General features: G+C 42.2%; 1 protein-coding gene across 3 annotated transcripts; it reads left to right on the plus strand.

Moving 5' to 3' along the window:
* Positions 1-27,362: 27,362 nt before the first annotated feature.
* On the plus strand, positions 27,363-60,518 carry Ccdc80 (coiled-coil domain containing 80). 3 transcript variants are annotated; one of them, XM_042259348.2, is made up of 9 exons: positions 27,443-27,582; positions 27,703-27,808; positions 28,224-30,109; positions 37,367-37,523; positions 49,141-49,277; positions 50,680-50,828; positions 55,479-55,582; positions 58,044-58,124; positions 59,094-60,518. In XM_042259348.2, the coding sequence occupies exons 3-9, from the start codon at positions 28,235-28,237 to the stop codon at positions 59,438-59,440; spliced, it is 2,850 nt and encodes a 949-aa protein (XP_042115282.1). In that variant the 5' UTR covers positions 27,443-27,582; positions 27,703-27,808; positions 28,224-28,234; the 3' UTR covers positions 59,441-60,518. The 3 variants fall into 3 exon arrangements, with proteins under 3 accessions (XP_006975840.1, XP_042115280.1, XP_042115282.1); XM_006975778.4 differs by lacking the exon at positions 27,703-27,808 and having other exon boundaries at positions 27,363-27,582; XM_042259346.2 differs by having other exon boundaries at positions 27,373-27,808.
* The last annotated feature ends 9,224 nt before the right edge of the window (positions 60,519-69,742 follow it).

Here is a 69,742-nt window from a genome sequence, read left to right on the forward strand (position 1 = left end):
ACCCTCTGAAACTGTAAGCAAGCCCCCAATGAAATGCTTTCTTCTGTAAGTTGCCTCGTGGTTTCTCTTTACAGCAATGGAACAATAACTAAGATAGTGTGGTATCTCTCTGCAGGAGCTCTTTGGTGCTCTGAGACTTTGGTGCGGGAGCTCTCAGTACAAGGCTCTCCCTATTCCCCACAGCTAGCTGTCCTGGAACAACCAAAATGGGAAGCCTAGCTATTGATCAGGGCTCTGTGTGGAAAAATAATAGCACTTGAGTATTTTTTAAATTAAGCACGAGGGAGTGGGTGATTGAATGTGCAGATTTAAGAGATTCAAATTTGATTCTAGGTCCCCAAATCTGAGAGATGTGAAAGGAATCTTATTGGTCTATGTGTCTGGCCCAGTGGCTCAAACAATAACTGGGGCTTCATCTGAGCTGTAGAATAAAATGTCATTAAGTTATAGAGATTTCCTTCTCATGGCTGTAAGCCATTTCTGATCCTCTAATCCATTCTTTAAGTCCTCTAAGACAAGATTTGATTTTGTTGATACTGGAGGTACCACCATGCCTGTTATCAAGTTGTGTTACAGAGCCACAGTGATGAAAGCCACATGATACAGGCACAAAAATAGAAACATCGATGGGTGGAGTAGAAAGAAGACTCTATCATCAGTAGAGTGGAATAGAAGATTCGGGTACAAGTCCACGTAAGTACAGACACCTAGTTTCTTTTGTTTGTTTTTACTTGTTTCATTTGCTTTTAACCAAGATGCCAAGAAACACACAGGAGGGAAAAAAACAGCATTTTCAAAAAATAGGGCTAGGAAAACTGGATATTTATATGAAAAAAAAATTTAAACTAGATCTCTATCTCTTACTCTGCACAAAAATTAACTCTAAATGGATCAAGGAATTTGGCATAAAACTTAAACTCTGAGATGGCTAGGTGAAAAGAGATGAAGCATGCTACCAGATCTAGCACAGTACGAAAGGACTACTCGGGAAATAAGTAAGTCACTCGGGAAATAATGCCAGCGATTGGCAAATGGGACCTCATGAAATCAAACAGCTTTTCTAAAGCAAAGGAAATTCTCCATTGAGTGATTTGGCAGCCTACAAAAAAAAGGGGGGGGATGTCTTTGCCAGCTACACAACTGATAGAAGATTTATGACTGGAATATACAAAAAATAAATAAAAAACAAAACAAAAAGCCAAAAGACCAAAAAACAAAATATAAACATCAAGAAGACAAACAACCCAATTAAAAACGGTCAATGAATCTGAGCAAGGAGTTCTCAAAACAAGAAATACAAATGGCTAATCATTTTAAAGACCAATTATCATGGGAAGGTAAATTAAAACAACCTGGAGATTGCATCTCACCTCAGTCAGAATGGCAATCATCAAGAAAACAAATGACATCAAATGCCACCAAGACATCAGGCAGGAGGAACTCTTATGTACTGTCCTTAGGACCATAAACTGGTGCTGCCACTATGGAACTCAGTGTGGAGGTTTCTCTAAAAGCTAAAACTAGAACCACCATATAACACAGCTACATCATTCCCAAAGGACTCTACCCTACAACAGAGGCAATTTTACATTCATACTGTTGCTCTGGTCCAATAACTAGGAGACAGCTTAGATGTCCATCAAATGATAAATAGATAATTAAAATGTACTAGATATACACAATAAAACTTTACTCATCAATAAAAAAAAGTTATGAAATTTGTGGGAAAATGGGTGGAACTGAAAACTATATAAGTGAAGCAACCCAGGCCCAGGAGATGAATTCCGTTTGTTCTCTCTCATGTGTAGATCTTATTTCCAAATATTTTGATTTCTGATCTTAAATGAAAATGAATGTCTATAGAGAGCATAAAACAGAAAAAGGAGCCATGGGATGGGTGGTGGAGGGTTGTCCTTGGTGGGGATTATAAAGGAAAAATGTGATGAATATAGAGGGGTGGGTAGTAGGGGCTTGAAGTAGTACCTTAGGGGTATTATTATTCTGTTGCTATGACAAAGCAGTCTGAACAAAACCAATATAAGGAAGAAAGGGTTAATTTGGCTTACAGATCCAGGTCACAGTCTCTCTTGAGGGAAATCAAGGCAGGGGCTCAAGCAGGAACTGAAGCAGAAGCCATGGAGGAAAACCCACTGAGTTACAGCCACAGTGAGTGTTAAACATGTACCGTTGACAGTGGGCACTAAAGGTGGACTAAGGTAAAGTTTTAAATATAAATAAAATGGTGTCAGAAATCATGTTGAAGGAGAGACGGCTCAGTGTGCAAGAATATTTGCTGTTCAAGTATGAAGACCTGAGTTCAAATCCTTAGCATCCATGCAAAAAGCTGTGTAGCAGCACTTGTGCCTGTAGCTCCAGAGCTGTAGGGGTGGGGACAAACAGAGACAAGAGTGTCAGCAGGGCTTGCTGGTCACCACCCTAGCCCGTGGTTCAATGAGAGACCCTGTCTCAAAGGAAGAAAGCAGAGAGAGATAGAGCAAGACACCCAGTGTCCTCTTCTGGTCTGTGTAAGTGCACTAACATGTAAATACACACACACACACACACACACACACACACACACACACACACACACACACACACGTAGCATGAATCTTAAAAGTTCTTAAAAATAAAATCAAACCTGAGCCAGGTATTGGGGTGAACTGGAAGATCAGAGAACCAGAACAAGCCACAGCTACCTCACCACGCCGGATCCTCAGCTGGTCCTGTTTCCTCAGACTGGAGGCCTCTGAGTCCTCATCCAGAATGGCTCTCAGCTGAACTGTGCTGCTAGAAGCCTGAAAGCTTAACTAGCCAAATGCGTCTAGTTTCTGATCCTCATGCCTTATATACCTTTCTGCTTTCTACCACCACTCCTTGGGATTAAAGGCTCGATTTCTGAGATTAAAGGCTTGAGTCACCATGCTTGGCTGTATCCTTGAACACATGGATTTCTGCCTCTGGAATGCTAGGATTAAAGGCGTGTGCTACTACTGCCTATCCTAAATATCTAGTGGCTTTTCTGTTCTCTGACCCCAGATAAGTTTTATTAAGGTACACAATATTTTGGGGAACACAATACCAACACACACACACACACACACACACACACACACACACACACACACGAGAAAAGAAAGAAAAAGAAGTCATGTTGAGACCTGCTACCTCTCAAAAGAAGTACTTTCAGACTTGGCTTCCTAAGTACAAGTTTTGAAGTCAGAGAAATATATATGTATGTATTATCCATGTTCTGCTTATTTACACATGTGTGCTATGTGCATAGGAACATGTGTACCATGGTATGAGTGTGGAATTCAGAGAGCAACTTGTAGGAGTTGGTCCTCTCCTTTTATCATGTAGAGCCCAAGGATCCAGCTTGACATTGAGCATCTTTACCCACTGAACCATCTTGCCAACCTTCAAAGAAATACACTGTTAGCCTGACCATAAAAAGCAAACCCAGTTAATTAAGATAACAAGTAGACACTAAGTGTTTCATCCTTACTTTTGAATGGTTCATTAACCAGACACAAAATGTGAAGTCTAGTGATTCAGCAACCAAATACAATGTGAAAGCACTACAAAAGAACAGCCAGAAAAATACAATGTTCAAGCTGCTGGAGGAGAATGGAAGTTCGTCAAGTTTCACCTAAGGAGAAGCAGAAAATTTTGGTAACTCAAAGATAAGTTAAAATTTTTATTTGAACTTAAACAGATAACATGTAAAGTTTGCCTAGGATAAAAGTTAGGTCCTTGTTTCATCTTTTCTATTTTTTATTTATTTATTTATTTATTTATTTATTTATTTATTTATTTATTTATTTATTTTTGAGACTGCATCTCACATTATGACTTTGGCTGGCTTGAAACTCATGACAGTCTTCCTGCCTCAGCCTGTGTGCCTAGTTCCTTTTTAAAAATAAGTTTTCTTTATTTTTATTTTATGTGTATGAGTGTTTTGCCTATAAGCAAATAATTTAAGTGTATTGTGAATATACCTGTGGAGGGACCGGATTGCCTGGAACTGCAGTTATTGATGTGAGCTGCCATCAAACCTGGGTCCTCTGCATGAGCAGACAGTGCTCTTAACCTCCAGGCCATTGCTTCAGGTCCTGCCTAGTTCACTTTAATTCAACAGAGGTGAGTAAGACTATCGACCCATCATGTTCCTTCCCTTAAATAAAGTCTTGGTTTGATGAAGTTGCTTCATGTTTTCTTCCCATCCTTTAAAACTAAGGAACAGGAAAAATGTAATGATGGGTATTCTAGGTGACAGAGCACAAAATAAATTGAGATGGAAACTTAACTGTTATCTACTCTTAGATCAAAATCGTTTTTTATAGAGAAAAACAATGAACATCAGTATAAAGATGATCCCCCTCCTTTAAGAGTATACCCCTTCTCCCACTGCACAATAATGCTCTAGAACATGATTTTGGTAACTACAAACTACCACTTTTCATTTGCTTGGGTGTCTAAAATGAACAGGGAGAAATATTTAGATTGATTTAAGAAAGCTCTTGGGTGGTTTTGTTTTTGTTGTGTTTTTACTTTTTATAGAATTATAGCAATTAGAGTTATACACAACAAAAGCAAAAGAGGACTTAAAGGCAATTCATGAGAATCTGGTGGTGTGATAGGAAAAACACGGTATCTCTGATCCTGAGAGCTGGGCTTCCATTCCACCTACATACACACACACACACACACACACACACACGCAAGCACCATGTGCCTTGGAAACATTTCTTTAGCTGTGAAATAAAGATGGTATCTGTGGTGATATTCAGCTAGTGCACTGAGCCACTGCCTGCTTTATAGTCCTAACTCACTCACTCATAAACACTGGAAATACAACAGTAAAAAAATGAACATGGCTCCTTCCTCCATAGACATTATCAGTACAGCAGACAAGGCATGCAATAATAAGGAGGCAAATGATTTCATCTAAAGAGCTATTTTCCCTTTTTGTTACCTTGTCACAAAAAGAATACCCTTTTTATGGGCCTTAAGTAAAGAATATAGATCTGCTTTGTATATCTACATCTCTCTACAAATATTTATTACCGTGTTGTGTTTATAATGGGCTTACCAAATCCATACTATTTAGATGGGTTTAGGGAAAGTAGAAAGAGTTTTCATAGCGTGAACTCGTAGTATTATACCTTGCCCCACACCCCACACCCTTCCGTCTCCCCCACCTTCCTGCCCCCCACTTCCACCTCCATGCAAGCCAGGGTCAGAAACGGCCACTCTTGTAGTGGTCCTAGGAACATGAAGGAGTTTTGAATTCAGGAGTACTGAGACATGCAGAAGACAAACTCCCCTTTCCAAAGAGTATGGAACTCCTAAACTGGATCTACATTTTATTTTCCACCTGTGATGGCAGAAGATAGGGAAAGGGGCATTGTAAGTTGTTGTTCTGGGTGAAAATACTTGCAAGTGCCTCGAGAGAGCGATGAGAAAGGAACTGGAAATTTGGAGGAGGCCAAGAGTGGCTCAGTATGAAGTGCTGAGGGAGGACTTCATGTAGCAGACACCTTTGAACTGGGTCTGGACAATCAGGGTGCGTTCGGAATTGGAATCAGTGATGAAGAACAGTGATGGTGATATTAAACTAGTGCACTGTTTGCTCATGCCTAAACCATAAACACGATATCAGAGAACAAATCGCAATGAGAATCCACGAGTGGTTGCACTTGAGTTAGTCTACACGACGGAGGCATTGAGAGCAGTAGCTGGCTGTAGCATGAATCTTAAAAAGGTTCTTAATAATAAAATCAAACCTGAGGCCAGGTTTTGGGCTGAATGCTGGAAGATCAGAGAAGCAGAACAAGCCACAGTCACCTCACCTTGCCAATTTCTCAGCTGATCCTGTTTCCTAAGACTGGAAGCCTCTGCGTCCTCATTCAGAATGAAGCTGAACTGCTGCTCAGAAGCCTAAAAGCTTAACCAGCTAAAAGCTTCTAGTTTCTGGTCTTCATGCCTTAAATACTTTTCTGCTTTCTGCCCTCACTTCCTGGGATTAAAGGCTCACTTCTTGGGATTAAAGGCGTGAGTCACCATGCCTGGCTATTTCCAGTGTGGCCTTGAACTCACAGAGATCCATGCCTCCAAATGGCTAGGATTAAAGGTGTGAGTGCCACCATTTTCTAGCCTCTGAATCTAGTGGCTGTTCTGTTCTATGACCCCAGATAAGTTTATTAGGGTGCACAATATTCTGGGGAACACAATACCACCACAGCTGGCTATCAAAGTTTGAGGACACACTATAGAGGCTCTTGAATGCTGGGCTAATGCATGTGAAGCTGTTTTCAACAGCGGTGAGCTTCAGTGGTGATTGAGGATTACAATAACACAACTGAAACTGTAGGTCAGGAGGAGGACTCTACACCTGGTGTTGGAGGGGCTGCCATGACTCCCGCTATAACCCTGATGAGGAGTTTTCATAGCGTGAACTCATAGTGTTAACACCTTGCCCCACACCCTTCCGTCTCCCCCACCTTCCTGCCCCCCCTCCTTCCACCTCCATGCAAGCCAGGGTCAGAAATGGCCACTCTTGTGGTGGTCCTAGGAACATGAAGGAGTTTTGAATTCAGGAGTACTGAGACATGCAGAAGACAAACTCCCTCTTCCAAAGAGTATGGAACTCCTAAACTGGATCCACATTTTATTTTCCTCGGTGAAAATAAAGCACCTCACAGCTGCACACTGTCCAGTTTATCTGTAGTTTCAGATCACTGAAATGGGGAAGAAAGAAAAACAGTTTCTGCAAACACTAATCTGCTATGACTCAAAGCTCCAGTAAGTGCAAGCCAGACCCTCTAACTGCGTCTCACCCACTCAGGGCTGGGCCTTTACCATTTGGTAACAGCCGCTCAGAGCAGATTTGTGTAATATTGGCGCTCCCGGAACTCCCAAGGGTTGGATAGAACAAGATGATCCAGACCCTTTCCCCTTCCAGGAGCTCTGAAGACCAAAAAAAAAACCTGTGGGGAGATGAGTGGCAGCTGGTGAACCAATGGACAAGTAGCTGATGGATTGCAGGCTTCGGGGATGACTCACAGAGATGCTGAAGAAAGCCAAGTGGCCCTGCCCAGCTGTTCTAGAGCTTCAAAACGAAAAGAGAAAAAACAGATGTTCATTTTTTTTTTTTAAAAAGTGAAAAACCAACTACAAATGCAAAACATAATTTTACATTTGTGAAATGCAGGCCAGAGAGTACTTGCAGAATCAGAACACATTTTTGCTAGCCCCCACAGGGTGTTTGAATGACAAATACAGAGAAAGGGGGTGCATGTTTCTCATCTCCCTTATACTTCCATGCTGCACTCCAGGGAGTATGAGACATGGTCTTGGTATGTCCCACAAGACACCTCCTAGTGTTTGTGCTTCGTTTGTTTAGAGCCAGGAGCAGACATGGAAATGGCCTACCTACTCCCAAGGCAAGGAAGACTAATTAAGTCAGAGCAAGAGAGGTAGCTAAAGACTTTGCCCTATTACTTCATGGAAGAGTCATCACATAAAAACAAACAAATAGAATAAACAGAAACTAATCTGGCGTGAATTTAGCAACATGGAGGAAAATGCTAGGAAGCCATCCAGCTAAGCTTTAGAAATATTCCAAGCACAGGGTTTTAAATTGTCTTCATCCCAATAAGCAATCAGCTCCTGGGGCTGGGGCTTCAGGTGTGAATGCAGTAAGCAGAGGCAGCCAGAGGTTGGGCCCTTTCTCCCACTGATGAACAAGTAAGTGAGAAGAATGGACCTCAGGGATTTTCTCCAAAATCTTTGCTCTGCTGCCTCATCCTAAGGGCAAGTGGTCAAGATCTGATGTCATGAATTCTGTAAAGGATAAGGAAGGTGCTAGAAAGTCCCAGAGGGTGCTGTTTGGCATCTAGGGATTACTTTTAGGCTCTGTGCTACATCCTGGCTCTGTCTTACCTGAACTGCCTCCAAAGTTCTCAACTCAATTATGAATGAATATAATCCACTCAGTCCAGGACTTCTTGACGCCCCCCCCCCTCCCTGGGGAAATCACTCCATGATTGGAGAAAGAGTAAATGGAGGTTAGGTGAATCCAGGGCACCTTTTCTAATCCACTCTTAAGATGGTGAGGTGAGAGTTACCTTAAGACAGCCCTAAATGAGAACTCTGAGGATTTCAAGAGTGGACCTGGACTCAGATAAGCCTTCAGGCTCATGTGCTAGATGCCAAAATGTTGGAAGAAGGTCAAGAGGCCAGGGTGAGATTTATGAAGCAGACATCACTCTCAAAGCTGGAGCAGCAGCTCAGGAGCAAACACCAGAGTCATGGTATATCAAATCTCCTAAAACTCTGACCCATATTCATCCAAAAATTACAGCCCATGACCAGCTTCCCATATATATTGTTAGCATTCAGACCCACTTCTTGGAGTCCTGGCCAATAAGCAGATAATAACCTGGCCCGCTCAACGTCTTGATATCATCCTACTTTCCTGTTCCCTTTAAAAAAGGATTCTTCCCCCTTTGCGCTCTCTCTCTCTTCCCCCTATTGCACGAGATAGCATACACCTCCCTCTTCCCTTCTCTCTCTCTCTCTCTCTCTCTCTCTCTCTCTCTCTCTCTCTCTCTCTCTCTCTCTCTCTCTCTCTCTTTCCCTATCTCTCTATTTCCCTCTTCCCTTCTCTTCCCCCTACCAAATAAAACTCTCCACTGAGCACTGTCTGCATAACATCTTTGTCTATTACCTGCCATAAGCACCTTGGCCTCCATCCGCCAAGGCCTCTCTCTCGCCATATCACACATATATATGCAGACAAAACATTCATACACATGAAATAAATCGATTTTTTTTAATTTTTCATATTCTTTCTCTGTGGTTTTAAATAATTTTTATTTTCTATGTTATTCAATATCTGTTGTGATGCATTATTTATAGAGTCTTTCCTTCAGGATTAATTTCTTTTGAGTAATAAAACTTTCTGTATTTTCCAAAGAAGCAGTTTGCTTCCTCAAAACAATCTGAAAATAAATATGTAAAATGGTAGGCATTATAATGTTGGAACACAGTCCAAGAATGGAGTCATGGGAGGAGAGTTCTGAGTACTTGTGAGAAAACTCTAAGAAACCAAGACTTAAGTCTTGTGACCCCAGTTTCTTCAAAAACGCAAAATTTTGCTGGGAGTGTGGTTCCATGTCCCTCCCAGGTGTAACAGATAGGAGTGAGTTTATTCAATCTACAGTGAAACTGGCCATTGTTATTTGTTTCTGTGCCTCTATGGAAAAACATGTTTTTGCCACGTGTGGCTTGCCCTCCATGTTCGGCTTACCCCTGTAATTGAACATTTTACCCACGTGACTACTCTTAACCCTTAGAGTATAAATTGTCTGATGCTCTGAAAAACTTGGCTATTGCATGAGACTTAAGCCCACCTCAGTCTTCCAGCTCCCACAGCCTCTAGAGTGGTAAACATTGTTGTTGGGTCACAAGCCCAGGACAAATGGCTGAAGTGCCTATTTAAAAAAACCAAATCAGATGCTGGCACAAGGTTGGTTCTCCCAGCATCCTTCAGTCCCTGCCTGTTACAGGGCCCACCTGGCTGAATACCCCACCCCGTTCCATAATTTTCAAGAAATGATGAACGTAACACACATACAGACACACATGCATTGCTCTCTGGGCTAGACACAAAAAAGAGAAGAGCACGTAATTTAAAATTAGCAATGCATTAATTTAGGATGTAAATTATAAAGCTGATTATATGGAAATCCAAGGCAAGTAAGGTTAGTTGTTTAATTGTTCTCTTAAGACAGTGGTTCTCAATCTGTGGGTCATGTCCCCTTCCAGGGGGTCAAATGACCCTTTCACAGAGGTTGCCTAAGACCATTAGAAAACACAGATGTCCGTGCTACAATTTATAACAGTAGCAAAATTACAGTTATGAAATGGCAATGAAAATAATTTTATGGTTGGAGTCCCTACAACATGAGGAACTCTATTAAAGGATCACAGCATTGGGAAGGCTGAGAACCACTGTCCTGAAGGAAGTTTAAGCAAATAGTCTGAGTATACAGCAGGATGTCTGGTTAATTACATGGTCTTAAGTGACCTTCAGGTGTAGTATTAACTTATCTGTGAGGTGTGACAAAAGTTCCACTCTCTTAGAATGTAAAAGGCATTTTCATAAAAATAGTATCCCTACACCAGATTACCACGAGTAGATGCCCATGTGGTATGTGTCTCAAAATGTCATCTGTTTTGAGAAACCATCAAGTTAAAAAATAAAATTGAGGCCACAGTCTTTTCTAAATAAGTTATTTCATTTTTAAAAATAGAAATTCAAGCCACAGTCTTCTTCTTGATTGAAAACACAAATTATTCATTCTTAAAAATAAAAATTTCAACCAGAATCTTCTTCCTGCCCTAGACAAACAAAGCAAGAAGCAAACAAGCTTTCTGTATAGCAGATTAACTTAGGACCAACATGGCAATAACAAATTCTTTACACTTTATTTCAAGTTTAGGTTCATGCAAAGTTTTTTACAACCATGTTAAAAATCCTTTATCAAGGGCATCTTTGCTACTCAGTTTCCAGATCATCCTATTTAGCTCTGTGATATGCTTTCCCTTCATATGTGGGGATAGTCACTATTTTATATTTTGTATATTCTATATATTGTTGTGGAATATTCTTTAACACTGTGTGAAGATGTGTCACTGTGATTGGTTTAATGAAGAGCTGAATGGTCAATAGCTAGACAGGAAGAGGTTAGGCGGGACTTCTGCAGACAGAGAGGACTGGGGGTAGCGGAGAAAGGCAGAGAAAGCAGCTTGAGCAGTATGGACAGATGAAGTAACAAGCAATGCAACAGAATATAGATTAAAATAAATGGGTTAGTTTAAGTTACAAGAACTGGTGGGACAAGCCTAAGCTAAGGCCAACCTTTTATAATTAATAAGTCTCTGTGTCATTATTTGGGAGCTGGCAGTACTGAGAAAGACTTGCAACAATATATAAAATACATAATTTTATATGCAGTAGACATTTATATTTTTAATACTTCTTATAATTCTACTTTATAGTTTTCAACATGCTATGCAATTGTTCGCTGTAGACACTCTGCAAGGGGGCTGGAGAGGTGGGTCAGAGGTTAAGACTACTGATTGGTCTTCCAGAAGACCTGGGTCTGATTCTCAGAACCTATTAAGCCACACTTCTGTAACTCCAGTTCCAGAAGATCCACACTCTCCTCTGGCCTCCAAGGGCAACAGGCATACATATGGTACCCATATCCATAAAGAGAAGTTATGCAAGTCCCAGGAAGAGACAACAGAAAACATATAACTGGATTCAACTTTTGAATCTCACTTGCCCAAATTGTTGGACAAAGTATCTTGGCCATTTTAGTTTTCTAAACCCCTTACAGAATGTGTGAAACATACATAATAAAATCTACCTGTAACAAAATAAATAATTCATGCAAAGTACTTAGTTCAGTTGCTTAGGACATAGACTTTTATAAAACCTGTTATACTGTATGATAAATGTGTGCTATTAAAAGTTTGCATTTAGACACATAATATACTTTGGCTGTATTTACTCACCCTCTCTTTTCTTTTTTTCTCCTTTTTAAAAAAATTTTATATAAGAGATTTTCTAGTCGTTTTACATGTCAGCCACGAATTCCCCTGTCCTCCCTCCTCCCACCCACCCTCCACCCAACCCTCATTTCCACCTCCTCCAAGGCAAGGTCTCCCCTGGGGAGTCAGCCCAAGCCGGTACATTCAGTTGAGGCAGGTCCAATCCCTCCTCCCTACACCAAGGCTGATCAAATTGTCTCAGCATAGGCCTTAGGTTCCAAAAAGCTGGCTCATGCACCAAGGACAGGACCCAGGCCCTGGAGGCCTCCTAAACAGTTCAAGCTAATCAACTCTCTCACTTATCCAGGGGGCCTGGTCCAGTTCCATGAGGGCTCCTAAGCTATTGGTTCACAGTTCATGTGTTTCTGCTAGTTGGGCTATTTTATCTTTTTTTTCTTATTCCCTTGTCCCATTCTCTTTACTAATAGTCTTCTTTCCTCATCTTTTTTAATTTTAATTTTCACATATGAGAGAAAGCAAGTAATATTTATTTCATTGGGTATGAATTAGTTTGATTATGATTATTTTCAGTCTCATCCATTTTCTTGCAAATACATGATTTTTCTTCTTTATTATAAATGAACATACATATGCATATATTCTACATTTTTTTTGCAATATTTTCTGTTGATGGGCACAACTCTGATAGTATAGCTCCGTAGTTATGAACAGCACCTCAATAAACACAAAGTTACAGAATAGTCAGGTGGTGCAGCCTGTAACCCTAGTTACTCAGGAAGCTGGGGCAGCAGGACCACGGATTTAAATCTTAAGTGGACTACAAGGTAAGTACGGGGCAATTTAGCAAAATCCTGGGCAACTAAGCAAAATCCTGTGTTTTTTTTAAAATAATAATAATTAAATTAATAAAATGACTGTGTGTATGGTTCACTGTTAGAGTTCTTATCTAGCTGCTAAAATTGTTGATCGGAACTAGAAACAAGTGAAGACGGCGCTGGAGAACATGTTGCTAAGGTGGTCCACTCACATGGAAGATGGGTGACTCCTGGATCTTGAAGGGAAGCCTCATTTCTCTAGCCTAGGGCGCTGGCCTTGGGGCCACCTGTTTTCCCAGGACATTGAGCAGCTGGCTTCTTTTGGAGCAAATTATTTCAGAGAAGGAAAACGGGAAGTTGCAACGTCTTGTATTATATTGCCTCACTCAGGAAATCATACTACTCCATTTTACATCTAATTGGTTACATGATGGGTGTTTGAAAGGCCTGGGAAGATGGCCACAGAGTAAAAAAATATCCTGTTGTAGGTATGCATTAAGGAGGAAAACTTTTCTTGAAAGTTTGACAAAACCATTCAAGTATCACTATGTGTGTGTGTGTACACATGCATATATGTGTGGGTACATATATTAGAGTGTATACACATTTAAAATCTGAGTTACATAGACATAAAATATATTTAAATGAGACTAACTTTGGAAGAAGTTACCAAATTTTAAATACTTAGATATAATCAGAGATTCTTACACATATATTGGGTAATTGTCAACTACTGTTTAATCACTGATTTTCATTTTCTGATTAAAGTAGAAAACAAATCTTGGTTCATTCTGAAATGTTGTTTTGGATGAGAAGCCTGTGAATTTTATGTTTTTGTCACATCGCTCGTTCATTCAGCAGGTTTTAAATGACACTTTACTGACCTAGAGCCTAAACTTTGTGGAATTTCTTAGTGTTTATGGTAAGGGGGACAGACTAAAAATGGTGTGTGCTGAAAAGTGGACGCTGTAGGTTTTCAAACAGGGACAGAGAAAGGTTCCAACTTCAGTTTGTTTGGAGACAGATCAAACAATTCTTCCAAACTTTATGATATCACCTTTGAGCAGAGTCTGGAGTGAGTTATAACTACACAAGCAGGTGCAGAGAGAAGGGAGGGGACTTTTCCAAAGGAAAGAATTTAGTGACCACAGATTCCAAGACATGCAAGAGGACGATGCTATGTGCTACAAACTGGTCAGAGCTCTGGACAGCAGAGTTGGCACGCAAAGGCTGAGGAAGCCAGGGCCATGTGTGTCAGAGCATGGAAGACGAGCCTCATTTACAGGCTGAAATTTAACTTGTGGGCAGTGAGGAAACTGCTAAGGAATTTATGGCAAGGATGTAATACTGACATTTCAGGGAAGGTATAGTAATGGCCATTTGGAGGAAGGATTAGCAAGGATGGGTCTGGTGACCCAGAGAGCAACTGCAAGACAGCTAAAGTCATGGAGCTGAGAGCTAACACAAGACAACGGGTGTCATCTGCTCTGCTTACGACCTACGTGATAAATAGTCACTGCAGAACTTCATAGGAGAGTATCTTGTTTTCTAACTATTTATCTTTGTCTTTGGTACTCAGCACCTCTGCCTGTCTCCTTCCCATACTTTTGCTTTAGGCTGCTCGTGAGTGAAGTCTTGTGTGGCTGTGTTCCAAGTGGCTGAGTTTTTAGCATGCTCGCAGGCCCATTTTTCATACAATAAATATAACCGCTCCCAGTCAATTTCAAAGATACAAAAGGCAGTGTAGTGCTTATCGGACACTAAGTGAAGGGGAGAGGCAGGGAGTTAGTGTCTAATGGGCACAGACTTTCAGGTTGTGATCATGAAAAACTCTGGAGATAAGCAGCCATGATGGGTGCACCACAAGGCCAGTGCACAGCGTGACACTGACTGTATGAGTAAACAATTAAATGGTAGATTTTACAACATATATATATATGTTACCATATTAAGAGCAAAACCAAAATAGAGCTTCTAGGACGAATCTACCCAAGAGTGAAACATATGAGTCTGGTAAACTGACAAATTCCAGATTGCTTACTCCAGTTAAATGTGTTTTTTTTTTCTTTCTGTTTTTCAAACCATTCTGTACTCTAAGAAAACATCTTTAGTGGGGAAAAAAATAGCTCTACTGCTTCTGTAAAGCTTTCTTTTTCTTTTTCCTTTCTTTGAGACAGAGGCTCACTATGTGGCCCCCTGGTTAGCCACAAACTTGTGATGATCTTACTTCCTGGGCTTCCCAAGCCCTTGGATTACAGATGTGGACTACCACATCTGGTGAAAACATCATATTTTTAGAGATGAATAAATTGGGAGTCAGGGATGTTGACAAAACATATACTGCTTCCTCACAGACAACACAAATCCCAGCCAATAAATGAATGCATTATCTAAGTAAGAAGGGGATTTTTAAATATGGGGGCAGAAGCTCTCTAGTTAGGACTTGTGTTTTTCAATATAATTTGTTTCTCTTCTCTTTGGTGAAGTTATTTATGTTTATTGGCACCAGCTTTGAATTTTTCCAATAGTTTATGAATTCTGATGATCATATTATATTTGATCTTTACTCTGAAATTTTTGCAATAGATTTTGCCAAAAAGCATTTTAAGTTAGAATATAATGTGGGGTTTCCAGCAGAACCCTATTAGCTGTGATTATTAACCAGTGTGACCTTAAGAAAACAGCAGAGCCTGACTTCAAAGCAGCCATTTCAAGAGACTAGATGGAAATAGTGATGTTCAAAGAATTCATTTGCTGGGCCACTTATCCTGTGGCAGAAACTCAAAGCATATTTAAAATTCCTTCCAAGCATTTTCTCCAATGCTAGTTAATGAACTATGTAGGAAACTTATTATTGAATAATCATATATTGACCCCAAACAGAACTAAACAATTCAATCATTTACCTCATTTGTAAGATTTGGCTTCCAGAGGTTTCAGACAATGATTGAAAGGCAACTCAAACGTTAAAGATTGACAGCTAACCTCGTGGAAGCTGTCCAAAGATCCTCCTGTAAACTAGATGCTAGTTAGCTTCCCATTACTGGGCGAACTATCCAAGATGATCACCCTATAAAAAGGAAAGATTTAGTTCAGTTAACAGTCTTAGATGTTTCAACATGAGGCCACTTGGCCCGGTTGCTTTGGGCCTGTGGGCTGCAGAATATCATGGCTGGGAGTGTGGTAGAACAAAGCTGTCTCCATCATCGCCAGCAAACAAAAAAACAGAGCAAAGATCTGAGGTCCCAATATATTCTTCAAGGCAAACTCCATTGACCTACCTCCTCAAACTAGGCCCACCACAGCCTAAAGTTTCTACCATTTCCCAATAGTGATATCAGCTGGGGATTAAGCCTTCAACACAGGAACGTTTGGGAAGCATAAGGATCTGAGCTGCAACATGGTGTATGTGTGTGGACAGAGATAGCCCTGGATAGTATCCACTCCTGCCCCTTTCTCCTTTTACATTTCCCTGAGTTGTACTTGCTTTGCTTCAGAGTGCTTATCAGTACCTGCCACTCACGGGTCTCTCTCATTAAGGAATGAACTTTCACCAGAGCACAGCCTCCATCAACTTGTCTGTGTCTATATTCAAACCACTAGAATAAAGTCCAGTGTGTAATTAGTCTTTGAATGCATAATGCATGGGTAAAGTTAAAACTTACACTACTTTCCTGAAGTGTTTTGTCTCAGTTTCATAATTCCAGCATCGAAAATATTCACCTTGGGGGCTGAGGAGTTAGTTCAGTTGTAGATTACTGTCCAGTCATTCAGAGGGTCACGGTTCCATGACTAGCACCCAACATAGTTGCTCACAATTGTATGTGACTCCAGTTCAAGGATCTAACATCCTCTTCTGTCCTCTGTGGACAACAGGCATAAGCATGATATACATACATACATATTCAGCAAAAATTAATAAAACTTTCTTTAGAGGCTAGGTAACAAGGAGGGCCCAAAGAAGGATGCATGGATTTCCCTGGGAAGGGGAAATAGAAGTGATCTCCTGGGTAAACTGGGAGTAGGTGGGGATGGGAACTTGAGGGATAGGGTGAGGGGTGGGATAGAGGGGGTAAAGTAATGACAGGGACATCTTGATGGGGGGCATGTCAGGGTCAGGTAGAAACCTGGTGCAAGGAAAACTCCTAAGAATCTACAAAGATGACCCGAGCTAGGACTCTTAATAGTAGCGGATAGGTGGCCTGAACTAGCCATCTCCTGTAATCACATTAGAGACTACTCTAAATGTCATTAGAGAGCCTTCATTCACTAACTGATGGAAGCATGTGCAGAGATCCAGAGCCAAGCACTGAGCCTCTCTGTTGAAGAGAGGGAGGAGTGATTATATGAGCAAAGGTGTTCAAGATCATGATGGGGAAACCCACAGAGACAGCTGACCTGGGCTAGTGGGAACTCATGGACTCTAGACTGACAGCTAGGGAGCCTGCATGGACCTGCCCTAGGCCCTTTACATATGTGTGACAGTTATATAGCTTGTTCTGTTTGTGAGACTCCTAGCAGTGGAAGCGGGATCTGTCCCTGAAGCTTTGGCAGGCTTTTGGGAACCTATTCCTCATTCTGGGTTGCCTCACCAAGCCTTAAAACAAAGGAAAGAGCTTAGTCCTACCTCAACTTGATATGCCATGCTTTGTTAACATTCATAGGAGGCCTGCCCCTTTCTGAACAGAAACAGAGGAGGAGTGGATGGAGGTGGGGGCAGTGGATGGAGGTGAGGGGAGGTAATGGGAGGAGAAGAGGGGGGAGAAACTACAGTAGGAGAGTAAAATAAATGAATAAATCTAATTAATAAAAAAGAAATAAATTGTACAAAGCAATAAATAAATAAATCAAACTTTCTTTAGAAGAAAATAGTCACTTTAATTTTGATAATTGGCAGTGCTACATCTTCTGTATTTGTCACTGATAGACCCCAGACCCAGGGTACTACCTTCTCAAGGGGGTGCCCCAAGAACCCAGACTCCAGTCCAGTTGATGCAACAGCACGAGGTTTTTATTGAAGCGGCTGTACAGTCGGGCAAACTCTTGTCCTGGGAGCAAGAGTCGCATCTTACTGTAGCCACATAGGTGCTTTTAAAGGAAAAACCCACAGAAGCCATAAGATTACAATTCCCATACAATTTCATTTCACAAGATCATGGTCTGATCACAGAGTGGGTACAGTCACGTCCACATGTACATTCTTCCTGAAACCTCAAGGGGGGTATCAGGGCGGGAGTGGAGTTTACACAAAGGTCACAGTGGTCCTTCCTGGAACACTTGCAACTATCCCAGTCACAGTTGAGCACATCTCTTAACAGAAAATCTTTTTTACATTGTTACATTGTTGCAGGGGTGGTTGAATAATAATTGAGTCAGCTTGCCCTTGGAACTAGATTTTTAGTTTCTCATTTCCTGGGGCTTGGGGGGTGTAAGCCTGAAGGGTTAGGGTCTTTCAGTCACTGTTGTTTAACATATATGGAGATAAAGAGACCCTATGTTTCAACAGTAGTACAGATTTTTTTCTTCTCTTCGGTTTTTCTTTAAACTGACCAGTCATAGTTTGTTTTGGGGGGTTTGCCATCTTTCTCCAACTGTATTTGATTGGCAGAGACTTACAATGTTAGTACCAGGGCTCTATGTCAGAGTGAAAAGAATGATACAAATCAATGGAAGGGTACTTCATGTCCTCAGAAATTAAATATCAGCTATGGAAGGACAGGGGAATGCAGTAGCTTCAACTCAGTGGCAGAGTGCAATCTTAGCATGCTTAAAGTTCTGTGTTCAATCTCTAGTGGAGAGGGAGAAAGGGAAAGGGAGAGAGAGACAAAGGAAGAGAGAGAGAACTAGGTGAGTGGGGAGCCTTAGAAGGCCTCTCAGAGAAGGAAGAGTCCAGGGAGAAGCTTCTGGGAAATCCTGAGGGAAATTGATCCAAGGCCTAGACACAGATGCTCAGCTGGAGGTGTAATAGAAATCTGAGAGAAAGAGCCCAAGAAGTGATGTGTCTAAACTGTGGGCCTCTAAGAACATCAAATGGCCCTGCCTTTCCCCTGCCACAGTTGACGATCTATGCGTCTCCTCATCGTGTAAGTTGTGCATGATAGAGGTCTGTCTTCATGTCCACCTGTACTCATTCCTCAAGTGATGCTCTTCTAGCTTTGTGATTGAAATAGCCTCCTAGATTTGTGATATCAGCCCCAATCCTTCTTGAAATACAGACTCCTGCCTCTAGCTGTTTACTAAACATCTGGACCAAGGTTTTGACTGGAAATTCAAATATGATATTTGCTTTTCTCTGTTCCCTCAAGTGCTCTTGTCAGCCCTGTCTTCAAAATGCATGCCATGGTAAGATGATTTTCTGTAATGACCTGCTGTGAGCACCCTAGTTTGAGCTACCACGTCTTTCACTTGTGCCAGTACAGCACCCTCCTAATGGTCTCCCTGTTAGAATTCTGACCTCACTCCAGCTACATGACTGCACATGCACAGTTCGGGGTCTTGCATCTTATGTCATCAATGGGTGCTGGTGACTACGTATGCGGCATGGTCACACAATCTGCACCTCAAAAAGCCAGACGGACACAGACTCCATTCTCTCTCTGTTCTCTCTGCTCTGCTCTCCTCTCCCTCTGCCATCCTTTTCTTTTTCCAGGCTTGTCTCTTCTCTCTCCCCTCCTCCTTTCCCTCCTAATAAAGCTCTGAAAACTAACACTGGGTTCTGTCGTGACCGTGACCATGACCTTTCACAAGGTAACCACCACCATTTATCAGACCTTTCACTCCCAAGATGCCAGGTTTCTTTGACCTCCATACTCATCACTCATTCATAAACATTTCTATAAGTCCCATAGTGGCACTGTCATGCCTTTGCTTAAAAATCCTTCACCACCGTTCTTCTAGGACACACCTGTGAAATACCCCCTGTCTTAGTGTCTGTGCAATTCTACTTCTCCACCTAGAATGTTCTTTTCCTCCCCACTACAGGAGTGACTTGTTCCTACTGTCTCTAGGTGCATTATCCTTGTCCTCATCTCAAATGGCCTCCCCCCCCACCCTCCCCCCCCCCCCCCCCCCCCCCCCCGCCTTTACTACCTTTCACTCCCTTCCCTCTTCAGGTCTCTCTTTCAAGCACATATATAGGCATATTGTAGCCACCTCTCATCCTCAGGGGAATATGTTTGAGACCCTCAGTGTATGCCTTTAGCCAAAGACAATATTGGACCCTGAATGTTCCTTTTTCTCATATACACACACACAGGTTTAATGCCTTTTCCATACCAATTGAGCATTTGTGCATAATGCCCAGACCTTTTATAGTTTGACATGGGACAGCAATACCAACATGAAGTTTTTCCTTATGATTTCAAGAGGAATCATTCTTACTGTAGTCTTGTCCATCTCCACATACATGATTTTTGGTCTTTATTGTCCTGGTTTGCTTCTCTTTTGCTGATATAAAACATTGACCAAAATGAACATGAGGAAGAAAGGGTTTGTTTGTCTTAAAAGTCTATCACTGAGAGAAGCTACGACAGGAACCTAAAGGCAGGAACTGAAGCAGAGGTCATGGAGAAACACTGCTTACTGACTTTCTACTCCTAGGTTACTCAGCTTGCTCTTTATACAACCCAGAACCGCCCAATCAGTGGTGGCACTGCCTGTAGTGAGATGGGCCCTTCCCACATCAACCATTAGTCAAGCAAATGTCCTGATTAATAAACTTGCCTACATGCTGTGGATATCGCTCTATATAAATAAAACACTGATGGCCAGTGACCAGACAGGAAGTATAGGTGGGACAAGGAGAGAGGAGAATTGGGGAAACAGGAAGAAGGTGGGGAAAGACACTGCAGCCACTGCCAAGACAAGCAACATGTAAAGACGCCATGAGCCACGTGCAAGGTATAGATTTATAGAAATGGGTTAATTTAAGATAGAAGAACAGTTAGCAAGAAGCCTGCCACGGCCATACAGTTTATAAGTAATATAAGTGTAGCTTGAGTTTTCCTGCTTTGCCCACAGTCAGGACAAATTTTTGTCACCCGCCAGTCCCACAGCCGCTCAGACCCAACCAAGTAAACACAGAGACATATGTTGCTTACAAACTGTATGGCTGTGGCAGGCTTCTTGCTAACTCTTCTTTTATCTTAAATTAATCCATTTCCATAAATCTATACCTTGCCACGTGGCTGGTGGCTTCCCGTCGTCTTCACATGCTGCTGGTCATGGCGGCGGCTGCAGTGTCTCCCCGCCTCAGCCTTCTGCTTCCCAGAATTCTCCTCTCTCCTTGTCCCACCTACTTCCTGCCTGGCCACTGGCCAACCAGTGTTTTATTTATTGACCAATCAGAGCAATTTGACATACAGACCATCTCACAGCATATAAGCATCTGAGTGATTATTTTATACTTGGATTGTGGGACTGCAGGGCTTGGTGGAACCTGGAGAGAAGCCCTCCAGCAACACCTACAAGCTAATCAGATGTAAGCATTTTCTCAATTGAGATTCCCTATTCCCTAATGGCTTTACATTGTGTCATGTTGACAAAGCTAATCAGCACATTCATCAAGTCAGAAACATTCATCTTTGTATTAAAGGGAGCATTTTGTGACCCCTCTTTGATAGCTGGTATCACCACCCATGCCCTCTGAGTCCATTGAGTAAAATGTGAATTAGATGAATGTAAGTACTGTGGGACTGAGAACACCAAATTGATCACCACCATGGCTCCAAGGAGGATAGTGTTTAGCATGGGGGATACACTAGAAAAAGAGATGATTATTCCCCATGAAGAAAAAGTAGGAGAATGTAAAACTTAATCCAGTTACTCAGAGTAGAATGGGATTTAAACAACCTTCTAAAGGGCCTTTAAACTTCCCCTAACAAACTCTTAAGTACTTATGTCAACTTTAAGAAAAAGAAAACCAGTAACAGTTCTTGAGAGTTTTGGCCTTTAGCTCATCAGGCAACTTTAAATATATATATTTATTTTTACTTTTTTAAATTAAAATATATTTACATCATTTCCCCCCTCCAACCCCTCCAATGTGCCTGCCTTGATTTGTCTTCTTAAAATTATGACCTCTTTTTCTTTAACTGTTACTACATGCATAAGCATATATTACACACACGTGCACATGCATTACACACACACACACATACATGCACGAGCGCGCACACACCCCCACACACTCACACCCACACACACCCATGCCTAACTATTAATACAACCTTCTCAATTCCTTTGGTTTAAATTGTAAATTGCATGTACATGAAGTCAGGGCTGACCACTTGCTACTGGATAAGCAACTAGGGGCCTCATCCTTGGAGAAGGCTGCTTCAGCCGCTCCCAGCATCCCTTGGTTGCCTATAGTTCTTTGTCTAGCAGTGGGGTACCATGAGATTTCCCCCTTTCATATCAGCATGTCTATTGATGATGTACTTCTTCAGGTCTTCTTTAGATAGCCATTTATTTTTTGAAAAAGCATTTTCAAGTTTAAATTATGTATGTGGCATTTGGTTGGTAGTTTGAGATCAGTTTCAAGTATTTATTTGCTTTGGGGTTATCTTGTTCTCAGAACCTTTCTGGGTTTCCTCAGCATCCTGACTTAATGCAATGATGGGGTTTCCCCTAGACCTTTTATGTATTTTTTTTATTTCCACTTTAGTTCCTCTCATACTGTGAATAACAAGAAAGGAGAGTTCATTTGCATGCTGAAGAACATAAATGTGGCCAAAGAAGAACATTTGATTAAGGTCTGAGGGTGGAAAGAAAAACCACAGCAACATTCACTGTGTGAACATTCAGTGTCTACCTCAGGGTATGATGAAATGGCTCTTCTAGCCTTCCTGCTGGAGAGAATGGAATCCTGGGGCACGGGAGCTGGCTCCCCTGTGCTATGATGTTGAAATGCCGTTTTTTTTTTGTTGTTTGTTTGTTTGTTTGTTTGTTTTGTTTTTTGTTTTTCCCTTTTCTCCCTGTTCCATGACATTGAAATGTTGGGCTGTTTTCTGCCCCCCACTCTGGCCCCTTGTTTCCTATTTCCTTCTAAGCAGGTGATTTTCTAGGCAATAGGAGAGTGTTTTGAATTCAATTCGGTGGCATCTACTGAATGTTACTTTGTGCAAGAGAGCTATCTGCAGGTGATGGGCAGCCTGGGTTCTCTAGTGTGCTTGGGACAGCACATTTCTATGAATGTGGGTCCAGCCAGCTAATGGTCACCTTTCTGGATGTCTATCTCTTTATGTCCACTTTAACTTTCATCAGATAGCCACCTCTCACACTCATTACTCTAAAGCAATCCTAATGACTCTTTCCTCACCCGTCCCACTGCTCAATTACTATGCAATCGACACCAGGTAATTTCCTGTCACATAATCTCCAAGTTAGCATTTATGACATTTACTCTTGGCTAGGATGTGGTGATGCACACGCCTTTAATCCCTGCACTCAGGAGGTAGAGGCAGACATAGCTCTATGAGTTCAAGGTCAGCCTTGTCTATCTAGTGAGTTTCAGGACACTTAAGGCTATGTGGAGAGACCCTGTCTCAAACAAAACAATCCCCCCCCCAAATTAATTCATATGTCACTTTGCCTTTGGCTGAATACACATCAACTCGGCCCCAGTCTCTCCTCTAGATCTGCCTCATCCCCATACTAACTTATTTCTTTCTTGGGTTGCTGGTGAAAGACCAGGAAGAAGGCCTCAATTTCAGTTTCCTGAGACTAGTGCAAGCAGGGAGGGCCATGAACAAAAGACATAGTCCTCGCAGTAGCTCCCTTTCTGCAAGTGCTCTGACCGCCCAAGGTTCAGCCAGTTGTTTACTGTCTGGGACCCCTCACCAACTTAGAGCTACGTGCATGGATCAATGTGAAAGTACGAGGCCAACCAGCCTCCATGGCAGATCAAGGACAAAGCCTGGGACTTGTCCAGGCCTGCCCAAAAAATGATAACAGTAACCCCCCAAAAAGTAAATTCAAAGGTTACACACCCTCATTCAATCATATGATGCAATGCAAAACACCCTGTTTGCGGCTTTTCCCTTTAAAAACTCCTCACCCTGAGAGCTTTGGGCTGTCCTCCTCTACTCTCTGTGTCCAAGTGTTGGATATGGACCAAGCCCAGGTGCTGTGGGATGTTCTGTATGTCCTGTGGGAGCCCTTCTTGGGTTCTTTGTGGCGTTACTCAGCAGGTCCGCATAGAGGATGATTAGGACCATGGGCCTGAGTGCAGGTGTCTGAGATGGTCTGCACTTGGCTGTGCTGGGGGATGGTCTGTATGTCAAGTTGTTCTGATTGATCAATAAATAAAACCTGATCGGCTGTGGCTAGGCAGGAAGGATAGGCGGGACTAACAGAGAGGAGAAATAAAAGGACAGGAAGGCAGAAGGACTGCCTGCAGCCGCCGCCATGACCAGCAGCATGTGAAGACGCCAGCAAGCCACCAGCCACGTGGCAAGGTATAGATTTATGGAAATGGATTAATTTAAGCTATAAGCACAGTTAGCAAGAAGCCTGCCACGGCCATACAGTTTGTAAGCAATATAAGTCTCTGTGTTTACTTGGTTGGGTCTGAGCGGCTGTGGGACTGGTGGGTGACAGAGATTTGTCCTGACTGTGGGCCAGGCAGGAAAACTCTAGCAACACCCAGTCTTGCTTGTTATCAATAAACCCGTGTGTTTTGCATCGGGTGTTGGCTCTGTGGTGGTCTTGCTCGGGGGTCTTTGAGATGCAGGCACAACATTGAGAAACAGACTTGTCTAAATGGGGAACTTAAAAAATGGAAATTCAGATCCTTGCAAGCCCCAAATCATTATAAGTCTCCCTATAAAGGGATAGAAGTGAACTTGTCCCTTAACTTGCTCTTACTAGATACATGAATCCCAGACATCCCTGAGGAGCTTTTCTGAGGTCCCGATGTTGGTTTAGACCTCAAGATGGAAAAACCAAAGAAGCTTCAAGAGAAATCCTACTTGGTCCCTGGTTTGGGGAAGAGCACTGTTGGGTCTGCTCCTGCTCATGTGTTTAGTGCGCCATCTACTGACCCAGTGTCACAGAAGGAAGGCGAACCTGAGATCCCAGGAAGAGAAAGGCAGCTCTGGGTTGAGGTGGCTTCCTCTCTGGGCACCACCAATTCACTCATGTAACGGTGTCTCAGCTTGACTCCCGAAAGTGGGGGGGTGGGGAGTGGGGGTGGGTGGATGGGGGGGTGTTGGCGGCACAGGTTTCCAATGTTGTGCACATGGTTGGAGAGTTCGTGGAATACATGAGAATTCAGAAAAATGAATGAGATTTGAAAGGACCTACTAAGAAAGGCAAAAGGTACGCTGCACCATTATTTCAGAAAGCAGAACTCTAAAACGGTAAGTGCCCCAGTTGAACAAGTCGAAGCTCTTTTGTGGAAAAGAGAAACAACAGAGGAATTGAGAGACTATGTCACAAAGGATAGTGCGGGCAGAAAATGAAAAACAAAGGTAGGACACCACCCTGCAGGACACCTGGTCTAAACTCCAGCTCCGCCACTCTTAATTATTTCTGTGATCACAAGAGATTCATTGAAACATCCCTCTGTCCAGTGAGAAACTAGGGGATCTTCCTATTACCTCACAGGTGTGTTAACTAACAGACTATATGAAAGCACCAAAGACTGAGAAAATGCCTGGTGATCTGGTAGCTGTAGAGGAAAAGAGAAGAAAACAGCAACCACAAACAAGAGGAGGGAGGAGGCTCGGGGAGGGTGGTGTGGACCACATCTGAAAATAATGAAAACACACCTAGACTCGATTACTGGGCACGGGGCACTGATCCACTTTACAGTTTGAACCGAAGTTGGCTCTGACTTTTATGTACTCACAGTGGTGCCCAGTGGACAGGGCACCTTCCTGCTTGGTACTCTCTGCACTCTAAACCATGAGGTAAGAGTGCTACATCCAACGCCCCTACAGGAATTTCCCCAACTCTTGGTTCAGAGCTGTATGTGCAGGAAACGCACATCTAACTGGGAGAGATGGAGCTGACCTAGGGATGCAACTAGGGATGATGTTTTTACCCATTGAGAGAAGCTACTTGTACGGCTTAGTTCACAAGGCTTTGGTGGCCCCTGGGTTGCCACTGTTGGTGGCGATTAATAGTGAATTGGAGAGGTTGGGAGACATGCCCACAGGACCCAAGTGTCTTCCCTTCTCACTCAAAGCTGAGTCCACACGGAAGACCCAGGAGGTGGAAGCCAAAAGCTGCCACAGTTTCTCCTGTAGAGAGACTGGTCTGACTATTTCTGTGTGTGTGTGTGTGTGTGTGTGTGTGTGTGTGTGTGTGTGTGTGTGTATGTATGTGTGTGTTTCATGTGTGCATGTGCATATTCATATGTGTGCACACACACAGCGGGGAGTGGAGGCTTGGAGGCTAATGTCAGTCGTATTCCTCAGGCGCTCTCCACCTTATTTATTTAATGTGTATAAATGTTTTCCGTGTGTGTGTGTGTGTGTGTGTGTGTGTGTGTGTGTGTGTGTGTCTGTGTGTGTCTCTCTGTGTGTGTCTCTGTGTGTGTCTGTGTGTGTACCGTGTGCATGCCTGCTGACTGCAGAAGTCAGAAAGGTACATATCAACTAGAACTGTAGTTGTGGATGGTTGTGAGCCACCATGTGGCTGCTGGGAATGAAACCCAAGTTCTTCGCAAGAGCAACTAGTGCTCTTAACCAGTGAGTCTGCCCAGCCAGCCCCTCCACCTTACTTTTTAGAGACAGGGACTCTCACTGAACCCGGAGCATGCTGATTCAGGCAGACTGGCTGGCCAGTGAGCTTCGGGGACCCAAGCGCCTCTGCGGCTCTCCCCAGTGGTAGGGTTACAGCCTTGGTGCTCAGTTTTTATGAGAGTGCCGGGAATCTGAACCCAGGTCCTCGCGCTTGAGAAGCAAAGACTGCCACCAACTGAGCCACCTTCCCAGACCCCCACCTAACTACTTCTAGGGACTGTAAAAGACTCCAGGTTTCTAGAACATCTGGAGAGCTGACTATTGTCACACACACACACACACACACACACACACACACACACACACACAGAGTGTTCACCATCTGTACAGAAACTGGGAACCAGAATGCCCATTCCCTGATGTAATGTCCCGGCAGTCTCCGGAGACAGCAGCCTTTGCCCGGCTGCCTTGCTAACCTTTTACCAGCTTCCACGCATCCCAAGGAAAAATAAGGACCAAGCATACAGTAACATGAGCCCCAATTAGCATAACATAAAAACAACTTAGTCATGTTTTCCATGGGCTTTTCCAACCCCAAACTCAAAGCATAAAGCCGGCAGAAAGTGATAAAAATGCATGCGTGGAACTATAAATAGATGCACGCTGTCTGGCTATGCACCACCAAGGTCCGTGGCCCCAGTGAGTGGCTGTCTCCCAGAAAACCAGTCAGGTGGAGAAACCGGAGGCTTTCCCCCTTGCAAGCCATAGTGTGAGAATCGACAGGAAGGGAGACCGCCCCGATGGCTCGGTACGGAAGGGGTTAAGTCCTCAGTCATCCTATTCTGAAGTGATTTACGGTGATGTGTAGAGTTTCCAAACTTTCCCCAGCCCAGGCACAGCCTTTCCCTTCTCACCGGGTTCACTGGCTCTCCCGGTACTGAAATGGGAAGGAGGCGGCGTGTTTTGCTGATCTGTTAAATTCTTAGTGAAGTTTTCGTGATTTCCAGTGGCTGCTGTTGTTTGAGTTTGGTTTGTAGCAAACCTGGAGTAGTCCTGACATTTCTGGAATGGAATCCAGATGAGGAAGAAGAAATAGAAGGAGGGGGGGAAAAAAAGAAGAGAAAAAAGGTGGGGAGAAATAAAGGGAGGAGAGACGGAAGGAAAGGGGGAAAATTGTCCCTTTTTTTTTTTTTTTCACATTCACATTCCTCTGTTTTCCCTCAGCCTGGAAAACATATTAATCCCAGTGCTTTTACGCTCGGAAACAAAGGGACTCGGCCAGACTGTGTGGGGGAAAGGGTGATAAGAAAGAACTTGGAACTTCACAGAGGGCAAGAGTGAGATTCAGAAAGCATTAGGACTTCCCTTAAAGGACAATCCCAGTGGCAGCAGAGGACCAGCTCACACAGACCCAGGAGAAACTGCAGACAAATGGAGATACGGACAGTCCCACGGACGGCAACGTTCACCTCATCTCACTGGACCAGAAGGTAAGAAGACACAGCCAGAAAGAAGAAATCAGCCCAGCTCCGACAGGCTGAGCTTCCCGGGGCTGCTTTCTCAAACAGGAGCTGCCTCCCACCCCTTTTGTATTGCTCACCCTCCACCAGGAGACAGAGGGCTACAAGGAACCGATTCCATCTAGGAAACTGTCCTAGGGACCCACCTTTCAATCTCTTTTGAAAGCCCCTGCATTCCATCTCCATGAACCACCATGTAAGTGTGCGATCTTGGCTTCTCCCTGCTTGCTTCACTGTTGCTTGTTGGAAGAAATGAAGTGTGAGTGTTGTCTTAATTACAAGGCTCGTTTTACACGGTCTCTGGTGCATCCCGGGTACAGCTGAGGCAGTCCAAGCATGCCTGCCGCCTGCCTGTGAAGCAAGCTTGGATTTCCTGCTTACCGACTGACGGCTAAGCACTGGCAATCACAGCAGCTTGAAAGCAACTGGGCTCTCACCCTGTTTTGTCTCCGCTGCCCTCCCTCCTTCTTCTCTAGCTACCCCTTCCCCTTGGCCAAGATAGAGAAAGAGAGAATGCCCAGCTCTGTTTGCAATTGCAATTAATGATTTTTTTTTCTCCTCCCTCTCTCTCTCCCTCCCCCACCCCATTATGATCTTTCTGCATTCCCAAGTGGATAACACAATGATGTGGAAGATGGGACCTCATTTCGCCATACTGTTGGCCATGTGGCTGGTGTGTGGATCAGAATCTCATGCCCCTGTCTTGGATAGAGACAGGCACACAGGGCGCAAAGTACCTTTGGCCTCTCCCGTCAGCACTAGGTCGGCTCGATATCTGAGGCACACCGGGAGGTCTGGTTTAACTGAGAAATCCACCCAGGAAGAACCAAATCTTCAGCCTCCCCCAAGGAGGAAGAGTGTACCAGTATTGAGATTAGCTCACCCGACCACGAGGCCGACCCCCTTAGGTATCAATGGAGCGCCAGTCAGACCTGAGTCGAGACCAATAGCCAGGAGCTCTCCGCGTGAGATGGTCCGAGATGAGGGGTCCTCTGCTAGGTCCAGAGTGTTGCGTTTCCCCTCTGGGTCCAGCTCTCCCAATATCCTGGCCAGTTTTGCAGGAAAGAATAGGGTGTGGGTCATCTCAGCCCCGCACGCCTCGGAGGGCTACTATCGCCTCATGATGAGCCTCCTGAAGGATGATGTGTATTGTGAACTGGCGGAGAGACACATCCAACAGATTGTGCTGTTCCACCAGGCAGGTGAGGAAGGGGGCAAGGTACGGAGGATCACCCAGGAAGGCCAGATCCTGGAGCAGCCCCTGGACCCCAGTCTCATCCCAAAGCTGATGAGCTTCCTCAAACTGGAGAAGGGCAAGTTTAGCATGGTGCTGTTAAAGAAGACTCTCCAGGTGGAGGAGCGCTACCCTTATCCCGTCAGGCTGGAGGCCATGTATGAGGTCATTGATCAAGGCCCCATCCGCAGGATCGAGAAGATCAGACAGAAGGGTTTTGTCCAAAAGTGTAAGGCCTCGGGCCTAGAGGGCCATGTGGTCCAGGAAGGGAACAATGGTGGCGGGGGAACAGGAAGCACAGGCCTGGGCAGTGAGAAGAAGAAAGAGGACCCAAGGAGAGTACAAATCCACCCCACCAGAGAGCCTCAGAGAAAGCTGGCCACCACCAAGGCAGCCACTCCCCAACCTCCCCCAACCCCGAGGGCCACCATCCTTCCTCCTGCTCCAGTCACAACGGCCACCCGGGCCACATCCCGAGTGGTGACAGTAGCCGCCAGACCTACAACCACGACTACCTTTCCAAGCACCCAGAGGCCCTGGACAGCCCGGCTGCATCCCTTCTCAGTCTCCCACAGGCCCTCTGCCACAGCTGAGGTGACCACCGCCAGGGGCACTTCCATTTCAGAGCAGCTCCACCCTCTGCCTCGGAAGGAACAACAGAGAGAGAAGTCCCAGGCCACCAGGAGGCCCAGTAAAGCTACCAACTATGGGAGCTTCACAGCTGCCCCACCCACCACCCTCTGGGAGGGCAGCACAAGAGTTGTGGGCACAGGTCGTTTCCGCGACAACCGGACAGACAGACGAGAACATGGCCATCAGGACCCAAACGTGGTGCCGGGTCCTCACAAGCCAGAGAAGGGGAAACTGCCCAAAAAGAAGGACAAGATTCTCAGCAATGAGTACGAAGCGAAGTACGACCTCAGCCGGCCCACGGCCTCTCATGGGGAGGAGGAGCTGCAGGTGGACATTATGCCCTCCCAGAATGCGAAGGAGTCAAGAAAACACGAGAAGCTCGGGAAACCTGAGAAGGAGAAGAAAAAAAAAGGGAAGAGTGCGAAACCAGACAAGTTACTCAAGAGTGAAAAGCAGATGAAGAAAGCCGAGAAAAAGAACAAGCAGGAGAAAGAAAAGAATAAGAAGAAAAAGGCGGGTAAGACAGACCAGGATGGCTATGAGAAGCCCACAGCAAAACAACTCACTCCAAGTCCCAAGAAGTCAGTGACCGACCTGCTGGGGTCATTCGAAGGCAAACGAAGACTCCTGGTAAGTAATGTGTTTCCCCTGTGTGCTGAGGTGGGGCATTGACATGTTTGTCATGTATGTTACAAACACATCTTGGGTGACAGAGTGAGGCTGACTGAGCCTGCCTCATGCTCAGGAAGGCTGGAGGCAGGATGTGGTATGCCTTTGATACTAGCACATTGGGGGTGGAACGGGGACAGATGGATTTCTGTGAGTTCCAGGTCAGTCTGGTCTACATGGCAAATTGGCTTTTGTGAGGCTCACAGACACTTTTTAAACTAGAAGGCAGATATCTTCTTTCCAGGAAGACTACCTCCTCCATTACTGTCCCAATTACTAGAAAGAGCAGGAAGAATCCCAGGATGGCATGTGGACTGAGTTATTTGCTCTGGTTTCTAGAGCCTCAGAGGTGTGTATGAATTTGGAGTCGGACAGGAGTTTCTCCTGAGGCTGTGTTGGAAATGGGTATGTTTGCCCACATTGGGGAAAGGAGATAAGCAATCCACACCTCTGTTTTGCCTGCTGTTAAGTATATACATCCCATGCCAGGAAACTTCTCTTTGAGCATTACTTGCCACTATCTGTAAAGTGGTAAAAGGACTTAGATAAATTGAAAGGAGGCTTTGGGCAGGAACGAGCCAATACTAAATGGAAGGCCTTTTCTCATCAGGGATAGGACATGACTCCTCTTGTTTCTGACTCTTTCTGTGTACGCTCATGTTTCAGAACCCCTCCAAGATTTCTACATTAACTCTGGTTCTTAATACCATGATTTTAGCCCAGGTTGCCAAGGAGGAGTTTAATAGGTTACATATAGTAAAAGACCCGTGAGTTCATATTGAGTGAGGCAAGTCATATCTAAGAGAAGTTCTTAGATACTGCCTGAGGGAGCCATGTCAGGCCGTTGTGACCATGCCCATCCTCCTGAACACAGGATCTGACTCCTGGCCTGGATTCATCTTGCATGCCAAACAGGCACCCTTCTCTAAGACATTTCTCAAGAGGCCTTCAGCTTGTTCAAAGTGGCCTAAATTTGGATTAATGATCTGAGCAGAGAGACTCTGATGACCATGCATCTTAAGTGATTTAAAAACTTTTAAATGCACATTTGAAGTGTCAACCAGAGCAGAGGTGTTTGTGGTATTTGTTCTGGGTGGAGCATGTCTTGAATTTTCTTTTCATTTTCATCAATAGTGGTGTTAGGGATTAGAATAAAACCTAAGGTCTGGCTGATTTTGAGAGAGAGAGAGAGAGAGAGAGAGAGAGAGAGAGAGAGAGAGAGAGAGAGAGAGAGAGTGTTTCCTTTGGTGCTTTCTCTAAGTTGATGGCATTTTAAACAGATTTTTCAAGTGACTGTGCAAATTTAGGCAATCAGATGATAGGCTATTTGTAAAGAAGTTTAACAGCTGCTTGTATATTCCCAGAATTCATAAACTGAAATGTCCCAATTAGGGCCATAAGAATCACTGGTTTAAAGTAGAACTTGATCCGGTACCTGAATGTTTGTCCAGGATCCGTGGAGCCAAGCTGCTCTCTTGGGGGCGTGGGAAAGCATTACCACTTGGGCTGCTTTGCTCAATGATTACCTGGGACTTTGCCCAGCCCACTAAAGCACCCTCTCACCCCATTCTGTCCATTTAGACAACAAGGCAGGCAGAGTGCTCCTCATGACTAGATTTTAAACACGGAAAGAAGTAATCAAGGGTAAAATGTCAGGATTGTAATTGTGCACCCGCCTGACAAATCCTCTCGTTGCCCCAAGCGGGTAAGTCAAAAGAAAGAGGTTTTCATACTCCATCCCTGGAGTTAGCTGTGCCTTCCATTTCTCTTGCCTGCTCCCTGCTCTCTGTGTTAGGGATCGGAATGCCCAGCTGGGACTTCTCTGCTTTTTAACAGTATCCCTGGTCATAAATTGTTATCAAGTGAAGCTCAAAGGACAGCTTCTGCTGATGTCATATGAGGCAAAGCAGAAACCAGCTGGAATCGCTTCTGCCTATGTTGGCTCTTTGGAGCTAGCCAGAGAACAAGGTTTGTTATGAGAAAGAAAATCCCAACAGGACACAGTTCAGTCTGTCGGTCCTGTGTGTGACCAGCTGATCATATCTCTACTGTGTTTTCTGAAGTGCTAATGATGTATGAAGAAAGAGTGGAGTCAAAGAGACGAGATGGAGCTGTCCTGATATCAAAACAATGCTTCTGGGTGAAAGGCGGTACTGGCCCATAACCCCTTTCCCCGCTCACTTTTTCCATCAAACTCTGCTCGTGTTATTCAGGAAGCGTGGGGATTCAATTAGCATTCATTAAGGCTGAGCAGTTTTGAGCTGTTAAAGTAAGACACAGAGAACGTTTACTTCTAGCCTCAACTAAACCTGGTATGCTCAACCTACGGGTGGGTTTGCATTCCAAGAAATGGTGTGGACTTTCTGGCTCATTTCTCCAGCTTTTCGGTAACCAGATCCCTGACGCTAATTTATCGTAAAACCCCTGGGCGCTTTGTATTCATTCACACCATTCTTTAGATGTGAAAATATCCCATAACTGCTCTTTAACTAATTAGTTAGGAGAACCCCTAGCAGCAACTGTGTAAGTTGTGTTTGAGTGACGGGCTTCTTCCAGGTCTTCAAGCACATTGCAGGTAGATCCAGGTGTCCTGCTTTTAAACCAGAGCGCAACCCTTGAAGGCCTCTGCCTCTCAGTTTCTTAAAAAAGAGCAGATTCGACATGTAAGATGCTTTGCTGAAACTTCATGGTTTTGTTCTCACAATTCCTACAAGGAACGACTTATTAACAGTCTTTCCCAGATGAGAAAACACAAGTCTAGATTCCTTGAGAAATTCACCCAATGTAGCTATTATGTAAAAAAGGCTGTGTATGTATTCAACTTCAAAGTCAGTCTACACTCCAACCTCCCTTCCATTGGGTGTGAGCCTTGGGAGGTATATGCCACAAAGAAAATAGGAAATTGGGGAATAAAACTATTCCTTAATAAGTATGAACATTTAATGCTTCATTTTGGGGGAAGTGAGATGGCTGAGCAGGTAAAAGTGCCTGCTACCAGGTGTAACAACCCAAGTTCAATCCCCAGGAACGACTCGGTGGAGAGAACCATCTCCCTTCTGACCTCCACATGCATCACACACCCACTCGGCCCACATACCATAGATAAATAATATAGCTTTTGAAACTACACTTTGAACTTTGAGTTTTCAAGACAAGTGAAGAAGCAGTCACATTTTCATAGTAAGTGCAAATGTGGAGTTACTGCCTTTCCTACACAGCTCACCTCTGGCTTTCCAGGCAGCTGGTGAAGAACAGTTGATTGAACCCATTTTTTCTCTTCCTTCTGTCTGCTTGATGTCCATTTGGGGTTAGCTACAGAGATGGTGGACAGCTATTTATCACTAAACCATTGGTCCTTGTGAAGGATAGCTAGTGATCATTTGGTGGCTCTGAGATCCACCTACTTGTCAGCTCACAGGGAGCTTTGATGTGCTAGACTGCATGAGTTCAAGCTCGAGTCTCTGATTTCTTTGGCAATGGAATCTCCTACAGTCCAAGTGGGTTAATATTTTCAACTCTGCTTCTGAGACTTGGGTCCCGAGATAACAATCTACTTACTTGGTTTTAGTTTTAGAAAAGGATTTAAAGTTCTGTTTTACAAGGCAGACTCCAAGGCTGAAAGTTAGTTTATGGAACCCTAAAAAAACAAAAAAAAAAACCTAGTGTTTTGAGCCTCACACAGTACTGAGACTAAGCAAAGACTGAAAATACTTCAAACCTTTCCCAGCATCTTCTGGTTCATGTTTGCCCCCTTTACTTATACAGTCAGGCTTCATTCTCCTCTGGGACACATTGACTCAACACACCATTGGAAAAGACACACAGACAAGATCACAGCACAACTGTAAATTCAGGACACATGCCCTGAGTTACTGCTATCAAACTGGCAAGAGGGCATACAATAGGGCCGTTCACTGAGGAGTCCTGTGGTAGCCCTTCTAGGAAAGGAAAACTGGAAATAGTTTCCATTTTAAGCACTGTTAGAGATGCTGCCATGCTAGAAAATGGATGTGACAGAGGTGTCAATACTCAGGGAAAGGCTCTGACATGTCAGGTGACCAGCTGCCCCCGTTTCCCTGTGCAAACTCCATCAGCAGATCAAGTGTAAGGAGAAGGTTTTCCATCTGGCTTATGGGCTCTGCCTAGATATATTCATGGCCAGGGATCCTCATGTTTCCGAGTTCCCCTTATCCCTGATGTGGATGGAATGATCTCTAGCTTGTGGAATGTGGACCAGCCAGCATGGATCACAGGATAACTTCAGGGTCTGAGGTCTCAGCACCTTAAGGAACTTGACATCAACATAAAATATATACACAAAAGAGACACAAAAATTTCTGTGTGAGCTGCGCAGACAAGTATAACTGTAATTAAATGGAGTAAGTGTTTGAGATATGGTAGTAGGGTAGGATGTAGGAGGCTGGAGGACATGGGCAAACACAGATGGTAGAGTTAGTGAGTTAGTCAGAGGCAGTAGACATGCGTGTGTTTGGACGCATAGTCCCATACAAGTATCTACGTATATTGTTCAATTCCTGAGACTTTATGAAGCTTGCATAGAGGTTGTTTCTCGGTAAAGAAGACAAATGTAAGAGGCTGCAGGCTACCCAGGGGTTGAAGTAAGACAAAAATGCCAGGCCTCCCACTTTGATGGTGGATGTCACCCTTTCCTCTGTCCCACTCTGCCTAAAAGTTGCTTTTATTTCATGGTTGAGGGTGGTCTGATAACAAGGGCAAAGGAGGCTCATAAGCCTGGGCAGAGTGAATTGTGCAACATGTACATCACCTCCCTGTAAGTTAAAGCATCCCTGGGCAAAAGCTCCAGGTTAAGATAAGTCTGAAAAGATTCTCTTCCTCTGAGATTCCTACTGGACATCCATGACCTGATATCACTGTGTACATGTGGGACAAACTGGCATGCAGGGGAGGAAGGGCATCTCTGAGATTATATATTGTCTGAAATTCTTAATTATACATGCCCAGGAGGAGAAGACTGGAGGAACCTTTGAGAATTCTTAAAATATGGCTGTGGCCCACAGGGCTCCATGACAAAGAATGAAGCAATGAAATGAATCCTGGGTATGGATATGAAGAGAGAGAACAGTAATTACTATTTATCTAGTGTCTGGGAAGCTGTGCCTTGGAACTTCTTGGAATATATTCTAAATATGGGCTAGGAGTTCAAAATCACGAAAATTTTCTTAGTTCTTTAAGAAGACATGTTTCAGTTCATTTTTGATTTTGTGTTTCATGTCTGTTTATATGGACACAGTGGTCAGGAAATATGTTTTAAAAGATATAATCTCCATGAGGAAAAGTATCAAAATTCCACATCTATCTAAAATTTATTCATTGATTCAGACTTTGCCTTAAGGAAAAAAAAAACAGCGTGGTTCTAAAAATATAGATTGATCATATTTCCAGTTGTTAGTTTCTTTTTAATTAGCTATATGTGTTTTGATATGGAAGGAAGAATTTAGAGATTTTATTTTAACTAGACATATTCTAGATTTTTCTTTTTGGGCTTGTCTTTGCTGATAAACAGACCATTTTGGAATCACAAAATGTTGTTTAAGTGATGACCTAAGAAAAATTAGCAAAATCCTTTGCTAATGTCCCACTCACAGGCTTCCAGAAGCATTTTAATTTTCCGGAGGGAGTGTTTTGGAAAGCACAGAGATTTCAGCCGGGAAAGCTTGTAGGCCTCAATAAACAGCTCCAATGGAAAAAAACCAAACCAACAGCAAGATCAATCTGGGGCCAAATTTACTGGCTATTTTTTATCAAAATAGTTGACAAAGGTTGACAACATAGTAACTTCTCCCACCCAAAATGGTAACCTGGTAGACATAGAACTCTAGAAAGAATTTATAAGCTCTGGGTGGGTGAATAGAAAAGTGGCTATTAAATTTGAACATGGAGGAATAAAAAAAAATGTTTGCATAAATCAATCAATAAATCAATATAGGGACTTGCTTCCAAGCCCTCTGGTTAGTCAACAAAGGGCGCCTGCGTGGGGCTCATTGTAGACACCTGCCATGTGAATTCTGGTTCCAGGAGGTCAACAAGAACCTGGTCATCATCAGAATACAACTTCGTGTCCTCCCACTTCCAGGACAAGCAAAGTGTTGCTGCTCATTCTCAGTATGTGGGAAACAGTTTGGGTTTCAGCTTGAAAAATCTATGACATTGGAGAAGGTTCCAGAAAAAGTCAACTAAAATGATCAAAGAATCAGAGAAGTTTCCTCTTAGGGTAGATTCAAAACATTGAGACATTCTTAGAAAATACAAGAGAACCTAGATAATTAGCTAAATACACACACATATCCATGCATATACACAAGCATACATACATACACAAACAAACAAACATGCATACATTCGTACATAGAATAGCCAAAGCATACTCACTTTAACCAAAACAAATGAAATACAGCTCCCCCAGATGTCTGGAGATCAAAATATCTCTGCTGTATCCTTTCCTCAGAAGTCAAGAGTCATAAAACATGGATGAAACTCCAGATCTGATTTGAAGAGAAAGCTAAAATGAGACAGTTAAGACCATCCTGATGGGATAAGGATGGGCTCTAGCATCAAAATCCCCCTCCTTTGGCTGAGTGTGGCAACAAATATCATCTGTGTGGCAAAATATAGCCCCAAAAGCCATCCTAAAAACTGTCTGCAAGGTTACCTAATAAAAATTTTGTTCCACAGTGTGCTGGCCTGGCCATGAAACTCTTTCAACATTATGGAAGTGAAAAAAAAATAATGATTGAATTAGCCTGATTAGTTAGTTAGGATAATGAAGGTCAAAATGAAGGAAGGCAGATAACTATTGCATGTCAGATATTCATGGAATGCGACAGCCTTGAAGAATAAGTATTTCTGTGTGCGCACAAATCGGAAAGCCATAGCACAGATGAAATGAAGACAAATTAGAGAACTGAGTAGAGACATCCAAACTATCTTTACTTGCTTTTAGTTTACTCTAAAAGAAAAGAAAAAAGGATGAGAGAGAGAGAGAGAGAGAGAGAGAGAGAGAGAGAGAGAGAGAGAGAGAGAGAGAGTCTAAATGGTCATTTGGGTCTTGATTACACAGCTGTCTAAGAAAGCAATTTACAGTTTAGGCGCCCTCGGCTCCCACTTGTCTCTGGATTTGACCTCATCATGACTTGAGCACTGTGAACTAATACTTGGCTTGTCCTCCCCTGCCTCCAGCTGATCACCACTCCCAAGGCCGAGAACAACATGTACGTCCAACAGCGGGATGAGTATCTGGAGAGCTTCTGCAAGATGGCCACGAGGAGGATCTCTGTGGTCACCATCTTCGGTCCTGTCAACAACAGCTCCTTGAAGATTGACCACTTCCAGCTAGGTGCTCTTAAGCATTTTATAGTTTTCGTTTGTCTGTTCTGTTGGTTTTGTTTTTACCCCTTATCTGTGGTGGGCCCGTTATTATGGGAGAGGCCTTGAGTGAGGGTTGGAGGAGATCAGAAGAAACATTGAGATGTCTGAAGGGTCCTCTGGTTGTGATGACAGAGATGATGTCTGTCTGTCTATCTGTCTATCTATCTATCTATCTATGCAGGCAGGGACACTCTGGCTAAAGATGTCAGCATTTTAAAACAAAGACATGTAGTACTCTTTTTTGTTAAGTCAGAAAAGTGGTGGGAAATGAGAAAAGTATTACATAATTGGGGGGAATGAGAGAATATGTGGCCCCTTTCTCTTGGGTCCTGGGTCCTCTTGCCTATGAGCAGCACCAGTCAATATATGCCTACATGCTTTATGCTACAAGTGTTTCATCATACCTGGGGACCTGCCAGACTCTTGGATGCTGGCAAGCCTGGAGGGGGAATTAGCTAGAGTTAGAAACTCTTAGCCTAAATGAAAGGTCGCTGAAAATACGGATTGAACTTCACCCAAGTCCTTTCGGAGAGCAGAAGAATTTGGCTGAACTTTAGAGTTTGCACAACTTTTCATAGTGATGATGTGTATGAGGTTCATGGGGCACAGCTCGCCTCAGGCAGCTGAGTTCTAGTTCACAGCGGTTCCCATGGGCATGCTGCAAGAGTCACTGATTAGTTAAGCCTCACACTCAGAAGGTTGGAACTAGAGGCAATAGTTTCCATAAAACATTTTATGTAACAGTTTAGTGTGTGTGTGTGTGTGTATGTGTGTGTGTGTGTGTGTGTGTGTGTGTGTGTGTGTGTGTGTAATTTTGGTCATTTTACCCCCAATTACTCTCTCTCATACCCCTCCCTCTCCCACTGAAACCCTTCTTCCTGACAAAAGTTTTATCTTTTGGAAAATCTTTCTTAAACATTACTTCACTCCTTTTGTTGTTTAGCTATAATTAAAGTTCTTTGGATTCATTCCTTATATTTCATTATCCTCTATATTTTTCATGAATTTATTTCTTTTGAAAGTACATGAAAATATTTTCCAATTAGTTAGCACAAAATAACATAACATAGCTCAGACTTTTCTGATACAAGATCATGATACAAATGCCACATCTGTCCTAATTATGATGTCAACTTGATTTGCATATGAACTAGTTTTATAAACTATGTACTTTTGATTGTGATAACAACCATTAACATAAGATCGATTGTCTTAACAAATGTTTTGATGTAAAATATAGTAGTCTTAGTCTAGGCACAATGCTACCCAATGGCTCTCTAGAACTTAGCTGTACATTTTCAGCTGTACATTCTCTTTCATTGGCTCACCATTCCCTGAGGTAGCTACAAATGACAAATAAATAACATCCATCTTGGTGTCCCATCATAAATCACCGTGGATCAGTAACTGATTTGTGAACTCTGTCCCTCTGCTATGAATATGTTTGGTGATTAATGTCCTCAATCAACAACAACAGCCAGATATGATGCTTTAATCCCAGCACTTGGGAGGCAGAGGCAGATGTGTCTTTGTGAGTCTGAGGGCAGCCTGGTCCACATGGTGAGACTCTGTCTGAAATAACTGACGACAACAACAGTCAATCGAGTAAAACCAAGAAACAAAGAAGTAGCTCTGGAAACCAGCAGGTCCACATCCAGAGTTACAATTTATTTGTCATGTGATCTTGGGCAGGTTAGCTCTTAAGTCTTTAAAGAAACCTACTTCACAGGCTGTGGTGATGAAATCAGAGTGTGTACACACACCCCTGCTGATTATAGGCACTGTTCTTGTGGCCATCCTTATCATCACCATTGGGTCAGGTGGTAGTTTGGAGATCAAAGGAGCCACCACAGTTGTCACCAGGAAAACAATTGCTGCTGCTTTCTGCTAATTGCAGAATGGTGACTTGCAGCCACTCTTTCAGGTCAGATTGTCATTAGGACTCTTGATAAATGAGAAGCCCAAGAGAATAACAACATAAAGGCATAGTTAGTGGTTAACCGGGATTCAAACTATTTGTCTCCTGGAGTTTCACACAGTCGCTTGAGCCAGCAGGCTTCATGATACTCCAGATGTCTGGAGAGGAAATAGGCTTCCAATTCAGCACAGACTGGTGCTGGCAGATGATGAAAGTCCTCCCCAGCCAGGTGATCTCAGTGTCAAATGTGCTACCTACCAAGTCTTCCACAAAGTGTTCCCATTCCTTAGTTCAGAGGCATTTGGAGAAGTCATTACGTCTTTGACTTCAATCTTGGTATGATCATATTATAAGCATCTGGTGCTGCCTTGGAACATTTTTAGCATTATTCTGGTGTTTTCTAGAAATCTGGATTGAATGTGGACTGTAGGGAGCTGAGGTTTTTTGGTTTTTTTTTTATTGTTGTTGTTGTTTTTTCTGAGTTACTGGAAGTCAGGTCTTGTAGTTTACCTCTCTGTTCAAAGAGTAACAGGACCGGCCTGATTTGGAGGTAAGGGAGGTTCTCTAACCTAATTCCTGGAGGCCCTTCTCTCCCTGTGTTGTGACCCAGGTTACCCTTATGAGAAAGGCGTGTAGCTCTTTCAGCCAAGACTGGGAGTCAGTTATGGGAAAATAAAACTTGGCGTGAGCCATAGTCTCAGTGAACCAAATCCCAGCTTTGTCTGATTTTCAGCTGGAAGTCTGTCCAGTGGCTTTACTTCTCCTTAAATAGGAAGCAAGTACTGTGTATTTCTTCAGAGTTTTCCTAGGCCTTGAAAGCAGATGCTGACAACCAGATACAGTGTAGGCTGCCCTCACCAGCTGGCCCATCTTGCCAAAGGTAGTTGTAACATCTGGTGTGGGCCTACAAACACTAGGAAACTTAAGGTTTCAGACATTAGTCTAAATCGCTTCTCGGCCTTTTGGCTAAGATCAAGTGCAGACATTAGTCTAAGAAAGTCACAAGGCTTGGGCAAATTCTGACACCCTTATGGGTTTGTCAATGGAGAGGGTATTATGTATGAGATGCTAAAATGGATTCACATATAAAGTAATTCTTTATTGTTAGTATGTAAAAATGTCACTATAGCATAAGAATATTGGTGTGTATGTTGAGTAGAAAGAGCATAGACAGAATTGATCAGATAGGAAGAAGTTGCTGGGTAATGGTTCTTAACTAAAGGATGAAACGAAGAAGTAGAATATAGCAGGTGGGGATTTTTTTTTCCTAGAAAAACATTAACTTGAAAAATACTTTGATATTGGTATCAGATCCCCATATATTAAGGACTATAACACAACAAATACTTTAAATTCCCTCCCTCCTTCCCTCTCCCTGCTCCTGTGTGTGTGTTATGTGAAGATGCTTGACCTTCCCCTACATTCAGAGGCCATTGGAAGACATCTGATGTCTTCCTCTATCACTCCCCACCTTATTCCTTTGAGACAGAACGTGAGCATATTTCCACGAGAGGTCCCAGCATGTGCCCGTTTCCACCCACTAATGCTGGAGTTGCAGGTCTTTACGAGGCTGCTAAGGATATGAACTTACTTACGTCTTCATGTTTGGGCAGCAAGTGCTCTTGCCTGCTGGGCTGTCTCCCCAGCACTGATAGCTTCTTCTGAAGGAATGAGTGTTTAAGGAGAATTAATAGAAAGGACATAGAAAAAATGATGGGTGTGGAATACAATAAGAAGAAGAGACAAAGCATAAAGTGCTTCTTCAAATAAGGAATACACACTGATGAATTTTAAACTCACTTTTACAAATAAGGATGACTGAATACATTTTGTCTTCGATTTTATTGAAGAATTATGTTATATGGTGAAGCTCACAATCATCAGTATCCATCACGATCCCCTAATCCTGCTCTCCTTTTGTGGCAGTCCAGAAAAATTGATCCTCTGACTCTAACTGTTGATTTTATCTGTGGTTGTAGTGTCTGGCAACCACCTTTTTTGGACCTCACCACCCTTAGTAAGGCAGAGTCTGGGTGAGTGGGTTTCCATAGTGTCCAGTTGTTTCCTGTGTGTTCATGCAGTCTCTAATTATTAATAGTATCTAGATAGGCTACAAAGCCTAGCACCATTCACTCACCTTATTCCACCACTCTCAGCCTTTAAGATCAAATGGACCAGTGTTTAGGTCAATAAGGGGAATAAAAGAATATAGATCAAGTGTGTAAAAAAAAAAGTCACTGGAGAATGTGGTCTAAAGATAAGTGATTCCCTGTCAAAAGATGAGCAGATAAAGAAAACATGGGATATAAACTCAAAGAAATTTTCGTAACCATTAAGAAAAATGAAATTTGTGGAAAAGTGGATGCAACTAGAAATCATGCTAAGCAAAATAAACCAGACTCGGAAATACAACTAAATATTTTCTCTCATATGCAGAAGCTAAATTTAAACTTTTATGTGTATATGTGTATGTATATACATAAAAAATAGGCTTAGATGTAAACTGTTATAATCAGGGATAATACCATAAATGGCAGAAAAATTTAAATAGTGGGTTTATTAATGGAGAAACCTTAGGAAATCAAATTTATATCATTCTCATTTGGGAAACTGAGGTATTTCATCTTTATCTAACTTTTGAAGGAGTTGATACATTTTATATATTTATATAAGAAGTTATACATAGATGGTTCTTGAATCTGTGCCTGATCCTTTCACCCTATAACTCCCTGCCCTCTGCAGGCAACCATATATACACACATGTAAAGACAAATATACACATACATATACGTATATATGGAAAGAGAGAGTCACTAAGTTGCCCAGAGTGGCCTGGAACTCACTTTCTAGTCCAGATTGGCCTTGAACTTACCATCCTCCTGCCTCAGCCTCCTGGGATTCCAGATGTGCATCACCAATGTGTTGAGAGAAGCCATAGTTCTGATATTGAAATAGAGAGCTGGAATACAGTGCATGGAGAAAGTCTTTTCGTTGTTGTTTGTTTGTTTGTTCGTTTTTTGAGATAGGGTTTCTCTGTGTAAAAGTCCTGGCTGTCCTGGAACTCACTTTGTAGACCAGGCTGGCCTCAAATTCACAGAGATCTGCCTCCTAAATGCTGGGATTAAAGGCATGTGCCAACACTGCCCGGCTGGAGGAAGTCTTAATAGATATATTAGTTAAGTTACACTGGATCCATAACATTAATGGCCTTATATGCTATGATAAGAATTCGGATTTTCTTCTGTGAGATAGTAGCATTCTGTCCTTTGAGTGAGTACATTATACTTAGCTAGGAAACCTGTTAAGTGCAGCTCACTTGCCCTTACCCTGAGGAATTCCAATTTGATTGGTCTGGAATACAAAGATTGAAATAGTAAGCTTCCAGGGACTGTGATGAAAGTGGGCGATCCATTCCACATACCAGAAAAACAGCTGGCGGGGAGAGGGAGGTGCCACAGTCACAGTAGAGAGTGAAATGGCTCTGGCATTGGCAGATGGCTTTAGAGATACGAAGTGCAGTTCTTGCCTCCAAGGAAATAATGGAGTTCATGATGGTATAAATATGAGAGATCATGGCCCGTGAACATAGATCCAGGTCACCTTGGATGGCCTGCTCTAATGTGGAAGAGGGTATATGAACTTTCATAGTGATAGAACAAAAGAAAACTTGTAAATTAATGTGTTAATTAAATACATTGGTGGTAAGATCTCGTTAGTAGTTACAGCAGATCAGAGCAATCTACCGGTTTCAGGTGTGTGTGTGTGTGTGTGTGTGTGTGTGTGTGTGTGTGTGTGTGTGTTCTAATGTATGCCAATGTGTGTAGCAATCAGAGGTTGATGTCAGATTTCTTCTTTACTCTTCACACCCTTTTACTTTTTTTTCTTTTTAAGACAGGGGCTCCCCACTGTGTAGCCCTGGCTGGCCCGACACTCTATATGTAGACCAGGCACTTTTGAGACAGATTCTCTCACTGAGCCCTGCTTGCTGATTGGCTGGACTGGCTAGCTAGTCCATGCTCAGCCTTTTATGTGGGGCTAAAGATCCAAACTAAAGTCCTTATGCTTGCTTCCGTGGCATATGAGTCATCTCAGCGCCAGATGTTATCTTTTAACATTCTTAGCTTTAGGGTTGGTGGAAGTTAGAGATCTGCTGAGTAATACATTCCAAAAGCTTTACTAACAGTCAGAAAGATGCTAGGTCAAATACGTTTGGGAGTAAGTGGATATGAAGGAAACTAAACATAGCCTGAGATAATTTTTTCTCTTAATCTGCAACATTCCATCTCTCTCCAACTACAACACTGTAGTCAGTCATCAGTCATTCAGAGTCTGTGCACTCTCCAGAACAGATATGGCTTCCTTGAAAAACTTCAGTTCACAACTTGAACTTAGGGAAAGGTGAGAGGAAAAGAAACCGTAGATGCCGCAGAGAGGAAGCAGTCACAGGCTGGGGTTGTGGACCATTTGGACCATAATGCCAAGCATACAATTCCTTAATAGCTTATAATTGAAGCTAATTTTTTTTTTTTAGTTCTACTGTGCTGTCTATAGTCAATCAAATACTTGAAGAAACTTACTGTAACACAACCTGAATTGGGCCACGATTTGGGATCAGTATTCTTGAGGGATGAGGAACCAGGCAGACATCCCATTACCAGGCTACTGGCAATAGTGAAAAATAGTTCACCTCCACAGTCTGGTCCTTCCCTTAATAATCCTACTCCAAATGTCACGAAACAGACTTGGATCTGTGAGTCATTTTAGCTGGACAAGGAGAATGTGAATGGTTTACAGGACTTCCTTGGAGAATGGCTACTTAGAGGTCTTACAGCGCTTCACAAGAACAAGTGTGCTTAGGTAGAAGCGGACAGCCTTAAGCATCTGTACTTTTGATGATGCTTCCCCCAACTGAAGTGCATACATTAATGCTGCTCTGATTTGCACAGAATGCAAGAATAGCAGAGAACCGTGGCTAGAGCAGGCAGCCAGAAAGAGGAGGTGGCCTCATATGCACCTTCCTCAGAATTTGGCTTGGAGTGGGCTCTGCCCTGCTGTATATTTGCCTTCATCCTCCTTCAATTCCCCGTTGATCAGAGCCTTCACTGTTTTCCTTGGGTAGATTTCTTTCCTCAGGCCAAACATGTAGACATTTCAGTAGCCTGGGAGTGTGAAATGTTTTATTTCTAATATTTGGCTGGATTATTTCTGAAAACATTTTGCTTAAGAGGAGAAACCAGATTGTGAAACCGGCTTCTTGCCAGTTAGAACAAAGTTTGTCTTAGATCTTGAACTAGGGTCCTCTTTGCGGATGATTGTGAGGTGTGTGTGTAGCACAGAGTGGACTGTATGGGAATAAGTTGTGTTGTCTGAGTCCTACCCTCATTTTACTTCTAGTTATCAGTGTGAACTTGAGCAAGTCAGTCCTCTTTTCTTTCTCAGAGTCAGTTACAGGTTGTGGTCCCTGAGAAAGAGACCCTGACATTCTTCAGTTTTGAATGTAAGGAGGTTAATGGAAAGTTAATTCCTTTCCTCCATTCCTGTGAGATAAAGGAGGGCAAGGATAGACAAAGGGTGATTTTGAGCTCTAATATGGTTGACACTTAGAGCTGTCAGTTTTGAGATGAGGGGAATGCCTTTTATATCTACTATCTCCCCCAGCCTCACAGCTACCATTGCACTTGAGCTGTGTGTGACTGGGAGAAAGGTGGCTCTTTGTTAAGAAGAGCAACTCTCAGGGAGGGGAATCCAGGTACAAATATAGAAAACTCAGCTCTGAAAGTAGGTGGAGCTGAACAGCATCCACTACAGTCCCCCAGATTCATCTTCAGTGATGTAATGGAGCCAAGACTCACAAACCTCAGCAGCATATTATATAAAAAACCCACTTGGTAACAAATGTTCAGCTTTAGGATTCAGCTGGTCTAGGTTGGTTAGGTTTATGTATGTACCTGTACTCAGCCATAAGTCAGCTGGGTGAGTCTCCTGACCTCATATGGGATGCTTTGATCCTCAGGGTGAAGGAAGTAACTCTAGGATCATCTGGCATGGCCTTGGCTAAAATGGTACCAGGCTGTGTTGCTTAATTTACACTCAGTTGGCTAGGGTGGACATGTCCATGGGAGAGGTGAGAACCATCAAACACATAACTTCCTTCATGCCAGCTATATTAACAATCTTCTGGTGTGAATGAGCTCAGATTCTCAAGGCAAGGATAATTGAAGCCATTCATCATAAGGGATGGAGGGGGTCACAGTTTGGGTAAGGATATAGATAGGTATAGAGAGGGTAAAGAATTGGAATCATTACATCTGTTATATTCTCTACCTTTCTTCCTTTGCAGCTGCTCACTTGTTTTGTGACTTTACCTGTTAGGTATTAATGTTCTAATTTTGGTTCTAATTAGAGCATAGACTCCCAAACTCTACCCGAGCTACTGACCCCTAAACCTAGCACCAACATAGGAACAGCTCAGAAACTGTTAAATATTCATTGGATACATATTTTATTGGATAAATAAAACCAAAAAGGAACATGTGTACAAGGTCAAGCCAGTGAAATGGCTCAGCATGCAAAGGCACTTGTCACTCACAAGCAGTGACCTGAGTTTAATCCCCACAGCCCACGGAAAGGTGGAAATAGAGAAGAGATTGCACAATCTTGTCCTCTGCCTTCCAAATATGCACCACAGTATACATACCCACTCGCACACATCATAGACACACACACACACATAATAATAATAATAATAATAATAATAACAATAATAAACTTTTAAAAAGAGTTCAAGGCCATCTTCAGCTATAGGATGAATTCAAGACCAAGCCTAGGCTCCTTGAGACCCCATTATAAAAATAAACAACACAAAATATCAGCAAACCCCCTCAAAATTATAATTCCTACATGAAGATAAAACCTGTTTGTAAAGATTTAGAATATTAACCACAAAGGACATCTTTATTTTTCATAGTTTTATTAACATATTAATTATGCATAATCATTGATGTGTGTGTCCCAATTAGTTTCATTAGTGCTCTTTACAGATAAATGGATGAGAGTGTGTTTATAGAAACATGGGGACTTTATCAGGGTCTACACTGAAGAAAATGGTCTTTCCCTTCCCCCTCAACCGTTAACTACAATAAAGCTTGATAGAACAGCAGCGCCCCATAATCCTTTCTCCATTCAGCGACTAGGTGTTGATGGGCACCATCTTGTATAGGCATTCATACTGGTATTTTTCATTTGCCTTAACTGTTTTTAACCAAGAATAATGTCATATTACACATTTAATTCTGCCATTTATTTTCTATGCTGAAGAAGATATACTAAAAACAAACAAAACTACTACATCAACATAACAATTTTTAATTACTATATATGTTGTTAACAACAACAGCAAACTGTATAATTGAAAAAATAGATATGTGATCTATATAATATGTCCTATCATATCCTTTTGCATTTTTCAGACAGGGCTTGGTCCTCATACAGCTCTTTAGGTCCTGTGTCTGTGGACCACTTCCATGACACTGTTACAAGGAAATAGATTTCTTTCTACTTGCACTTTGTTTTAAAGAAATCAAGCTACTTGTCTATATTTTTTCAGGTAGCCTAATCAAATGACTCAAAGTAACAGTTTAACTGTAATCATCCTCTTACCAGAAAAGTAATGGATATTATGTTCAGCTTTAATCTCGTATTTGCAAAATATCCTCTAGCACAGCATAGCACTTTGGTACTGCTCATTGGTGTCACATTCATAACTCAGACTGTGCTAATATGTATGTTTTCACACACTCACTAATTTTATTTTTTCAGATTTATCTTTAATAGGAGGGATTGTTTCAAAGATACAATTTTAGGCAGAGTTGAGGGAAACACTAATTTGTTTTGAAGAGGAAGTAAATATAGATATGTTTTAATTTACCCTGGAGTTATACACTGATAAAACCATGGTGACCTGGAATATTATAATACAGACACACATTTAGGGCCTGGAAAGTGGCACAGCAGATCGAGACTCTTGTATGAAGACTTTATGGCCGGAATACAATTCCTTGATCCCACAGGTGGCAGGAGGGAACTGACTCCTGTGAGAACCAACTCCTAAGAGTAGTCTGTGCTGTGGCATGCACATATGGAACCAGTACACACACACACACACACACACACACACACACACACACACACACACACACACACAGACACAAATTAAAAATAAGAAATGCATTTAACCTACCGATTTTCTAAGCTCTGAGGCACAGCACAGCATAGTAATACATTATGCTACATGTTCAGCTCTTTCAGTTCAGGATCCAATGGGTCCTGGAGCCTTGACATCATGAACGAATATTAGGAAAAGATAACAATTCAAAGCACAGTTTGACTGAGTGGGTATCACTTTTACTTTATCACCAAGTTGAAAACACTTGAAGTCAAACCACGAGTTAGGGATAGTCTGTAAAGCTGCCCTGTCCTTAGAAATGTTTAAATACTTTCCAGATATGTAACTTGCATGTTAAGCCACAGATGCCTTGGGTCTTGTGCTCTGGCTGGTTTTATGTCATCTTGACATAGGCTAGAGTCATTTTGGAAGAGTGAATCTCAACTGAGAAAATGCCCCTACCAGATTGCCTATGGGCAACCCTGTGATACAGTTTCTTGATTGATGATTGATGTGGCTGGCACTACTGTGGGCCTGCTAATGCCAGCCCTAGCCTGGTGGTCCTGGGTGCTAGAAGGGAGTAGGCAGAACAAGCCAGGAAGAGCAAGCTAGTAACCATGGCTTCTGCATCAGTTCCTGTCTCCTGATTCCTACCCTGTTTGAGTTCCTGTCCTGATTTCTCTCAGTGATAGACTGTGCTGTGGAACTGTAAACTGAAATCAACTGTCTTCTTCCCAAGCTGCTTTTGGTCACAGTGGTTTTTTTTTTCCCCAGCAATAGAAACCCTAACTAAGTAAGACACTGATTTTCATGTTTCCCATTGACTCAGGAAGGATTCTGAATTATAATGGTTTCTTTGCCTGAAAACTTGCATGATGCGTAGTCTTCCAAAGACTCTTAAATTTTGCTTGAGATTGTGTTCATCTGCGAAATTTATATAGTGAAGAGTTTAACTTCTTCTAGAGTCAAAAGGAACCTGGGACTGGTTTGGAGCATAAACTATTTTTCTCTATGGTGCATGTTTACTGAACTCCAAAGTTAATTATATGCTGAAAGAGGAACAGACACAGACTTCAGACTCAGAATTATCTATAGTGGAAGTGAACCTTAACAAACATGTCTGGTCTAGTTTCCTGGCAATTTAAGTGAAGACTCATACTTTGGCAGGATGGACAGTTTTCTAGGAATGCTAGACAGCCTTAAGGCTGACACTTCTGATTCACATGAATAGGGTGGGTAGAGATGGGTTTGCCATTCTTAGAGGAGTGGTTTTCAATATTATTTTATGTACTCATTTGGTTGCTTTATATCTATCAATTCACTAATTAAATCACTAGAACTGATTTAATTAGTATTGTTTGCATGTATTGAGAGTTAAGCATATACAACTAGGAAGTATTATCTGACTTGAGCTGGTTGAAAGTTCAGTGTCTCCATTCACTCTCCTCTCAACATTTTCTGCTTTGCCATACTCATTTCTATTCACATTTTTTTGGCCTTAAGATAATGAGAAACCTATGCATGTGGTGGATGATGAGGATTTGGTGGACCAACATCTCATCAGCGAGCTGAGGAAAGAGTACGGAATGACCTACAATGACTTCTTCATGGTGTTGACAGATGTGGATCTGAGAGTCAAGGTACGGGCTCTTGCTGTGGGTGATGTGGTGCAATTCCTTGAAATATAAACTATGGTTCCCTGTGGTCAATGAGTTCACTAGATTATAATTCATCACAAACTATGCCATAGTAGTAAGGTTTTGAAATGGTCCTAGTATTTCAGTTGTCTTACAAATTTGCATTCAGAAATGATCTCTTAGAAAAAGATTGGGTTGAGACAAACTTAGCCCAGTTATGTGACTCAGACCAAATCCTTCCATCACACAATGCTGTGAACTTACCAGACACTAGTCAAATGACTGTAGTGATTTAAGCCCTGGGAATAAAAGAGAAGGAGGAATGCCTTCCTTCAAAAAACCTGCACTTACCACAGATCCCATTATGGAAATTCCTGACTTAAGATAAAAAAGACTGCAAGGATTTTCCATTGACTTTCTTTCTGTAGGGACAAAGTTTCTAACCCATCGAAAACTGAGTTATGCATTTATAATAATAATAACAAAATAGCTAGCTTTTATCGCCACTTTTCTTGCACCAAGCACCTTGCTCAAACCTATGCAATCCTTGTCTTAAAGATATAAATTAAGTACCAGTGTCTCGTTTCACAGAGAGAAAAAACATAGTCCCAGAATGGGTATGTGCCTTGTCTGAGTTGATCTGGCTAGAATTAGATTTCATCCCGACAGAGGCTAGCTACAGATCTCATTGTCTTTATCATTCCAGGATGCTGATATTATAAGAAGATGTTGGGGGAGGGGTGCTGTCTACACCATCAGAACAACTGGCTGGACCTGCAGTATTATTGTGGTCCTGCGGAGAGATCACTCCATTAACGTGTTCCACACGTGTGTCACCTCATCTCTCACAGGAAAAGTTGGACTAGATGATCTCTAAAATGAAACCCCATTGAGGCCAAGTTGTAAGCCACACTCAGATGGCCCCTCATATTGGTTCTGCTGAGCAGGGCCCATATCCACATTAGGTGACTTTTAAAAGTATGGGTAGCTGGGATCCAAGGAAATGAACTTCATTGTCTGTAAATAAAACAGGATTTGATGGGAAAGTCAAGTTAAAAACCCTAGGATGCCATGTCATTAGTTTCTCTATGTTAGTGTACTTACTGTTCCTCACTTCTTTGGTTGTGTCATAAACAGGAACCAGATTAGTGCTAGGCATATGGGAGTGAATGTAGGGTTTGTATGGTAGGGAAGATATGGATCATTTTTAGTAAAAGAAGACAAAAATAATTCGTTATAAATACACCAATTGCTTCCTGGAGTCCTGATTTTAAGCAATTGGCAGAGAGTACTCTTGCAAAAGAGCATTTATAAACCATCAAACCCTCTAGGCTCCAAATCAAAAAGTTTCCCCAGACCTCGCTAGATGGCATAAATGATATGTACCCTATGCTTTCTTAAACAGCAATACTATGAAGTGCCAATCACGATGAAGTCTGTGTTCGATCTGATCGATACTTTCCAATCCCGAATCAAAGACATGGAGAAGCAGAAGAAGGAGGGCATTTCCTGCAAGGAGGACAAGAAGCAGTCCCTGGAGAACTTCCTGTCCAGGTACATCATCTTTGCATTCTCAGGAGAGGCTAGCGCCATTTTGCCTGGAATGAACTCAGAACCAAAGAAACCTGGCACTTCGCCTGTACTTATGGGAGAGTGCTTGTCTGTGTCTGAGCACCTTGTCTGCTGGGCTTAGTCAGGAGTGTCTGGAAATGGTTCTGGTTGCAAGGCTCCAACTATGAAGGTTGATTTGGTGATATTGGATGCGTCTCTTCTGTTCCTTTTTTTGGTACAGAGCAAATGCAAAACTTCCAAGAGGCTTGCTTCATACAGTCAGTGAATCTAAGATGCTGTGAACATGATTTTTTTTCTTCATGAGCCTACTTCCATTTCCAAATGGGATTTGATATACTGTGCTTGATTTTCTACATCCTTATAACAAGACAATGAAGCTTCACTAAAACCCTAAAAGTAGGACTCCTCTTGACCTAGCTCTAGGATTCCCTGGGGAGTATTGTGTACTCACATCCCTGTGACAGCAAGGGGTAGGAGCATCCCCCAGAGAAGAGAGTATTTGCTCCATGCCTTTTCAATGTTGGGTGAAAATTTCATTAGGACTTTGAGGCCCTAAGAGAGACAAAATTGAAAATTACACCCACAACAAATAAAATCACATAGACCTCAATATAAACACCACCCCAGCTGTACTTCGTGGCTGAGGGTCTCCCCAAAATGAAGCAAACATTTGCTGGAGGCTCAGTGTGAAATGTGTGTCACATGGGCTGAATCTTCACACATTGCCTCTTGTTAGTCAGGGTCTCAGGAATTCAAGGAATCGGAAGCGAATAACTTGAATTCCTGCAGACCTGAGAGACTTGGGGCCCTTTGGGCATAGTGTCTCATCTGAAGAAGGTATGATTTAGCATTCATATGAGGATTCAATTTGCAACACATCCATTATGTTGACCCTGGGCGTCTCAACTCATCTGCTTTAAAAATCTTTCCACTGTAAAATGAAAATAATGGTAGGAGGGGCCCCTCCTCCATCCGAGTTGATGTATACTCATCCATGTTGGTACCAAGAACTTCACCTGGTATACATTCAGATGTAAAATGTTGCCCATAGGTTCTTGCGTTTGAATATTTTCAAATGCTCCCCCCACACAATTGTGTTCACTTAGATTTCAACTTGTGCTAGCCTTCCTAATTATTCAATTACACAACCGCATGTGTAGTTACAAGTTTGTCACTACACCAAATTCTTTTAACATTCACAAGATCATATGTATGTGTATGTGTGTGTGTGTGTACATATTCACTCACAGGTCTTGTGCATGGTATCATAATCTCTATAAGTCTGTATTACAACTGCTCTGTTGTGTCCAGAAAACCCTTTCCTTGAAGTTCACCACCTCCTCTGTACTTAAAATCTCCCTGCACCCTCCCTCGTGGTAGACAGAAAATCCCACTGACTAGCTGAAGAGAGGTTGACACTTTGTGGCTGTTTGGAGAGTGAGAGTCAGTGTTTTTTAATGGTGACCCTTGGTGAGTCGACCACACTCCTAGAAGTAGTTGGACAATGAACATTGCACTTAATGGCTTTTAAAAAGAAGAAGAAGAAGAAGAAGGAGAAGGAGAAGGAGAAGGAGAAGGAGAAGGAGAAGGAGAAGGAGAAGGAGAAGGAGAAGGAGAAGGAGAAGGAGAAGGAGAAGGAGAAGGAGAAGGAGAAGGAGAAGGAGAAGGAGAAGGAGAAGGAGAAGAAGAAGAAGAAGAAGAAGAAGAAGAAGAAGAAGAAGAAGAAGAAGAAGAAGAAGAAGAAGAAGAAGAAGAAGAAACTGGAAGTTGAGTGGGTAGGAAGTTATGAGTGGGAGGATAAATCTGGGAGAGTTGGAGGGTAGAGAGGGTAGAGAATATGATCAATATATGAAATCCTCAGAGAATTAATAAAATATCTTAAAATTTTAAACAGAATAATGCATTACTCGATGGCAGGAATAAAATAGCCCTGTGTTGGAATTCTGCCTCCCCCCCACCCCTCCACTCTTTGATCGTGAGATATTGGGCTGTTTTTTCAACTGCCTGGGGATTCAGTTTTCTAATTTGCAAAATGATAATAAGTGTTCTTGTTCTTAAAATCACTGTGGACAGGTAATTGAATACTAAAGGTAGCAAGGGGCTGGAACCTAGCACCAAGCAAGTAACCAATAAATGCTAGCTAGTACAGTATTATTCCCACATGTTGTGCAGGCCCTGTACCACACATGGTCAATGAGAGAAACTCCGTAGACCATTCGGAATTGAAAGCTAGGCAAAGAGAAAAAGGGAAAAGAAAAAACCCTGAAATGGGCGCGGGGTGTGTGTGTGTATGTGTGTGTGTGTGTGTGTGTGTGTGTGTGTGTGTCTATGACTAAGCCAGTCCCTAAATGGGAATTTTCCTTGAATTTGAATTTGCTGACTTGTTGGTGAGATGGCACAGCCTAGTTTCAACTGACCAGACCCTGAAACCAGTCTGGTCTTTAGCACTATACTTTACGCTATAATTACCCTTCCCTGAGACAGAAGCCCCAAAGAGTGGGCAAATGCACACTACTTTGGTATGCCAGTTAAAAGAAGCAAACACATGCAGACCTTGTAGGGTTTCACTGACTGAGAAGCTCAAGTGACAAAAGAACCATTTGCCCCCAAATGGGGACCTAAGCAGGGTCACAACTCTTGTCACAGACAGGCCTTGGACGTTATTTCCTTTAGTGCCTGGGGATGGGGCCTTGGATCCCTGTGTGTGAAGTCCCATCAGGAATGATGGGAAGCAACCTTCTCTGGGTTGTGTCTGAGACAGGGCGTCTCATCCCTCTCCCATCAAAACCTCATTCAGTGGCACATACAGGTAAACAAGTCAAAACAGACCTCACTAAAATAGCTCAATGGCTCCATGGAGGCCAGAGAGGCTGGCCTGGTTAGATTCTGGCTGGGGGCCAGCTCTGGTCTGGCGCTCCTCCTAAGGAAGCAGGGAAATCCAGAGACCAACCGTGCTGGAGACGCAGCCGCCGCCGCCGCCGCCGCCGCCACTGTTCCCTTTCCCAGGAACCTCTGGACTGTCTCATATGCTCCTTTCCCTCTGTCTGTGCCAAAACATTCATCTCCTTATCCTCAGTGGAGACTTGTTTTTCTTTCCCTTTGAAGAAAAACAAGCAGAGGAAGCGAATGTAATGTCGCAGCAAGCAATTCTTGGCAAGGCTTGGGAGACAGGCATCCATTCAGAGCTTGTATTTCATTAGACTATTATTTCCCCTCATTCACCAAAACCACTGTTCCCTCCAAGAGGCCATTCTCTTTGGGGTCGAAAGCTCTCATGTTCACTCTGAAGCTAGATAGGGCATAGGGAGAGAAGCCATGTGCTCAGGGATTGTTAATGCCTGCTGGTTGCCTTCACCTGAGGCAGAAAGCAACACCCCCAAACCTTTCCAGTTTAAGACAACGCCATTCAGCTTTTCCTTGGAAGCATACTTCTCACCACACTGGGGACTCCTAGAGCATGACTAAAGCATCGTCATCCTCAAGCCTATAGTTTAGTACCACCTTGGATTTACTAGTTGGGCAAATCACTCCCTTCTTGATGTCTCTCTCATCATTCAGAAACTGGGGGAAACAAAGCTTGCTTTCTTGAGCCTTAGTGAAGAGCACTCACTGTGGAGTGAAAATGGGCTTTAAAATGACACACTGACACAAGGATCAGATCGATTGTCATGTGGCACAGTGATGGATGACGTCCAAGGTATATGAATGACAGTCTTTTAAACTGATGGATGATATCCAAGGTATATGAATGACAGGCTCTTAAACTGATGGATGATATCCAAGGTATATGAATGACAGGCTTTTAAACTGGGAGCTGCAAATGAAGACCCAATTTCCCAGATCCATGCCATCATATGGATAACACACTGGCAGGTTTTGACATTTAATTTTGTAACGCCCCTTTGAAGTAGACACTGATATTTTCAATTCCAGAAATAAGGGAAAAGTGAGACTTAGTTCAGTTGCATGACATGCACAAAGTATTCAAAAGGTAGTGATGACAAACTTGAATTCAAGTTACCACATATAAGATAAAAAGTCTATTAGTGCACCATGACAGTAGAAGCTGGGTTTGCCAAAATCCCATGGCTTTCCACTTCCTAGGGGCAGTTGCATTGGCTTTCATTAATGATAGTGAGATAGAGATCAGAACTTACATTAACCTCTAGAGTAACAACGGGCCGCTAAGGAGAGGACACAGGCTTTTATTTTTCAGAAACCATCTTTGACTCTTTTAGTGACTTTCCTGTTCTTCTTGCTGCCACAGTCACCCACTTAAAATTTAGCAGTCTTCTTCTAGCCTTTTCTTGTTTGTATTCTCATCTCCCGATGCCTGCTGAACTCCACAGGCTGGGACTCTAATTCTCTTCAGCACTCCTCTGTCGTCTTGGTTTTGCTGCCTCCCTCACGGTTTTGACTAGTCTTCCTTATAACTGAGAGCTTCCCTTTACCCTAAGTGACCCCACGGTGACCATGACCCAACACATCATGCGGGCATACTGTGGGAAGGTTCTGTGGGCCAGGGATTTTTATTCTGGGAATGGAAAAACCCAGCAGCCAATGTTGTTCTGCTTTCTTACACTGGCCTCTGTTGTCTGAAGCGGTCACAGCAGCCTTGTGCGTCTTTTCCAGGTTCCGATGGAGGAGGCGGTTGCTGGTGATCTCTGCCCCTAATGATGAAGACTGGGCCTATTCACAACAGCTCTCTGCCCTCAGTGGTCAAGCATGCAATTTTGGTGAGTGGGAGGCACCTCCTTTCTGCTTTCCCATACCACTCTCGTTCTGGATGATTCTAAACTGAAACAGAGCCTTAGCTCATCCAAATATATTGCAATCCAGATGTAGATTCGCAGACACATATTCTATCTATTGAATGTGAAGTTGCTTTCAAAGTACTGTTTTAGTCAACTATAGGTCCCCTCACCTTCCTTTCACATTCTATACTGAAAGTATCTACTGCTTTACTTTTAATTATTTTTTAAACATGTCTCAAGATGATGATATACAGGCACCATCATTTATCTGACACTTGGGTACAGGCTACTAACACTAGGTGCTTCTCCATAAATTGATCTTGTTCTGGGAATTAATGAAACAGAACCTTTTGTTTTTTTAAGAGACAGAATGTCACTCTGTAACTTCAAATCCTCCTGCCATATCCTCCTCTGTGCTAGAATTATGTGTGTGTGTGTGTGTAACTGTGCCTCGTTCTGAACCTTATTAAGTCAAGTCAAAAAGTTTCTTTTCTCCTTGTTGCAAATCCCTCAATGTTTTGAAAAATAACACGGCACCTTACTTACTAAACATTAGGGTAACTGAAAGCACTTGCATTGTTTTTAATCTGGCCACAGACACATATGCAATGTACATAGAGCTTATTACTAGGTTCAGTGTGAAATGGGATGATGGCGAAGTCAATAGTGCCATGTCATAGCTGACATCCATGAGCTGTGCAGCTGCGGAGAGAGCACCCCGAGTCATTAGAGGTATGGAGGGTTGGTTTGGTCATTGGTTTAAAAGTTCGTCATTACAATATTACAAATCCAGGTGGTTTTGATTCCTCCAGTAGGAAGAGTCATGTCTACAATCATGGTGCAGCTATAAAACTGTCCTTGATTTTTGAAGGAAGGGTCTTCATGTGATTTGTGAAACATTATCAGGACTGTGATATGACTCTGTGGTATGGCCCAGTGCCTCTAAATTGTAAGCACTTTTCCATTGTAAGATGTGAAATAGCTCAAAAGAAAGCAGAAAGCAAACACCAAATGCTAAGACAATTGAAGAACTTCTCACTTACCCTCCATTCATCCAAGCTAATAATTTGCAACTATTGACATAGAATATGTGATTGTGTCAATATTCTGAATTGTATTTTAAATGATTCGGAGTCATCAATGGTACTAGGTGTGAAAGGTGTTCTAAGGACAACCAAGGATTCATCACAGTAAAAATGTAAATCAAAACGAATCCCACTTTGGTGGCCCATATCTATAATCTCAACACCAGGAGGCTCAGACCGGAGTTTGTGAGTTCCAGGCCAGCCTGGGCTGTGGAGTGCCACCCAGGTCAAAAAATAATGATGGCAAACAAAGTCATGGCTTGCTCCCTTTCCATAGATGCCTTTTTCGAGAGCTAAGAGGTGTTTTTTTTTTTTTTTTTTTTTTTTTTTTTTTTTTTTTTTATTCTGGCACAGAAAGCCTCTGCCACTTTAGTGCAAGCAAAGCCTTCTGTTACTTGCAGGAAATGTGAACAAATCATGCTTTCCAGGAGTCATTAAATTTATGATCATCCCTTCTGAAAATATGACTCACTGGTGTTTGGAATAGAATGTTTCACCTTTCCGAGAAAAGATAAAGGTGGAAAACTAAACAAAACTGTGGGAAACAGCATTTTCCCTTGATTTTGGCTCCTCCTTATGGGAGCCCTCCCACATAGAAAGCTTTTCATTTTCTCCCCTGGGCAACATACTCCACTGATCTTATCATTAGCTCCGAGCTATTACCCCTGCTAGACGCTTCATCCTGATGTTTTCTTTCTGAGTCCCTTCGCATGCTTTTCATCTTCAAAAGAATTCCAACAAGCTATCAAGGCATGACCTTCCCTCCCTTGCTGAAACCTTAGCTGAAGATGGGAAGCCAGCTGTGCTTGCCTGGGGTTCCCCTAGGCATGCTGTGTGTGGGTAAGAACCTGCCAGTCAAGTGAAGCACCTATCCTGTGACTGACGCTTTAAACATCACGCACCTGGTTTGCATGGCTTTTCTGAGGGCCAGTTATCCATCAAAGGTGTCAAAACTTCAGGCTTAAGTTGTTTTTGGTTTTTTCAGAATATCAATCATTGTGCTGAGCTCATGCTAGGTATTTTACTGCCAATAGTTTCGTATTTGGGTATTTTATAGAAAGAGTCATTTTTAGAGCAAATTCTTTTGTTTCACCCCACCCGCCTCATACATAAAACCACTTGATTCTTGCTAATCCTAAAATCTGTAACTGGTTTTTTTTTTTTTTTTTTTTCAGTTTTAAAAGTGTGTCCTATCTTTTGGAAACATTGAAAACAGATTATTCTACTTGGCTTTTTATGTTCTGTATTCTTTTCAAATTTTAATTGACTTGAAAATTCACCAGTTGTCAGGTTGTGGGAAGTAAAAGCTGTTTTCAGATCTTCTCCTCTAATTTTGTGGCTTTCTTCTCCTGTGTCAGGTCTGCGTCACATAACCATTCTGAAACTTTTGGGCGTTGGAGAGGAAGTTGGAGGCGTTTTAGAACTGTTCCCAATTAATGGTAATGTTTCATTATTTTAAAACATTATGAATTAGCCTTAAGTTTAATTAAATCATGTTAAGCTATATGCAAGAAGGAGGTATACCTCAAAGAACAGTGTGTGTGCACAAACATGCTTGTGTGCCCATGATGTGTATATGTCAGGGGCGGGACTAAGGACTAATCTTGGTTTCGATACAAAATTATTCAAACTAACAGTAAAACATATCTATTTTTATAATCAAAATCACGTTTTTTTGTCTATAACGAGTTTAAAGTTTTCAAAGTGTTTTATGTTATGTCATTTAATCTCATGATTGTTTTATGAGGTTGTATCAACTTGATTTCCTTTCAAGAGATAAGGAAATGCAATGCAAGGCTCAAAGAAGCTGAAGAAAATGACTACAGACGGAAGGTTTCAGAAGGCGTAGCCACTCCTTCCTCCTACTGAAATAAATGCCAGTGTATGAAATAGTTGGCAGAGTGCCAGAGTAGACCCCCGAGAAAGCCTCAGTTCCCCTCTCCTCTTTCTTCTTTTCACACATGCTATTAGTTTAGTTTCAGTCATTGGTTTTCAATACAATTGGTATTTTTCACCCTGGACAACAAAACAAGCTTTCTGCTGTTTCTTGAAAGGAAAATGGGAATGCCAAGAAGCAAGCTAATTGGAAAGGCGTCTAGAAATAGAAACATCATTGTTTGTCAGTGACAGTTTGTAAAGACGATGTTGCAGGGTTAAATTAAGGCATGGGTTCTGTATTTTGCAACATTCTCCAAAGAGATGCCCCATGTTCCATAGTTTCACACTAACAACCTTGCACAACATGGCATGTAATTTCTAGTTGGATGCTCCCGGCAGACAACTGGATTTTGAGCTAAAGAGAGCAGGTTCGTGGGTCTTCTGCTCTCACAGTGATTTCCCCTGGCTTTGTTATGTCTATGAATTCTTGACTCTTTAATTCATTAACAACCATTCCAATGCTTTTCCAGGGAGCTCCACTGTTGAGCGGGAAGATGTGTCAGCCCACTTGGTGAAAGACATTCGTAACTATTTCCAAGTGAGCCCAGAGTACTTCTCCATGCTTCTAGTTGGAAAAGATGGGAATGTTAAGTCTTGGTATCCTTCTCCTATGTGGTCGATGGTCATCGTGTATGACTTAATTGATTCCATGCAACTTCGGAGACAGGAAATGGCCATTCAGCAGTCACTGGGGATGCGCTGCCCAGAAGATGAGTATGCAGGATATGGTTACCACAGTTACCACCAAGGATACCAGGATGGCTACCAGGATGACTACCGTCATCATGAAAGTTACCACCATGGATACCCTTACTGAACAGAAATATGTAACCCTATTCTCATCCAGTTTCCCCCTCATCTGCTAAAGCTGTGTGTGTGTTCAGTTACATAAGGGAAGTCGTCCCTACTCTACATTCTCTGCCCTTTTCTTTCAGTGTTCTTTCAAGATTAAAGAAACAGTAAACTTTCCCCTACTCATGAGTTGTTATTAAGACATTTAAAAGAATTCTGTAACTTGAGAGAGGGAAATCCGGTGCTAAATAATTGTACTGAAAAAAAAAGGTACTATTTCTTTCTTTTCTTATAATAGCTATTATTTGATATGCAAATTTTTATAAAGTGTTTATACAATCTTTTCATCATTTTTATATCAATTTGTAAGTAAAAACTATGTTTAAAAAATAAAGATCACAGTATAGATGTTTACAGAAAACATCCGCACAGACGCAGAAGACAGCAGATGGCTTTTTTTTTCCTTTTGAGACAGGATCTCTCTGTGTAGCTCTGACTGATCTAGAATTCACCATGTAGATCAGGCTGGCCTCAAACTCACAAGGCCCCCTCGCCTCTGCCTTCCAAATGTTGGGATTAAAGACATGAGTCACCATGTCTGACTACAGATGGCTTCTTAACACTTGAAATGTCAGCCTAAAAATATTTACAATAGTTCTTTGCCATATGAAGTTATTTTATGAAGCCTAGTAACACTAGAGCAGTGATATTGGCCATCAACTGTAAACCAATGTTTGTTATAAAAAGACAATTTGTAAATTCCTGTCTAACTCTGTGACATTTATGATCTTTTCAGCTTTGGGGGTAAAATACTAAATGCAAAGGTTCTATATTGATGTTGATTCTCTGAGCATGACTTCAGCCTTTCTTGGCTCTGGTGGCCTTAGTCTAGAGGACAAAGGTGCCAGATGGCCATCAGAGTCACCTCTCATATTTGCTGAAAGGAATGAGTAAAATGAAAGATTTATTTAGAAAAAGTGAGAAAGATTTCCGAGAGTGGGAGGGGGTCCCAAAAGACAAAAAACTGCTTTGGCTTTATGGAATACTGTTAATGGCAATTCTGAAAATTCACTTTAAGAAATAAAGTTTATTATTAAAAAAAATTGAGCTGTGTGTAGGGGCTTTTTAAAGGTCTTGGGGCAGAAACTAGGCAAAACCTGAGTGTACAGTGGCTGGACCAATGGGAGCTCAAACGCTCTGTTGACCTGGGACATGATCAGGCACTGTTTGCCCAATCAGAGGAGCATCATGAGTTTCAGCCCCCTCTAATCATTCTATTTCAACCTCTGCTTGGTTTGCCAGCCACCCGCCTTGGCTGGGTCTACAAGCTGTTAGTCAAACCAGGCTCATTTTGTTCCCAGGTTTTGTGACCAACCTGTGGCTTACCATGAACCCGTTCACTGCCTATGGGAGCTAACTCCTACACAACTATAAAATGTGCTGGAGTTTTTCTTGTTATTCATACATAGCTCTTTTGGCTTGCTTTTTGCCATGGACTGTCTTCAGAAGGACCAAAGAGAAGAAGGGTGAGCATGGTGCTAGACAAAAGTCAGGAATGACTGGAAGAGACGGCCTATACAAGTAATGATTTGACGATGCCATTCATCATCATAGGACCTTGAAAGTTAGACTCCACTTAGTATAAATGATTCAAATAGGCCAGGCGGTAGTGGCGCACACCTTTAATCCTAGCACTTGGGAGGCAGAGGCAGGCGAATCTCTGTGAGTTCGAGGCCAGTCTGGGCTACAGAGTGAGTTCCAGGAAAGGCTCCAAAGCTACAACAAAAAAACCCTGTATAAAAAAACAAAACAAAACAAAACAAAAAAAAAAAAACCAACCAACCAACCAAACAAACAAAAAGATTCAAATAATTTGTGCCATTTTCTGTATACTCTGCTAGAATACAAAACGAGAAAAGACTTTTCTCTTTACACATAAACTCAGACAAGTAGAGAACAGTTACAGAGGCAGCTAATTTGTAACAGTGGGTACAGCAATGGAAAGAAAGGAGAGGAGGCAGCAGCAAGTGAGAAATGAGGAGGAACTGCAGTTCACTGGTCATCTGGATGAGTAAACTGTTTTTCCTCCAAGTTCCCTGTGATCTTACAGGTGTCTTCCTTCCATTGGCTCCATCATCACCATGGTCAATGATCAATGGATTTTGGATACTCACAGCTTCCCTTCGAATGTCATAACTTTCTCATCTTTAAGAAATTTTGGGGGTATCCATGAAAGATGGTAGCACTAGTACTAATTCATTCATAAACACTCCTTCTTTTCTGTTGAATGAAATGCAAATGCGTAGTGAATTCGTCAAAGAATGTTTCATCAAGGGAATAGTCTTAGTCCTACCTTTTTGAGAAATATGTGCCTGTTAACCATCCACAACTTGGGGAAGTCAGGCAGCTGGAAAGATAATTAATCTACTTGTAGTCTATTGTCCATGGCATAAAGAGCCTCTGTGGCTGAGGCCAAAGACAAGAGACACAGCTTTATGCCTACATTTTTCTATCCAGCTTCAAGAGAAAGGAGGAGGGGGGTATGGAGATAATGATTTAAAGTTAGAGCATAGAAGCCTTATATCATCATTGGGGCATCAAAGCCCTGTACCATCATTGGGGCATCAAAGCCCTGTGCCATCGTTGAAGCATCAGCACCCTGTGTCATCATTGGAGCATCAGCACCCTGTATCTCTGGGAACACCAGAGCACTTAGTTTTTGACTCTGGGCTAGGATAAAGACAGTAGAATTTACTATGTGCTGTTTACAGTCTCAAACTACTGGGGTTGGGTGGTTTCCAACCGGCATAACATTATGCCTAGCCAACTAGATGGCCAAGAAATTCTACATATGAGCTGGCAACATGGATTAGCAGGTAAGAGTGCTACCTGTTGCCAAGCAGGATGAGCTGACTTTGACTCTCAAGACCCACATTGTAGGAGAGAACTGACTCCTACAAGTTCTCTGGCCCATCTACCCCCCTCTACTCAGCAATTGTAACAAAACTTAAAAACAAAAGAAGATATTCTACTTAAAAATTCTGCTTTGAGCTTTTTTAAAGTCAAGATACACAGATCTTGGTGGTTTAAACTGAAGACGATGGAGGAGTATAGTATGTGCCATATAAGAACCCTAAGAAGCTTATGTACTTAATGTCCCTGGAATTTTCAATGAGTGCATTCTCCTGTCTTGCTGCACTCTGTCCTTTGACTTTAAATGAAAGTCTTACATGAGTATGTTCTATGAAATCTGGGGAGCACTTTCAAATGATTGAACTTGAAGGATTTGAAATACGACGGCTCTTTGGCTGTGTGTGCACTTGGCCAGGATATCCGAGGCCGTGGGTTTCTTTAACCTCTAGCACCATAAACAAACAAAAATAATAGATGAATTGGGAAATCTTTGCAGGGTAGAATAATTTTACATATAAAACATACAATGTATTAAGCCTAAATTCTAAAAATACTTTGTATACTGTATTAAAAGCACACACATAACAGCTATTAAAAGCTATAAAATGTAAGTCTAAAAGGCATAAAAATTCCAGTGGTCATCTTTACAGCTGCAAATAGAGCTGAGCTGTTCAGAGGCATTTCATTCCACCTGATTGACTTTTTATTGAAGCAGGGGACTTTCTCCAAACCAGGTGAGCAAAGTAAAACCCAAGTGATGTGCTGCCTCACAAATAGTAGATGGTATTGCTCCTATCTTTGTGGAACTGGTCCTTAAAGTAGGAGTTTCAGCCAATACAGAGGAAAAGTAAACATCCATGGTGCCTTCGATGTCAAGTTCTACAGCTTCTACAGGCCTTTCCTAGAGAGTTTCTCTTCCTCCTTGAGGCAGCTCAAAGACCATCAGACAATAGTATCAAAGCAGGGACAAAGTGAGGGATGTTCTTCCTACATGACTTTCTGACCAATAACATATGTAAATTGTTATGTGAAGCTCTGTTCTGGGTGTGTACCCAGAACACACAAGAGAACTGTTAAAAAAGACATTTGAGCAGTAGGCTAAAATAGCCTACCTTCAGGGAAAAGGCATGTTTATTTATATACACTAAACCCATACATTTGCACATTTTTAAAAAATTTTATTGGCATGGGTGTCAGGTCTCCTGGAACTAGGGTTACAGACAGTTGTGAACTGCATGTGGGTGCTGTGAATCAAACCCAGGTCCTCTGGAAGGGCAGCCAGTGCTCTTAAGCACTGAGCCATCTCTCCAACCCCCTGCACTTATTGCTTATTTTCTTATTGCCTATTTTCATTTTTTAATTGTCATAAACAACATTGGGTTTCATTATATATTTTTAAACAAAATGGCTAATGTTCCTCCCTACTCTTTCCCACCCCCACCCTCCCCCGGGGCCTCCCTTTATACCCTTCTACCCACCCACCCCATCACTTCCTCCCTTTCCTCTTTTTTATTTTATGTATACTATAGTGCCTTACCATGTTTCCTCCACATCTCATTTTGCCCTCCTTTCTAGTTTCATACACTCTATACTCATCCTCACTCCCTCACACATACAGCTTAATATAATATGTTCTAGCTTGCTTCATTTTCCTGCAAATCTCATTTAATTTTTCTTTAGAGTTGAATAAAATCCCATCGTGTGTCATTTAGGCAGCAATAAGCATGGGTATTTAGGTATCTCCATAATAGGGTAAGAGTCCTTCACTATGGCACAAATGGATCCTATGATAGCGTAATTTAAATATTTGGTGAAGATCTTTTCCCATTCTGCAGGCTGTCGATTTGCCTTGTTGACCGTATCCTTTGCTCTACAAAAGCTTCTCAGTTTCAAGAGGTCCCATTGATTGATTGTTTCTCTCAGTGTCTGTGCTACTGGTGTTATATTTAGGAAGTGATCTCCTATACCAATGCATTCAAGACTACTTCCTACTTTCTCTTCTAGCAGGTTCAGAGTACCTGGATTTATATTGAGGTCCTTGATCCACTTGATACACTTAAGTTTTGTGCACAGTGACAAATATGGATCTATTTGTAGCCTTCTACACATCGATATCCAGTTATGCCAGCATCATTTGTTAAAGATGCTTTCTTTTTTCCATTGTACACTTTTGGCTTCTTTGTCAAAAATTACATGTTCATAGGTGTGCGGGTTAATGTCACGGTCTTCAATTCGATTCCATTGGTCCACATGTTGGTTTTTATGCCAATACCAAGCTGTTTTTATTACTGTATCTCTATAGTAGAGCTTGAAGTCAGGGATCATGATGCCTCCAGCGGTTGTTTTATTGTACAGGATTCTTTACCAACCCCACATCTGACAGAGGACTGATATCCAGAATATATAAGGAACTCAAGAAATTAGACATCAAAACGACGAACAGTCCAATTAAGAAATGGGCTATAGAACTATTTAGAGAATTCTCAACAGAGGAAACTCAAATGGCTGAAAGACATTTAAGGAATTGCTCAACATCCCTAATCATCAGGGAAATGAAAATCAAAACAATTCTGAGATACCACCTTATGCCTGTCAGAATGGCTAAGATCAAAAACACTGAAGACACTTTATGCTGGAGAGGATGTGGAACTAGGGGAACTCTCCTCCACTGCTGGTGGAAATGCAAGCTTGTACAACCACTTTGGAAATCAATATGGTGCTTTCTTAGAAAATTGGGAATCAATCTCCCCCAAGATCCAGCTATACCACTCTTGGGCATTTACCCAAGAAATGCTCAATCATACCACAAGAGTACTTTCTCAGCTATGTTCATATCAGCATTGTTTGTAATAGCCAAAGCCTGGAAACAACCTAGATGCCCTTCAACTGAAGAGTGGATAAATAAATTATGGCACATATACACAATGGAATACTACTCAGCAGAGAAAAACAATGACATCATGAAGTTTGCAGGCAAATGGATGGATCTAGAAAAAATCATCCTGAGTGAGGTAACCCAGACTCAGAAAGACAAATATGGTATGTACTCACTCATAGGAAGATGCTAGATGTGGAACAAGGGTGACTGGACTGCTACTCACATCACCAGTGATGCTACCTGGAAAACAGGACCCCAAGAAAGACACGAGGATCGCCCAATGACGGAGAAATGGCTGAGATCTACATGAACAACCTGGACGTGAGTGGGAGTAATGAAGGGCTAGGGTCGAGGGAAAGAGAGCCTGTGGGAGTGGGAGATCCCAGCTGGATCAAGAACAGAGAGGGAGAACAAGGGTCATGGTAAATGAAGACCACATAAAAAAAGGAAGAAACAAAGTGCTAAAGAGGCCCACAGAAATCCACAAAGATACCCCCACAAAAGACTGCTCGCAATGGTTGAGAGATAGCTGGGACTGACCTACTCTGGTGATGGGATGGCCAAACACCCTAGTAGTTGTGCCAGAAACCCCATCCAAGGACTGAAGAATCTGGATGCAGAGATCCACGGCTAGGTCCCTGGTGGAGCGCCGGGAGTCTAATTAGCAAGAAAGAGGAAGGTTTATATGAGTGAAAATTGTTGAAACCAAGGTTGGATAAAGCACAGGGACAAACAGCCAAATGAATGGAAACACATGAACTATGAACCAAAGGCTGAGGGGCCCCCAACTGGATCAGACCCTCTGAGTAGGTGAGACAGTTGATTGGCTTGATCTGTTTGGGAGGCATCTAGGCAGTGGTACCAGGTCCTGTGCTCATTGCATGAGTTAGCTGTTTGAAACCTGAGACTTATGCAGGGATGCTTGGCTCAATCTGGGAGGAGGAGACTGGACCTGCCTGGACTGAGTCTACCAGGTTGATCTCAGTCCTTGGGGGAGGCTTTGCCCTGGAGAAGGTGGGAATGGGGGTGGGCTGGGGGGAAGGGGAGGGAGGCAGGAAGGGGGAGAACAAGGGAATCTGTGGCTGTTATGTAGAACTGAATGGTATTGTAAAATAAAATAAAAGGAAAAAAATAAAAATTTGGAAAGCCTTCATATTTGTTTTCATAGTGGTTACACTGGGCTATATAGAAGGCACAGAGGTCTTTGTACTCACAGAAAAACACTAGGGGAACCTGGAATGTTAAACATACAGGGTTGTTCCTTTGAAGGAAGGAATGTATAATCCAGTAGTTTTCAACCTGTGGGTCGTTACCCCCTTAGGGGGTCACATATCAGATATTTGCATTATGATTCATAACAGTAGCAAAATTACAGTTAGGAAGTAGCAATGAAATAACCTTATGGTTGGGGGTCACCACAACATGAGGAACTTTATAAAGTGGTTGTAGCATCAAGAAGGTTAAGAACCAGTGGTATGACCTGTTATCCACCCAGAAGGCTGGGGGCAGATATATTTAATAGCCTGATGTCCTTTGGGCTATCTGTGTGGCTAGGGACTTTTCCAGCATGGCGTCTTCCAGTGGAACTTCATCTTGAACTTGTTTTTCTCAGTCAATCTATAGGACCTATCTTTGTGAACTTTGCAAACTGTTGCCATGAAATCACTTCCCATCTGTATTTAGTTTCCTTTGTCCCTCAAAGAGATTTACATATGCTTTATTATGCACATAAGATTGAGTTAATTATCACCAGAATAAGTTTTCACTAAATAGTGCTGTGCTTAAATATGCCTAAAATATGCTACTCAGGGTCAGACTCCAGAAGTTTGAACCAACACTGGCTACATAGCCATGCTGAACTGAATTGTCTTCTTGCCTCCTTTTCCATACTGCATTTGAAGTCCTAGATAGAACAATGAGACAAGAGAAGGAAATAGAAGGGAGATGGACAGATAGGAAAGGAAGAAGTCAAAATATCCCTATTTTCAGGAGACATGAACCTATACATAGGAAAAGACAAAAGCCTCATCAGGGAGCAGTTAAGGCTGATAAACACTCTCAGCAAAGAGGCAGGTTACAAAATTAACTTATCAGATCAGTAGCCCTCCTAAATGCCAAAGACAAACAGATGAGAAAGAAATCAGGAAATAATCCCATTGACAACAGCCCCCTCCCAATTAAATATCATGGAATAAACTCTAACAAAGAGAATGAAAGACTTGTACAATGAAAACTTTAAAGGACTCAAGAAAGAAGCCGAGTAAGATCCCAAGACTGACCTCCTTTTCCCTACAGTGATGGTAGGAATGAGAATTTCCCCCAATAGGCTTGGGTATTTGAACACATAGTGTCCAGTTGGTGGCACTGTTTGGGGAGGTTTTGGTGGTGTAGCCTTGCTGGAGGGTATATGTCACTGGGATTGGACTTGAAATTATATTCTTCACCCTTCTTTCAGTTTTTTCTGTCTGCTTCACACTTGTAGTTGAAGATGTAAGCCTTCAGCTTTATGCAACTGCCACCATGCTTGCTAATGTATTCCCCTTCAGGATGGACTTGCAGACAGGTTTTTCTTTGGTCCACTAGCTCACACACACACACACAAAAATGACATGGAGACTTATTTTTATGAAAGTTTGGCCTATAGCTTTGGCTTGTCACACCAGCTTTTATAACTTAAATTAACCGATTTCTATTCAGCTACATGTTGCCATGCAACTTGTGGCTTTAACCTCTCTTCCTGTGTGTCTTGCTTCTTCTGTGTTCAGCTGGCAACCCCTCTTTTTCTTCCATGAGACCTCTCTGTCTCCAGAAGTCCTGCCTACCCTCTTCCTGCCTAGCTATTGGCCATTCAGCCCTTTATTAAACCAATCACAGTGACATATCTTCACACAGTATAAAGGAATATTCTACAACATGGACTCTCATCCATCTAGAACCATAAGATAAAATACTCTTTCTTCTACAAATTGCCTTTGATCATGATATTCTATCATAGCAACCGAAAAAATAACTATTACACCTACCCACCCATCAGGGACAGTTTATGCTACTCTTATACTCTTGGATGTATGGCCTTCTACTGAAGTATGGTTGACCTACCTAGATAATATCCTTAAGTAAAACTAGCTCTCCCTCTCCTAGAAGCTATCAATTGCTAGTAGCTCCTTAGCTAAGGTTAGGATTTTGAGCACCCCCTCTTCATATTTGGATTCTTCTGATTTGAGCTTGGGCAGGTCTTATGTATGCTATTATAACTGCTGTGAGATCATATGCTCAACTTCTCTGTTGTGTCTGGAAAATGCTGTTTCCATGTAGTTATCCAACACTCTGGCTCTTGCAATGTTTCTGTCTCTTCTTCTGCAATGATCCCTGAGTCTAGGGAGGAAGGGTTATGATATAGACATCACACTTAAGGCTGAACATTACATGGTCTCCTATTCTCTGCACCTTGGCCAGTTGTGGGTCTGTTAATCGACATCTACTATAGAAAGAAGCTTCACTGATGAAGGTTGACTAATACATTAATCTATGGATATAATGATAAACTTAATACTATGAAAAGTTATTAGAATGGTTGTAGTGTGTCTTCTCCTAAGGTCAATGATCTGTCTAGCCAGAGGTTCATGCCCTGACAACAATTATAGGTGTGGGTATTAACTTATTTGGCAGGTCTTAATTCCCATCAGAGGGTGCTGATTAATCCCATGCCATTCATGCCACTCTTAAACCAGTCTGGTACATCTTGCCAGACCCATCCAGTAGCACAGCTATTGGATAAAAACTTGGGGGAAGCTTCCAGGTCTGTATGAGCCTGATATTTTCATGCTTTGTGGCTCAATTGCATGGTGTCCTCAGCAATAGGGTCCTATTGTCAAGTTCTGTGGTGGGAGTCCAGGGGCAATGGAATAGCCTGTAATGTCTATAAGGCCTTTAGGACCTTGCTTTCTAAAAAAAATCCAAAAGGTGTACATTTTCATGCTACTGAACTATTTGTTAGCCGTGGTATAGGAACATTGTTGTCTCATTATATGATTACATTTGAAAAAATATATGTGTATGTATATATTTTAGGATGCTTCTATAGTTATAAATTTCCATATGATTTCTTTGAAAGGTTTTTCATGTTATTTATCCCTTCCTGGATTCCTTCCTCTACCCTGCTTTCCCAACCCTGAATCCAGTCAATCCTTCCTCTACCATATTCCCATTTATCAATTTATTCAATATGTTGGCTTTTCTATGTATTGAATCATATTATCTACAAAATGAGGTAATTTTACTTATTCCTTTCCATGGTGTGTGCTTTTCATTCTTTTCTCTTTACAATTTCTGTGAGATTTAGAGTCTTAAGTTTTCCAATATAGTACTGCATTAAAAAGCAGACATCTGAATGTTATTTCTGATATGCGAGGAAATTCTTTCTGGTTTCCCCTACTTAATGTGATGTCAGATGTATGTGTGTGTACATATATGTGTATGTGTGCCTCCTTTATTATTCTGAGATATACTCCCTCTATACCTAATTTATCCCGTACC

Source organism: Peromyscus maniculatus, chromosome 12 (genome assembly GCF_049852395.1).
Source record: "Peromyscus maniculatus bairdii isolate BWxNUB_F1_BW_parent chromosome 12, HU_Pman_BW_mat_3.1, whole genome shotgun sequence".
In the NCBI taxonomy this organism is placed as follows: domain Eukaryota; kingdom Metazoa; phylum Chordata; class Mammalia; order Rodentia; family Cricetidae; genus Peromyscus; species Peromyscus maniculatus.

Excerpts from the sequence above, each read along its gene's own strand:
- Ccdc80 (XM_006975778.4), top strand. The coding sequence starts at position 28,235 with ATGATGTGGAAGATGGGACCTCATTTCGCCATACTGTTGGCCATGTGG. Across the intron at positions 37,524-49,140 it reads GATTGACCACTTCCAGCTAG|ATAATGAGAAACCTATGCAT; the intron begins GTGCTCTTAAGC and ends TTTGGCCTTAAG. Across the intron at positions 58,125-59,093 it reads AGAACTGTTCCCAATTAATG|GGAGCTCCACTGTTGAGCGG; the intron begins GTAATGTTTCAT and ends ATGCTTTTCCAG.